At 35.8% G+C, this 72,089-nt stretch overlaps 2 protein-coding genes and 5 long non-coding RNA genes across 10 annotated transcripts in view; 3 read left to right on the forward strand and 4 right to left on the reverse strand.

Moving 5' to 3' along the window:
* Positions 1 to 8,288: 8,288 nt before the first annotated feature.
* Positions 8,289 to 12,331, forward strand: LOC148911728 (uncharacterized). Its single transcript, XR_016119509.1, has 3 exons — positions 8,289 to 8,485; positions 8,792 to 9,068; positions 10,528 to 12,331. It is a non-coding gene; the product is annotated as an uncharacterized LOC148911728 (long non-coding RNA).
* A 3,129-nt stretch (positions 12,332 to 15,460) lies between these two features.
* Positions 15,461 to 48,380, forward strand: LOC148911729 (uncharacterized). 2 transcript variants are annotated; one of them, XR_016119525.1, is made up of 4 exons: positions 15,461 to 15,528; positions 19,282 to 19,357; positions 43,228 to 43,261; positions 48,112 to 48,380. It is a non-coding gene; the product is annotated as an uncharacterized LOC148911729 (long non-coding RNA). The 2 variants fall into 2 exon arrangements; XR_016119526.1 differs by lacking the exons at positions 43,228 to 43,261; positions 48,112 to 48,380 and adding an exon at positions 24,891 to 25,371.
* LOC148911730 (uncharacterized) lies at positions 26,834 to 30,672 on the forward strand. The gene is made up of 4 exons (XR_016119567.1): positions 26,834 to 26,972; positions 27,457 to 27,576; positions 29,869 to 29,923; positions 30,477 to 30,672. It is a non-coding gene; the product is annotated as an uncharacterized LOC148911730 (long non-coding RNA).
* Positions 26,971 to 31,888, reverse strand: LOC148911731 (uncharacterized). Its single transcript, XM_089028955.1, has 3 exons — positions 30,838 to 31,888; positions 30,040 to 30,550; positions 26,971 to 29,943 (listed from the first exon to the last, which is right to left on the reverse strand). The coding sequence occupies exons 1-3, from the start codon at positions 31,560 to 31,562 to the stop codon at positions 27,193 to 27,195; spliced, it is 3,987 nt and encodes a 1,328-aa protein (XP_088885081.1). The 5' UTR covers positions 31,563 to 31,888; the 3' UTR covers positions 26,971 to 27,192.
* LOC116300343 (uncharacterized) lies at positions 46,907 to 50,531 on the reverse strand. Its single transcript, XR_004197577.2, has 4 exons — positions 50,387 to 50,531; positions 50,028 to 50,116; positions 49,134 to 49,214; positions 46,907 to 48,197 (listed from the first exon to the last, which is right to left on the reverse strand). It is a non-coding gene; the product is annotated as an uncharacterized LOC116300343 (long non-coding RNA).
* Positions 50,532 to 54,503: 3,972 nt separating this feature from the next.
* Positions 54,504 to 59,996, reverse strand: LOC116300352 (uncharacterized). 3 transcript variants are annotated; one of them, XR_004197581.2, is made up of 6 exons: positions 59,926 to 59,996; positions 59,444 to 59,575; positions 57,893 to 57,951; positions 56,816 to 56,973; positions 56,084 to 56,201; positions 54,504 to 55,790 (listed from the first exon to the last, which is right to left on the reverse strand). XR_004197581.2 is itself a non-coding variant. In XM_089029069.1 (6 exons), exons 3-5 carry the CDS (start codon positions 57,926 to 57,928, stop codon positions 56,162 to 56,164), a joined length of 234 nt encoding a protein of 77 aa, XP_088885195.1. In that variant the 5' UTR covers positions 57,929 to 57,951; positions 59,444 to 59,575; positions 59,926 to 59,996; the 3' UTR covers positions 54,504 to 55,790; positions 56,143 to 56,161. The 3 variants fall into 3 exon arrangements, 2 of the variants coding, with proteins under 2 accessions (XP_088885195.1, XP_088885194.1); XM_089029069.1 differs by having other exon boundaries at positions 56,143 to 56,201; XM_089029068.1 differs by lacking the exon at positions 56,084 to 56,201.
* Positions 59,997 to 69,940: 9,944 nt separating this feature from the next.
* LOC148911732 (uncharacterized) overlaps positions 69,941 to 72,089 on the reverse strand; it is a 2,774-nt gene continuing 625 nt past the window's right edge. Inside the window, exons 2-3 of the long non-coding RNA XR_016119597.1 lie at positions 71,122 to 71,316; positions 69,941 to 70,098 (exon numbers count right to left, since the gene is read on the reverse strand). This is a non-coding gene — a long non-coding RNA (uncharacterized LOC148911732). The remainder of the gene's footprint in view (positions 70,099 to 71,121; positions 71,317 to 72,089) is intronic.

A 72,089-nucleotide genomic window follows, 5' to 3' on the forward strand; every position in this document is an offset into this window, starting at 1 on the left:
TTCGCGCGCTCCTTTGTTTTCCTATATAATTTCAATATGGTATCTAATGTCGATCTTACGTATATATATTCTGATAAGGGAGGAAACTACAGTCGCCATCTTTGAACAAACAACTCACTTTAAACCACGATTTCTTTTAAAACTCGTACTCCACAAAAAACTTGATCAAAATGCCTTCTCGTAGGGTAGTGGCTAGATGGGATACTCGCAGTCCAGGTGCATTGAAGGAACCTTTTATTTAATCAGGAAGAAATTTTATATATTTTGGTCGACTCAAAGATGAAATAAAAATTAAAAGAAATAGGAGCTTTGAATAAAATTAACGATAGGAGTTGAATAGGAACTTCATAAGGTCCTTTTACTGGATGTGAACTAAGGGCAAGACTGTGATGGAGCTACTTTTCGACTTCCATTAAAAAGGTCCTTTTTTGATATTTTAAAATTGATATGTTTGAATTATTGAAAACAAAGAATAAATATTCATAGACTAATTCTGGGCGCGGATCAAATGCCCTGCCGAGAGGCCCGTTTTTGCAGTCTAGACCGTTACTCAATTGAAAAGAATTCTATTTAATGTAAAAGTTTCTATTTTAGATAAACTTCAAGCCATTCCCTTCTGCTTAATAGATTATTTTGCTTATAACACACACTTTAAAAGGACGGTGAGCACCAATTCACAAGCTACAAAAGGACGTTCGGTTAGCACTAGTTCACACGCTTCAAAAGGACGGTCGGTTATCACTAGTTCACACGTTTCAAAAGGACGGTCGGTTAGCATTCGTTCACACGCTTCAAAAGGACGGTCGGTTAGCACTAGTTCACACGCTTTAAAAGGACGGTCGGTTAGCATTCGTTCACACGCCTCAAAAGGACGGTCGGTTACCACTAGTTCACACGCCTCAAAAGGTCGATCGGTTAGCACTAGTTCACACGCTTCGAAAGGACGGTCGGTTAGCACTAGTTATCACACTACAAATGAACGGCTTATTTTAATGTAATTTTTAAGATAAAGTTTCATTAATGTCTGTTTGCGTATTGTGATGATGTTTGTAATACTTGCTACTCCACATTTCTTCACACGCTATAAAGGGATGCCTTCTTTCGATGTACTTCGACATACATTTCTTTGTAGTTTATGATCAAAATATCAGTAGTAAAGGGAGAAAGAAATACCCAAACACCCCAAAATATAAATTATAGTCACAAGTAATGTGAAATAAGCACATTAGCCACCCTTTGGGCTTCATAGGAATAAAATAAATTAAGGATTTATATACAAAGAAATGTATGGAGCGATGTTCGATGTTGAGTGTATGACGTCACAGACTCCAAAAAATAATCTTAAAAATATCATACTTTCGTCCTGAATATCGAGAAAACACTTCATACAGTGATTATTGGACCTTTCAAGAGTATTTTTAGGAAGTTTCAGCTGAATCCAAGTTTGAGCGATTTTCGTCATAGTAGCACTTTAAAGTATTGAATAAGATAGAATACTTTAAAGTGCTACTACGACGAAAATCGCTCAAACTTGGATTCAGCTGAAACTTCCTAAAAAATACTCAGTGGGATAAACTTGGGCATCGAAAATACTGAGTCAAGCCCGACTGAGGAGGGTTAGCATTTGGATGGGTGGCCTAAACATTATATCTACTCAAACAAACTTTTGATTCTTAATTTTCTTAACGGGCTATTAAGCTAAAATATCTTTTTAAACAGACGAGAATGGCTTGAATAAAAATACTCTTGAAAGGTCCAATAATCACTGTATGAAGTGTTTTCTCGATATTCAGGACGAAAGTATGATATTTTTAAGATTATTTTTTGGAGTCTGTGACGTCATACACTCAACATCGAACATCGCTCCATACATTTCTTTGTATATAAATCCTTAATTTATTTTATTCCTATGAAGCCCAAAGGGTGGCTAATGTGCTTATTTCACATTACTTGTGACTATAATTTATATTTTGGGGTGTTTGGGTATTTCTTTCTCCCTTTACTACTGATATTTTGATCATAAACTACAAAGAAATGTATGTCGAAGTACATCGAAAGAAGGCATCCCTTTATAGCGTGTGAAGAAATGTGGAGTAGCAAGTATTACAAACATCATCACAATACGCAAACAGACATTAATGAAACTTTATCTTAAAAATTACATTAAAATAAGCCGTTCATTTGTAGTGTGATAACTAGTGCTAACCGTCCTTTTGAAGCGTGTGAACTAGTGCTAACCGACCGTCCTTTCGAAGCGTGTGAACTAGTGCTAACCGAGCGTCCTTTTGAGGCGTGTGAACTAGTGGTAACCGACCGTCCTTTTGAGGCGTGTGAACGAATGCTAACCGACCGTCCTTTTAAAGCGTGTGAACTAGTGCTAACCGACCGTCCTTTTGAAGCGTGTGAACGAATGCTAACCGACCGTCCTTTTGAAGCGTGTGAACTAGTGCTAACCGACCGTCCTTTTGAAGCGTGTGAACTAGTGCTAACCGACCGTCATTTCGAAGCGTGTGAACTAGTGTTATCAATCAATCAATCAATCAATAAAATCTTTATTTAGCACCTTATTTACAATTGTTTAACTTAACATAAAATACAAATATGACATTTTTAAGGTGCCATATTAGCTACAGTAACCAGAGGTTAATCGAGGTAGCTAGTAGGCTTGTAAAAACATTTGCAGAAGGTAGTCAGGTTTAGTGTTCTTAATTATAGAAAGAATAGTTAACAATAAAGTATTGTAGGAATTATATAAAATATACAAAAAAATAAATAAATAGATAAATAAAATAAAAAAAACCGACCGTCCTTTTGAATTGTGTGAACTAGTGATAACCGAACGTCCTTTTGAGGCGTGTGAACTAGTGCTAACCGTCCGTCCTTTTGAAGCGTGTGAAGTAGTGGTAACTGACCGTCCTTTTAAATCGTGTGAACTAGTGATAACCGACCGTCCTTTTGAAGCGTGTGAACTAGTGCTAACCGACCGTCCTTTTGAGGCGTGTGAACGAATGCTAACCGATCGTCCTTTTGAGGCGTGTGAACTAGTGCTAACCGACCGTCCTTTTGAAGCGTGTGAACTAGTGCTAACCGACCGTCCTTTTGAAGCGTGTGAACTAGTGCTAACCGACCGTCCTTTTGAAGCGTGTGAACTAGTGCTAACCGACCGTCCTTTTGAAGCGTGTGAACTAATGCTAACCGATCGTCCTTTTGAGGCGTGTGAACTAGTGCTAACCGATCGACCTTTTGAAGCGTGTGAACTAGTGATTACCGACCGTCCTTTTGAAGCGTGTGAACTAGTGCTAACCGACCGTCCTTTTGAGGCGTGTGAACTAGTGGTAACCGATCGTCCTTTTGAGGCGTGTGAACTAGTGCTAACCGACCGTCCTTTTGAAGCGTGTGAACTAGTGCTAACCGACCGTCCTTTTGAAACGTGTGAACTAGTGATAACCGACCGTCCTTTTGAAGCGTGTGAACTAGTGCTAACCGAACGTCCTTTTGTAGCTTGTGAATTGGTGCTCACCGTCCTTTTAAAGTGTGTGTTATAAGCAAAATAATCTATTAAGCAGAAGGGAATGGCTTGAAGTTTATCTAAAATAGAAACTTTTACATTAAATAGAATTCTTTTCAATTGAGTAACGGTCTAGACTGCAAAAACGGGCCTCTCGGCAGGGCATTTGATCCGCGCCCAGAATTAGTCTATGAATATTTATTCTTTGTTTTCAATAATTCAAACATATCAATTTTAAAATATCAAAAAAGGACCTTTTTAATGGAAGTCGAAAAGTAGCTCCATCACAGTCTTGCCCTTAGTTCACATCCAGTAAAAGGACCTTATGAAGTTCCTATTCAACTCCTATCGTTAATTTTATTCAAAGCTCCTATTTCTTTTAATTTTTATTTCATCTTTGAGTCGACCAAAATATATAAAATTTCTTCCTGATTAAATAAAAGGTTCCTTCAATGCACCTGGACTGCGAGTATCCCATCTAGCCACTACCCTACGAGAAGGCATTTTGATCAAGTTTTTTGTGGAGTACGAGTTTTAAAAGAAATCGTGGTTTAAAGTGAGTTGTTTGTTCAAAGATGGCGACTGTAGTTTCCTCCCTTATCAGAATATATATACGTAAGATCGACATTAGATACCATATTGAAATTATATAGGAAAACAAAGGAGCGCGCGAAAAAAATGTTCTAGTGCATTTTTAATTGATGCTTTTAAGTCTTTCGCATTACGGAGGACATTATCTTGATCTCAAATTTAAAAAATAATTAATTATTTAGTTTTTCCGATTTTATTTTCACCATTCACTTTATTAATCTCCCTCTGTTGCGACATTTCATGATCGTTTAGCATATTTGCGTAAATTGTTTGCTGCAAGAAACAATCTGTGATTTACAAAGACGAATAAAGACAAGCTTGATCACATTTCTGAAGAAATATTTAGGGTGAAACTAAGTGGGAGACAGTAGAGTTTGAAAATGGGCACTCTTATCTGAAGGTGTTGATGGGGTTATAGTTAACTGACATTTTTCCTAAATGTTTGTCAATAACAGTTATTTAATAACTGATATTTTGTTATTTTTGTTAATATTATGGCCAGCGCTTGTAAAATTATTAACAGTTAGCTTATAATTGACTTACAAATTACTAAATTAAACCGACTCGGGTATCCCCATTCAAACCCCCTCTTATCTGACCCACGGGGACCGGGCAATGCTACGTAGCTATGTATATAAAAAGCGGAAAACATTTATAGAAATTTAAAAAGAAATTATGTTAAGTTAGGAAAGACAGGAAAACATAATTCTACTTTTTCGTAGATCGATATTGCTAAAATGCATGATAATGTTGATCGAACCGGTTAAAAGCGACTAAAGATTTGAATCTACAATAAAAAAATGTATAAAAAAAAAAAAATCTTTTTTGCATAACGTGGGATTCGAACCCACCAAAAGAACTCAAAAAAATCGATTCTACTTTGCCATACCCCCGAGACATCCGCAGAGCTGAGGCGTCGTATGGACTTCGGACTTGACGGCGATTAAATCCTTCTGCCCTTGGGTGTACGAATTACGCAAGAAAATGTTCTAGCCGAAGCATCAGGGGAGAGACCAGCCGGCCCCCAGACCATATCGGCTAATCCCTTGCATCTCTGCCACGCACGGAATCGGTTGAGAAAATAACATCAAAAAGTCTAGTCTATCTGGTGCATTGTTTTCACGGCTATTGTTATGCTGATTACGTATATCGAAGTGTGGTCCAGTGGGAAAAACTTAGGCATCGAAAATACTGAGTCAAGCCCGTCTAAGGAGGGTTAGCATTTGGATGGGTGGCCTAAACATTATATATACCTACTCAAAAAAGCTTTTCAGCCTGAATTTTTTTAATGTATCAAGCAAAATTATCTATTAGCTGTGGAGAATTGCTTGAAGTTTCTTTAAGAAAATAAAACACTTCCAATCAACTGGAATTCGCTCTTATTCTGTGTCCCGCGAGGAAAGACAAGCACTATCAATTTGAACTCGGCCTTTTTAAGAGCCTATCAAGCGTACAGCATCTTTTCCTTATTTCATAGCCCTTAAAAAAAGGATGTCCTTTGCTTTCTTTTTGAAATGGTTTTCGTTGCCGACATAAGAAATCGATGATGCAACCCAGGATCCTCGTAAAAAATCAATCCAATCATCAAATAGAGAATATCTCTGTGAGAATAAACTCAAACTGACTAATCTTACGTTAATGTTAGCTATGACCACCAATGGATTTGAAAAAGTAGATCTTTGACCATAATCTCATGCTTTATAATTAAAATCCAGTGAAAGGACTTTTGAAGCTTCCCATAAACTGTTGAGCCATATTCGTCCATTAAGTTTCTTTTGATCTGTTTCATGTATTGATTTGTTTCTTTTGGTGAAACTACCCCCGGGATGTAGTCTTGTAATAAGAAAATCCTAGACCGTATTTAAAAGTATCCTTTTATTCAAATGACCGTATTTAAAAGTATCCTTTTATTCAAATGACCGTATTTAAGAGTATCCTTTTATTCAAATGACCGTATTTAAGAGTATCCTTTTATTCAAATGACTGTATTTAAGAGTATCCTTTTATTCAAATGACTGTATTTAAGAGTATCCTTTTATTCAAATGACCGTATTTAAGAGTATCCTTTTATTCAAATGACTGTATTTAAGAGTATCCTTTTATTCAAATGACTGTATTTAAGAGTATCCTTTTATTCAAATGACCGTATTTAAGAGTATCCTTTAATTCAAATGACAGTATTTAAGAGTATCCTTTTATTCAAATGACCGTATTTAAGAGTATCCTTTTATTCAAATGACTGTATTTAAGAGTATCCTTTTATTCAAATGACTGTATTTAAGAGTATCTTTTTATTCAAATGACCGTATTTAAGAGTATCCTTTTATTCAAATGACTGTATTTAAGAGTATCCTTTAATTCAAATGACCGTATTTAAGAGTATCCTTTTACTCAAATGACTGTATTTAAGAGTATCTTTTTATTCAAATGACCATATTTAAGGGTTTCCTTGAACGTATTTAAAATCCTTAAATTTTGCACGCGACTCTATATGCTCTTAATAGCCTTTTTATTTGAAAAAAACTCCTAAATATCTAGATTATATCTATTTTTTAGAAAAAGTTAGTTTATCTAACTGATGAAAAAAAAAAAAAAAAAAAAAGATTGCAGTACCTTAGGAATGTAGGTGTGTTATATAGGCGTATAAGCGGCTTGCGGTTTCATCATTTTGCTGCTGTTCTTAAAACCATTTCGTTTACGATCAAAACAAAAAAATTACATCATTGATCTCCATTCCTCTTGCTCTTTAAGGTGACTGTCTACTTTTGGAAATTGATTTAAGCTATTTTTAAAACTTCGATTTTCCGAATTGAAATTTAATGCTGATTCCAAATCTGGAAAGAAAAATAAGGTGTCCCGAGCTTGTTTTTGAGATAATCAACATTTAATGGAAGCCTACGCACGAGCTTTTGGAGTAAAAATTGCGCCACCGGAAGTGATAAGAAAAAAATTAAGATTCATAAGATAATAGTTATATGCAGACTATATGATTGCACGAACGAAGGCTAGTCAATCCTTCTACAATAATACATGGAAATTTTCGACAAAAAGAAAGAGAGATACATTGATTTGTCATATTTTGTAGTTTCGGTGCTCTTAAAAAATCTCATAAAGTCGAACAAAAATCCCTACAAAAATCTATTTTTTCACGTGTTCCTGATTTAAACTTTTCCTAAAATGTTGATATAACCTAGATTTTTAGGAGTTTTTTCGAATGAGCTAACAAAAAATATAGAGTCCCGTGCAAAATTTGAGGGTTTTGCCCTGTTGAAGCTCAAAACGCGTATGGTTCTTCTTTTTTTGAGCGCGCGCACATCGTGGGCTCAAATCGAACGTTCAAAAGTAGGCAGCCACCTTAAGAATTTGTTACTTTTTCCAGTCCAGTCCAGTCCAGTCCAGTCCAGTCCAGTCCAGTCCAGTCCAGTCCAGTCCAGTCCAGTCCAGTCCAGTCCAGTCCAGTCCAGTCCAGTCAATATTTTACAATATGCTGTACAACAGTCTACTGACTCAGAGGTCACTGAACTTACTATTTGTTAAAATTTGTGCAATTTCTTTCCAATTTTTTCAAGGTAATATCATATGCACTCTAGTAGACCCTATCTATATGCGCAGGTAGCCAGAGCTCCAAAGTCTTGGAAACTTTTGATTTGGAGCTAAAAGCTTAGGTGGAGAAATTAAAGATGTTCTTCGATGAGTGCGCGCTTACTCATTTAATTTATGCAAGCACAACATTCAGTTTGAAAATTTCTTTCGCGACTTCATATCCACTGCAAAAACTTGGCCATATTCTACAAGGGAATAATGTTCAACATGAAATTTCCAGCTGCAATACTGCTATGTAGTATTTTTCACACACCTCTGGGGTTAGTCTCCCTCGCATCCGTTTTTAGTGTCGGTCGTCGCGCAACGCTCCCTCTCGACACTAAAAACGGATGCGAGGGAGACTACCCTGGGGTAGGCCTGTTCATATTTTTATCCACGACATTAAATTTATCCAATTGTTTACATTTTTAAAATTTTCTAATCTACGAAACATCACTATTCTTGTTTCATGATTTTTATTTATATATTTTTATGCAATAATCGTAATAACCATGATAACTGATATTTAAGATTAAAAATCTTGTGCGGGAGTCATTTATGACAAGGCGTTCCTGATCATTCTTTGACAAACCGAGTGTGGATTGGGACCAATACAGAGATCCTTTTGTGTTATTTTTTTCTTTTCATCGAAGCTTGTCTTTTTGCTCTGAATATTCTTCAAAAAAGAGAGATTTTGGACTACGTTATCGGAAAGAAGCATTTCTTTAACACCAGTGGATTAGAATGGTACAACAATTCAACGTTTTGATGTGTTTTTCGTGTAAAAGATTTCAAGTTCATCAAGTGAGTTAATCTTTATTTGAAGCACTGGCCTATTTTTTTAATTAAATTGAACTAAAGCAAATCTACTTATTTGACGAGTCTGTAGGAAGGAATTCATTCTAACAATAGAGTCGAGGGAGAGACATTTTGCTAGTAATTGCACTAGAGTTAATTAATTTGTTTTTCAACTCGTCCCCCCCCTACCTAGTTTTGCCATAAGCTCCCACTACACTTTTAAGGGTTGCTTTAGCATGCCACCAAAACACTTCAGACCTTATATAGTTTGCTCTTTATACTATTTATAACTATTGTTTGAAATTGTTTCAGGTAAAAAAGACCAATAAATGAATAAATTATGTGAGGTATGTGGAGAAAAGCAGTCATCATCAAGGATTTATGGCCAAGGGAGTGCTCCAGATTGTAGAAAGCATGATCAGAAGCTAAACAAAATACAAGGAGAGTGATCAGAACAGTTGATAGCTGAAAACGTTATAGATGATGAAGAGACAGATACTGAAAAATTGGAACAAGAAAACTTCAGCAACAAAAGAGATCAAGCAAGCTGGAAGTAGATGGGAGAAGTGTATAGAAAGTGAAATAGAAAGTGAGTTAATATGTATGACTAATTACTTTGATTGCTGTAATATGGATGCATGATACCCACAGTGATGATGTTTGTCATTATGACATATTGTTGAAACAATCAGAAAATTAGGAAATCCATAATTATGTCATTTCTTCCATCCTCTATCCTTCCCTTCCTCCCTCATTTGGGAAGCACGGGTGGCGTAGCTGTGAGAGCATTCGCCTCTCACCAATGCGACCAAGTTCGAGTCCCGCCGGGCTTGGTATCGTATGTGAGTAGAGTTGTTTGTTGGTTCTCTCCTGTGTAGTATGTGAGTAGAGTTGTTTGTTGGTTCTCTCCTGTGCTTCGAGGGTTTTCCGGGTTCTCCGGCTTTCCTCCCTCCGCAAAAATCAACTCCTAAATTCCAATTGGAATTACAGTGGATGATAGCTACTCTGTAGAAATGCCACTGTTAAATCCCATTTATTACTATATTTTTATTTTATTTCATTTCATTTATTATTTCTTTTATACTTTTGTCATTATCTCCCTACCTTCGCATATATATATTTACAACATAAAACACTCAACTCACATGTTGCTTTTCTGGAGATAAAACCCTCGTGGCAAGGGAGAGAGCATCACATCGAACAAACTCAACTCACATATGACTCAGTCAGAGCCACGGCTCAAACATGGATCACAGTGGTGAGAGGCGAGCGGTAAACCACTATGCCACCCATCCCACCCAAAAGTCAAGTCCTGTCAGTTCAAAGGATTTATTTACAGTTGTTGATGATTTGGTGATGAATGGTGGAATGTATAAATATTACAATAACAAAAAATTTATTCCAATAATTTTCCGGCAAGCAACAGGACATCGATCCTTGGGCAGCTATATATTTTTAGGAAAACAATTGCCCTCCCAAAAAACTATGCTAAAATTAGAAATTTTACCTACCAAGTCTAAAAATAATGGCCCTTTCTTGAACAATGTTGGGCTAGAATAGAACCCTTGCTAGTGGCGTCAAAGCAGCTCAATTTGGAGGATAAAACAAACAAAAAAATCAATCTCCTGAGAGGTGGAAACCTATTTTTAAGTTCTCCAAATTGAGCTACATTCTGACAAGCTGTAAGGGGTCAATTGGAACCTGCCCAGTCAAATCTTTGCCTTTCTGGTCATTTTGACCAGTAACATTGAGCCAGAAACAAGATATACTGAGCTGAAACTAATTTGGCCTGTAATCATGACTGGTGACTGACTGGTAGTTATTTGGGGAAAAAACAAATCTTGGTAAAAGTGGTCTATGTTCTGGTGAACCATTTTACAATGGAACCTTCTCAATATTATCTTGGGTAATATGAAAATTATAGAAATTAGACTTTCTTTTATGCAAGTTGTGGCATTTCTTTTGTACTGTATCATTGTAGTATTCATATTCAGTCCATGCCTAAACTCAAACCTTTTTTCATTTTTGTCTTTTTTTCTATTCACCAGCTATGAGTAATCAGGCAATGGACGACTTGCACTGACAGGAACGAACTTTGGAAATGAAAAGAGCAGCTCAACTTTAGTAAGGGGGTGAAGTTTCAGCTCATAATGTTGACTATAGAATAAATGGCATCAAATATGAAATGGAATATTTTATGAGGATTTGTATGGGAAAATGTGCTGGATGGCAAAGAGCATATATACCATACAAATCCTTATAAGACATCTGTTTTACAATCTAAAAAATAAATCTACAAAGCTTTTCGCTGTCGTATCACAGCGTGGGACAATCACAATAACTTACCAATTTCTCACATGCTGATTGATTATTTTTTATCATATATGACAGGACAGACAGATAAAGCTGATGTCAACGAGGGTGCACTCTTTCCATTGGTTGTTTTAATCGCTAAAAATGAGAAAAGTTTTTATTGTTTTTGATATTGCAAAAAACAAATAGACATCAGTTTTTTATGTGTCTGTACTCTTATCGATGATAAATTTTTAATTCTACTTTTTTGCTTTCTATGACCTAAACCTCTTTCACCCTACTAATATCGAGGTGCTCTTTTTATTCCTGATGTTCATTTTAACACAGCTACTCGTTTCAAGGGAGGTAGGGTCACATGACCTGTTAAGCACATAAATGGAATAACAGCTCCATATATGAATGATACATTAATATTAAATAGTGAAAGGGTTAGGGTAGAAGCATGAGATATGCAAATTACAATTTTGTATGTCCTATTTTTAAGAGGCAAACTGAAGGTGGAATAACTTTCTGTGTCTCCACTGCAAAATTATGGAATAGTCTGCCACTTGATTACAGAAAACTTTCAAATGTTATGTCTTTTAAGAATAGTTATTTTAAACTTTTATTAAACCAGCGACTTTCACTTAGTAATTTTTTACCATGATACTAGTATATTTATTTTGCAATTACTATAATTAGTTATATTTATTTCTTTTGTTTTCCTTTATGTTTTGATATTATATTCTGATAATGTATAATTAGCTTTTTACATATATTCTTATCTTTTTATGTAATATATACAGTATGAGTGGCCGTGTTGTATCCGATATACAAGCTCGAGGCGTAGCTGAGAGTTTGTATATCAGATACAATACTGCCACTAGATTACTTATCAAACGTCTAGGTTAGTTCTTTTGTGTTTCGCTAAAATTTTCAAGATAAAAATGAATCTGGCCAAGAAAATTCATCTTAAAGTTTATGCAGGATTCTGTATCTGATTTTAAAAAACTCTTCACAGTTGTGATTTCTGTTGTGTTTTCCTCGTGAATTATTAATGAGTTTAATGAATATTTTTACATCATAACATAATGATAAAATTAAAAAAACAATCACTTTTATTTAAGTGTCTTATTGTTTTAGCGCTTTTGCACTAATTGGGGACACTTTTCACTCACACACACTACTACCATTCAATATTCTATGCAACACTCAACTCATGTGTTGATTTTAACAGTGGAAGGAAACTGGAGAACCCAGTGAAAACCCATGTAGCATAGGAGAGAACAACACATCAAACAAACTCAATTCACACGTGGTGACTGCAGGGCTCGAGCCAGTGACCCGACCCAGTCGACTCACAGCGGTAAAAGACGATGCGTTAGCTGCGAATGCCACCCATGCTACTCATATTTTGTACTTTTAATTGTTAGGAGGGCTATAACTTTATTTGTACTATTTAGTATTACCCTCAAGAAATAAGGGCTTTATTATTATTATTATTATTATTATTATTATTATTATTATTACTATTATAGTGCAAATCATATTATGATTGAATTGAATGCAAGAATATCATTTGCAATAAAATCCTTATATATAGAAAAATAGCTGTCTTATTAGTGGTTTGTCCCTTGTGAGGGGATGGGATGGGATGTGGTAAATGTGAATACCTTAATGATCAAGCTCCATCCCATATCTTTATTTTACTCTAAAAAATATACTTTAATGGGGAAGCCAGATTGAAACCTTTTCCTTGTGACATATGGGTGAATCAGTGGAAACTTCTCAAAATTATCTTGGATATGGGGCTTACATGAAAATACAAAAGGAATCCAATTTTTCTAGATGGAATAGGAAAACATTACAACCAATAGACCTTATTCGTGGTGTGACAATGTTTTCCCAATTCAGCGTGACAAACCTCCAGAGGATTCATTTTCTTTTGTTTTTACTCTTCGAAAAATTCATGAATATCCCAGAGGATACGAAAGGAATAACGATGATATCCCGAGGAGTTGCAAAACAATAGCTCTTCATTTCCCCAGAGGTTTGTCACGTTGAATTGGGAAAACATTGTCACACCACGAATAAGGTCTATTCAAGCCAAAAAGCCAATTTGTGGTATACATTTCTTTTGTATTTTCATTTGAGCCTTTCATTCAAAACAAACAATAAAGGTCAGCTGCTGGAGAAATTTGGTAACATCGTCTAGTATTTTAATCCCTTTAATTTTTTAACTGCAAAGCTATTTTTTAAACCCAAAAAATTCTCACTGAAGTTGCATGAAAATATTGCAGACGTAACAAAGAGATACAATTTTAAATTGGCAAGAAGTAACCAATCGGCAATTAGAGGTGTGAGAAAATCAACCAATCAGAGATCGAGAAGAACTGGCGATCAGCCATCTTCACTGCGTGTCTGTGTATCCACTCCAACATATACCTACATATCTATAGGGGGAGGGGTGGTCTACTTCACTGCGTATCTGCGTATCCACTCCAACATATACCTACATATCTATAGGGGGAGGGGTGGTCAAGTTCACTGCGTTGTATCCACTCCCTAAAAATGCGCAAGACATGAAATCAAAAGAGAAAGATATTAAAGAATCGAAATGCGCCTGTGTTAATGAAGTCTCGTGTGTCACGTTCGTTCATGTAAATTATTAATTAAATCACAGGTAGCCCAAGCTTGGTTTCTGTGGTGTCCTGTTATAAGGAAATGTATGGGGAATCATCAAAAATTTCAATAAAATCATCAAAACGTGAAATAAAGCCTCGAAATTTTACCCTATCATTGAGAAATAGCACTTCTTTCGCTCTGCGTGGTTATTTTTTGAATTTAGCCCGTTTTAAGGATTTTTTTCCCCACCAGTAAGAAATAAGAGAAGGTTGGAAACTCGGGATCCAAAAGCGAGCCATCACGAGTCTTTGAAACCTCGTACGTCTTCGAATTTTCTTTCCAGCGCCAAATTTTAGTCATGACTCTTTTCTCACATCCCTATAGAACCGAGAAAGTCGCATTAGAGATTAGTCTTCGCGTCTTTAAGCCATGAAATTTGCCTGTATTCACATACTACCTCGCTTGTTCTGACCCGTACTTGGAGCTCACTGTACACCAGTTCAACGGATTTCTTTCGGCAACCGACCCGAGGTCACGCCGGAAGTCTTCGTATCGTAAATGCGGATTCGATTTGGATATCGTATTTCTTCGAAATTATGGTGAGTGTATTTTTTAACGGCCTAAGATACAAAAGTATTTAACTTATGATTTCGAAAATTATGGTGAGTGTATTTTTTAACGGCCTAAGATACAAAAGTATTTAACTTATGATTTCGAAAATTATGGTGAGTGTATTTTTTAACGGCCTAAGATACGAAAGTATTTAACTTATAATTTCGAAAATTATGGTGAGTGTATTTTTTAACAGCCTAAGATACAAAAGTATTTAACTTATAATTTCGAAGAAATACGATATCCAAATCGAATCCGCATTTACGATACGAAGACTTCCGGCGTGACCTCGGGTCGGTTGCCGAAAGAAATCCGTTGAACTGGTGTACAGTGAGCTCCAAGTACGGGTCAGAACAAGCGAGGTAGTATGTGAATACAGGCAAATTTCATGGCTTAAAGACGCGAAGACTAATCTCTAATGCGACTTTCTCGGTTCTATAGGGATGTGAGAAAAGAGTCATGACTAAAATTTGGCGCTGGAAAGAAAATTCGAAGACGTTCGAGGTTTCAAAGACTCGTGATGGCTCGCTTTTGGATCCCGAGTTTCCAACCTTCTCTTATTTCTTACTGGTGGGGAAAAAAATCCTTAAAACGGGCTAAATTCAAAAAATAACCACGCAGAGCGAAAGAAGTGCTATTTCTCAATGATAGGGTAAAATTTCGAGGCTTTATTTCACGTTTTGATGATTTTATTGAAATTTTTGATGATTCCCCATACATTTCCTTATAACAGGACACCACAGAAACCAAGCTTGGGCTACCTGTGATTAAATGTATAATTGAAGAAATAGAAAACGCGAGCGCGTGCTGTGTGCAGTTATAAATAATGCACGCGGGGGTTGGCAGAACACGAGAGAAGTGTTAGGAGAAGCACGACGCATAGTGGAGTGCTTCTGGACACTTCTCAAGTGTTCTGCCAATCCCCAAGTGCTTTATAACTCCACACAGCACAGCAAGCAAGTTTTTTATTTCTTTTATCAGATACAAATTACAATAACCGTTCTTTTATATAGGAATGACACTACTAAAAGTGCGCGCGTGTGCTGTGTGCTCTCATTAAGCACGCGCTCCCAAACAATCAGAACGCAATATTCAAAGCAGTTATTTTATAATAACGAATATAAAACGCGCACGCATGTCTCTGTAGTGTGGTATAAATGCGCTGTGAGCTGTAGAGCACAAAAAAAAGCAAGCTTGGGAACAAGAGGCGTCAGCTTTTATAAAATATTTTGAACAATGATTTTGCACGAGCGTGTCTCTGCCCTCATATATCAACACGGTAGCCAACCAAATAAGCGCACGCGTTATATCTAAAATATTTTATAAGTAGAATTTTAATCGCTCAAAGTAAGTCCTTTTGACGATTGTGTCTTTTGCGGCATTTAAAGTATATTAGCGCAAGGTATTATGGTTATCAATACAGATATCCCATCAGCCCTTTCGGTGCTACATCAAAAACATGGCGGACTTTGAGGACAAGATAAAGTTATTAAAAGAGAAGAAGACTCGCTATTTAGAAGGTAAGAAACGTTCAGAACCTATAAAGAACCCTTGAATAATTTAAGTTAAATTCGTTTACTTCCCTATAGGCCTTTCTTTCTGATATTTGTCGTGTTTTCGTTGACTTATCGAGTGTTTGTTTGACCACGTGAAATTACTCGGATGCCGTGGTCGAAATAACTTGTTCGAACATACATTTTGTCTTCGTAGGATGGTTTTCTTAGCTATGAACAGGTTTGAAGATGTTTAATGATACGTTTTCGAATGTCTTTGCTCAATTTTCTTTTTCTTTCAAAGAATTCAAAACTGTTTTTTCTTCAAGACCAAAACGTATTTTTACCAGCCTCTCCCTGGAGAGCAAAACAAAAACAAAACAAAAAACAAAACTAACAACAGCAATGAAATAATGAGTTGACTTATTTAATATGTTTTTGGGAGTGTTTTGTTACCAAATATTTTTTTCTTTGAAGAATTAATGCACCAGTCAAAGTAAACCCCAACCCTAACCCCCCCTCCCCCACTAGTTGTTTTATAAGAAGGTAAAATGCTACAACAATGGCCACCATCTTGGAATTTACAAAACGAATCCCCACCTAATGCCCCACATTCCTTAGGCAGGGACGACAAAATGTGTTAATCCACCACGTGTTAATCCTCCAAAATGCTAGTCAGCAAATGAGATATTAAACTTCAAGTGTCACACTTCATTTGGCATTGGGTGTCATGTTAAAGAAACATTAACCTTTAGTATGGCGTCATGTTAGGCTGCGTTCATCATGCATGGCAAAGGGGGGAGGAGGTATATATTTTAAATATCCAGAATAATTCTTAACACCCCCCCTACTATTGTCAGCGCGCACACTTACTGCGCATCTACATCAAGGGATTCCCGCGGTTTTCAAAAGCAAAACACTCCAAGGTACAGAAAACTTCGGCCTTGGAAAAAAATAAACCAAGAACAACAGGAATAACTATTATTTATGTAGTCAAAGGTGTATCACAGAGTAATGTTCAAGAATTCAGGTGTTTTTGGCGAAAAATCATATGTTTTTACTTTCTAGAAAAGGCAGTTTCGATGGCCTCGGATCGGTGAATAATAAAATAACCTTTTCAATATTTCCATACAGATAAGCTTATTTTGTTTTAAAGTTAAATGAAAATTGAAAAGGAATGACACATTACACCAAATATCAGCCATTCATTTACCTTTTCCTGCGAGTACAATTACATTAAATAAACTTTTGTTGTTGGAAGACCTCGTATTTACATAAACTGTCTTTCACTCACTCAAAAAGTATATTCAAAAACGTTCACGCAAAGAGCATACTGACAAAGAAAATTATTATTTTGATTTATTAAATCTGTCTCTTGCACTTGTGAAGTTAAACTAAATGTAGGTTTGTATTTTACGAAAGTTTTTGCCTGGTTCTTGCTTTGCATGCACGACTGCCATGAAACATTCATGAAAAGCTGTTCTTTTTCCGACTTCAAAAAAAAAAAAAAAACTACATACCATTTGCTTAAGGAAATCTTTACTTCTACACAGGAAATAATTATTTATTATTGTTCTTCCAATTGAATAAGTTTTCTGGTACTTTGAAGACTTGAAATATCGCTTTTTTCAGTTTTCCTCCTGCTTGTAAAACCATGAAGACATGAAGGAGCTGCTGCAAACACGTCAAAAACAGAGGGTGTCAAGCTGTTTCATAACGCCGTGTCATGCTTGACGACCTTAGCACCCAATTTATCCTCAAAAAAATATTTTAAAAACTCATAACTTTTTAAAACGTCTGGGTACCCCCATTTTTTCCCGTCCAAAATGTAACAGAAATAGTTAAATTATTTTTTATAATAGAATTTTTAAAATAAAAATGGTTTTGGATGAAAATGTAAGCAAAAATGTAGCATCCCTTTAGAACCATATTTTACACTTTTGAAGGCAAAATTTGGTTAAAAAAATGGTTTCTCATATGATACATAAACGTTTATATATTTGAAATGAAGAGCACAAATAGTCGTTCATTTGAAACAAGTTTCAGATAAATTCGATCAAAACAACTTCGTAATATGATTTTTTCCCCTTGCGTAAAAAAGTGCTTTCGTCATCGGTGTTTAACGTCAATTTCTCTCGTTTAGATGCGTGGGTACCCCCTTTTTTTTTCGGATTCCTGTGGCCTCTTGGGTGATTTAAATGACTGGCAAAATTTGAAAAAAATAAAAATGGTTCGCAATTAGTAGGCACCAACCTTAAAGTCATGCAAAAAAAATACAATCCCCCCTAAGCAAGGCTTGTAGCTTCTTCCAAAAATTGTGCATCCCCCATTTTTCTGATAAAGATTTGCCCACCCCCCTTTTTTTCCTACCAAAATTTTCCCGATCCCTTCTCAATTTCACCTGCGCCCCCCTTCTGCCATACATTATGAAGACAGGCTTCTAGAGGTCTTGGCATTAGGTGGCATGTTAAAGATACATCAACCTATAGTATGGGCTCATGTAATGGGGGTGCCGGCATTGAGTGTCATGTTAAAGATACATTAACCTATAGTATGGCCTCATGTAATGGGGGTGTCGGCATAGAGTGTCATGTTAAAGATACATTAACCTTTAGTATGGGCTCATGTAATGGGGGTGTCAGCATTGAGTGTCATGTTAAAGATACATTAACCTTTAGTATGGGCTCATGTAATGGGGTTGTTGGCATTAGGTGGCATGTTAAAGATACATTAACCTTTAGTATGGGCTCATGTAATGGGGGTGTCTGCATTGAGTGTCATGTTAAAGATACATTAACCTATAGTATGGGCTCATATAATGGGGGTGTCAGCATCAAGTGTCATGTTATAGATACATTAACCTTTAGTATGGGGTATAGTTACGTGTGAAGATATCAATTTTTTGAAATAGAGAAAAATGATATTTCATTGGTAATGATATAATAATGAAAATTATTTTTCTAGAATGTAAAGATATATGATCGCTTGAGAAATACCTTAATTCTTGAATCACTATCCATGTTTGACTGCATAAAAAAGTTTTTTATTTTTTATGTTGTTGTTCTGGGTCTAAAATTGACCAGTCCGAAAGCAATATTTGCTGTACCTTTTGAGTTTTGGTTTGAAATCTAGTGGGAATCCTGTGGTGTTTATGCTGACACATATATGGACATATGGATGGAAGTGATATGATAAAGCCATGAAAAATCAGCTTGATGAGTTAAGTTTTTTTTTCAAGTATTGTGCACTTTTGGCCAGCTAGGTGCTCTGCTAAAATGAAAAATAATCAAAGTTTTGCTTCAAAATATTAATTAAATGCTTCTATAATTCATAGTTTTTGCTTTTTTGTGGTTGTATAACTAGTGACATCCCATTTTTACTGTTGGCTGTTGTGTCTTTTAGTTGACCTTTACAAATGAGTCTTTAGTTATAAAACTATGCTAGGTGTATATTATTTTAGCAATCACTAAAAGGTACTATTGGGGGAATTGTTGTCCATAAAAATTGATCTCGATAATTTCCCAAATCTTGGTTTAGTTTTCTCTCATTTTCCCCATTTTTTGGAATTTTTCTCTAATATTTTTTGCTTTGTGAATTGAAGGATGTTTTCTGTGATTGTTGAGCTAATTTGGGTGGTCATCAAGGCTGGCAATTGAGCAGCTATTAATTTAAGCAATGGACTCATTAGCAGATCAAACAAATTCAGCCTAGACTGACTCATGGAATCAGTCTTGATATAGATCAATACATGATTAATGATTTCCTTTAATTTAATTTCAGGCAAGTAACCATATCTGGAGATGATTATGAATGATTTACTCTGCTCCCTCAGTCTTTTTGATAGCTGTATTTGCTGGTATGTTATGTGTATTACTCTTGCACATGAAGATACAGAGTAGCAAGACATTACTATCTGCAGTGGGGGTTTCATTAGTGAGTGCTGGTCGTCAAAACTGAAACATTTTGGATCTGAACATGCTTGCTTTCTCTGAATATCATTTGATTGTTTACATAATACTATATTACATAATTATAATACATAATTACACTTGAAAATAGCACTTGTATGAAACCTCCCATGCTCAATTATGTACATGTTAAGACAACTTGAACAGGAGAGTTCTTATTTTTTGACATTGAACATAATATTTCGCTTTTTTATTGAACAATTATTTTCATTCAAAGTACATCAGCCTGTGGCCATGAATATAACCACTGTTTGATTGGTTTTGTGAATATTGAGACAGTAAGACAACCATGGGTTGTGGCAGTGAATGGGACATACATAGAGGTTTAAGACCAAAGTGTAAGAATATAATGAAGTCAGATAGCAATGGGTTGTGGTGCAGCCAGTGAATGGTAGAATACTGGTTGTAGGGGTCTTTACTCAATCCTATGGAATTTTTGATTGGCTAAAACTGAGAGGGATTATTTTAGGGGGGGGGTTGACTGGAAAAAAAGTGGACAAAGAGAGTTTTTTATCTGTTCTTATTACGTTAAGCTTCCCAGTCATCTTTTATATTAACCAACAAAATAAACACAAAATACTAGAGGTGGGCTAACAATTGGTGGAATCTATAACTAGAAGGATATTTGCATTGGTAGTCTAGGGGGCTATGATCAAAATAGGAAAAGGGAGACTGAAAGTGGTTCAAAGCCACCTTGACAAATTTTCTACAAATTATCTAATAGTGCTTGAGTATTTAGACAATAGATTAACAGCAAATTTTGAATTAAGATATTCTTCCGTGGTTGCGGTTGGTAAAACTAATTGATGAAGAAGACCTAGTAATATATTTTCTTGGCAGATTAGTGATTTGTGTCACCAAAGATATAGAAAAATAGTAATGTACGACTTCAAATACAACAGGAAAGCAAATTACATTAGGAAACCATTTAAAACTCAGTCTTTATGATTACAGTTTGTTTCTTCCAGACAAAGATATAATCAGGCAGGCTGACACTGTTAGATCTTATCACCATGTTGCTATGCGACAGCACGTTTATATTGGACAACAAAGGTGCCGGCAGTCTTCTCAGCCATGTAAACCCATGGATATTTGTCCGATTTGTAGCAATTCTATTGTTCAGATTCCTACTTTTGATTGGCTAATTTGTAGAAAATTTGTCGAGGTGGCTTTGGTTGTAGTAGTTGCACTGTAATCTAATTCGGCCATCATTGTCTAAGAGTCAATAGCCAATTTGGGTTGGTGTTAGAATGAAACACAATGATAGAAGCGAGTTAAACTATTCCTACTCTTTGAACATTAAAGATACAGTGATGAATCTAGAGGGTGTGTGTCCCTGTATGTATAAAGCACAATGAGCATTCATATTTAATGATAGCAAGACTCCATGATCTACTAGAATATAAAGCTACATGTTCAAAATGGTCTTCAATTTCATATTTTCTTTCTTTTTGGTAAGATCTTGTTACAAAACAGAAGATTCAGTTATTTCTGTGACAACTGTCTTTTGTAAGAAGTGTGCAGATGGTGATGACTTCTAATAAGTTAGGATTTCTAAGAATTTTCCAACTTCATAGGCAATAGCTTATTTTGGTTTATTATTCATGCTTTGATTAAGCTATTCAAAACAGTAGTTTATGAAATCAAAGATCAGTTCTAAGATATAACCTTGTCATGTTAAAGAACTATGCATCTGATCAATGGCATCAACATTTATTTACCTGTAGTAAACCAGTCATAAAATACCTTTGTTTTTCCTGTCCTAATTTGTCCCCTACAAAATAGACAAGTTGCACAATAGTACCCAGGGGTCTTCAGGACATTACCCAAGTTACCTTTGCGGGCTTCTGCTACAGAGTTCTGGTCTACAGTATTAGTATATACAAGCTGTCATTAACATGTTGTCAAGTGATTAAGAGAGGCAGAGCTGGCCGATCATGTGATGTAAATTAATGTCTTCGCATGCTCTTTGTCATTGCTTGCTGTAATTCAAGACAGCCGAACTAGAAATATCAATACTGTAATGGTAAATAAGGATTTCAAGTCAATTTCTAAGGGATTAATTCGAAGCAAATATTTCTAAGAATTTTCAGTGAACTTCATGGGCAATAGCACCGAGAAGTCTTCATCGTTTTCAACTTGTGCAGGTGTTCTGCTCTTCAATCTTGTTTTTATTGTTTGCGGCTTTTTATGATGCTTTCGGGTGGCATTCTGCTTGTGTGCATCTGATTTCAGATCATTGTCGACCATGCATTCATTAAAAAAGGATCAATAGCGATGTAGCAGGATGAACAAAACGTCAGGCCATTGTCCGCATAAAAAGTGCCTTCAGGGTATTTATTTGCCCTGTCTTTTACGGTAATATTCACTGGGAGGTGTGATCTTTTGTTTGCCTTTTCTTGTTTAGCTGAAGCCACAGTGCTTGTGTTTCTGGACTTGAATAAATATTTATTCTTGTTCAATAATGGTCCTCAAAATTGTCAATCAAAATACTTTTTCACTACATGATGATTTGTAAGTTATTGTAAATGATGCTCTTTCTAATTTTAACTTCAAAATATAGCTTCCTTATTGACAAAAATAAATTTCTTTTTTCGATTTTACTTCACTAGTATTATAGCAAAAAAGGCATAAAAAGCACCTGTTATTATAAAATATATAACAGCAATACTGATTGGATCAAATCAACCAATAGCGAGTGGTGTTAGAGCAAAACTAGTGCCAGTCCCTTTTCTCTGCTGTGCAAGTGACGCCTTGTGGATGAACGAAGAAATCGTAGGAGTCGCGCTTGTTTTTTTCGGAGTTTTCGATGGTCTTTGCTAGTTTTTTTACTTAAAAATTGTTTGTTTTCATATATTTAAAAAAGTCTTGGTGATATGTCGTTTAGTTGTAGTTGAAAATGTGTGTTTTTTTGGCAAATTATGCGATTTGTTTAGGTCAGTTATGCGAAATCGCATCGCCGCATTACGTCAGATGCCCTGAATTAAAGACAGCAGAACTATAAATATTTATTAACCATGGTAATCTTAAACAAGAATTTTTAAGTAAGATGTTAATGACTTCTAAGCGAGGAATTTTAAGAATCTTCGAACTTCATGACGATAGATTATTTTGATTTACTATTCATGCTTATATTCAATTCAGCTATTCAAAGGGATAAACTACTAGTTGTGTTAAAGAACTACTTGCCTGATCAATTGCTTCTACTTTTATATTATTTTGCAAGCTGAAAACGATTCTCATCGCTTGATGCTATATTTTAAACGTATTTTGGCTCTAAAAATTTCAATACAATGTAAACTAATTTAGATTTTGAGATGGCAATATGACAAAATTTTGATGACTGGTGGGAGAAAATACATTGCATATTATGTAGTTCCAGAAATTATCCATCTCCATCCCCTCCCTCGTTCCACCCACCCACCCACACACACACACATACCCACCACACACACACACAAAAAGTCCAAGAGGTGGGGGGTTAGAGCAAGAACAATACAGTTTGTATGACAGGATAATAGAGTTTTCAGGGCTAGGGGGGTCTTTTTAAAACTTTGCTCCATAGTGGGGGGAGGGTATGGATTATTTCTGGTACTACACTTTGCTTTTATTTGCAAAGCAACAGAGCCCAATATGTGAATATATTTTCTAACAATACAATACCATGTTATATTGATGGTTTCTCCTGATCAAACTCAAAGTACAGTCACCTTATTTAAAAAAAATTATATTATCATTTAGGCTTTATTCTATAAATGGTTGGCCTAGTTTGTTCTTGTTAATAGCATAATGCTTACAGCTTTTTAGGGAAATGAATTAATATGCTCTCTTAAAGAATTCTTACCAAATGTTGATATTGTGCCATCATTTTTTTGAAAAAGTCTCAGTTCAAACCTGTTATCCATATCCAGAAACAAACTCATAGATGATCAGAGTTATTGTACAGCTAATTAAAACATAGAATAGAGATTGTTAGAGTTTCAAGGAAGGATAAATATTGCAGAACCCAGAGAAAAAAAGCAAGGTTTGGTTGAATTGTGTGACATACCAACCTATTATTCCAAATAATATATTGTGAGGCTTCAAGTGCCACTACAATAAAATATCTCCAAGTTGTACTATTTATTTAAGTACTTTACAAAAGAAGAAACTGGCATTTCATTTCTTGTTAGCAATTTTGGTTCTTAAGATAATCAAGCTTTAAGTTAATGCTAATTAGGAGATTAATGATGTTACATTTTCATCAGTATGTATCTGAGAGTATTTGATGAATGTTGTTTAAACTGGTTGCTATGACAACACACTGGTGTCCAGGCCCCTTTCAGCCATTGCTTTGTTATTTTGCATAAAAACTGTAATAACTCTACAAATATTTGACCAATGTCATTCAAACCTGGACGGACATACATTGCCAATCATTGGTTACTCACAGGTGCCAATCATGTGACATGACGTCATCAATCATGTGACTACATTAAAACTGTAATAACTCTACAAATATTTGACCACTGTCAGTCAAACTTGGACAGACATACATTGCCGGACATTGCTTACACACGGGTGCTAATCATGTGACATATGATGTCATCAATCACGTGACTACATTAAAACTGTAATAACTCTACGAATATTTGACCACTGTCAGTCAAACTTAGACAGACATACATTGCCGGTTATTGTTTAGACACGGGTGCAAATCATGTGACACATGATGTCATCAATCACGTGACTACATTAAAACTGTAATAACTCTACATTTATTTGACCACTGTCAGTCAAACTTGGACAGACACAATTGCCAGACATTGCTTACACATGGGTGCCAATCATGTGACATATGATGTCACCAATCACGTGACTACATATAAACTGTGATAACTCTGCAAATACTTGACCACAGTCAGTCAATTTTGGATAGACAAACATTGCCGAACATTGCTTTCACACAGTGCCAATCATATGACATGGCATCACCAGTCACATGACCACATAAAAAACTGTAATTGCTCTATAAATATGTGATCAATGTGAGTCAAACTTGGACAGACATACTTTGCTGAACACTTATGACACATCATTCAATCATGCGACATGTGTTGTCACCAGTCATGAAATGTTCATGATGTTGAAAAAGGCAGTAGCCACATGCAGGCTTTGACTGTGTATTTTTTTGTAAATCAGTCGTGAAACTTTATACAATCTTGTAAAGAACGCCCTGAGAAAAAGCCCTCAAAGCAATCAGTCAATCTTCCATCTCTACTCACATGCAATGCTTAGTCCAGGAATCCAACCCTTGACCCTCTGAGGTGAGTGTACTACTACTACGTCACCTTTGATCCCCCCCTTGTTAACCAACAGGTAACTTGTATCCAAAAAAATGTCATTACAAGGTACTTAATTATTTGGTTTTATACTTTTTAGGAGACTCCACTTCAGTAAACAACATTCAAGAGGCACATGTGAAATGTTACAGATAAGCCAAAGTAATAGAGTAAAAACATTACTATGTACAACACACATAGCACTAATTTTAAATATTGATGTAATCGTTTTGTTTCATTGTCGTAGAATGCACTTTAATGTCAACTCAACCCATCTTTGTTATCAAGCTCACTATGGGTACTAGTTTCCTGACATATGCACCTTCAAAATCGTAGAAAAGAAATTTGTCTAAAAACTAGCAATAAGGGCACGGTAACTCACAGGTCAGAAAACTGGAGAACTCAGAAAAACTGTAAGATCACGGCAGTGACCTAACTAAAACTGCTTATTTATGATGGTCAGACCTCAGAGGTGACACGTTAATTGATTTGTATAGGACTCCACAGCTGATTGTAATAAATTATGGCCATGGTTTATTGTGAAAGACTGAAATATTTGCACCAAGAATGCTGCCAGACTACTTTACGGTCAGATATCTGAGAATCATTTATAGCTAACTTTCTCAAAGATATTTGAATCCAAAACTGTTTAGGTTTATCATATAGATATTGGGATATTAAGGTTTCATTAAAATCACTGGATACCATCACATTCAGTTTCGTAAGTTAACACAGTACTTGACAAAATAATGAGACATAAAAAGAAAAATGTTACAATGAAAACATTGAAGCTTGTAGGAGTCTACAATACATGTTGAAGTATGATTTGTTTAAAGATTATCAACCCATCTGTGGTTGGTACTCATCTCTGATATACTAACACCTGTCTACAGTGAAATACTTACCTCTGGTGTACGTCTAGATTCAATCAATACAGGATACAGGTGAGTAACCGGTTTAAGATATGTTACAACACTGATAATTATAGAATATAATAGAAACTATTGTAAAGACAAATGTAGGTCTATTGTGATAAAAAGATCAATGTAGGGCATACAATTATTTCACTATAAGTAGGACAAGTAGGACATTATAAGAGTAGTTGAATAGCCCAATTCCAAGATGTGCTTCGCTTGTTACGTTTCAGTATGAGGCTACATGCTAAAACGAAGGAATGGTTAACTTTACTTGGTGTCCATTCTTCTAGTAAAGCTACAAATAATGTGACACATGCTAATATTTCTTTACCACTCAGATTTAAAAGAATTGATTAGACCTTACCTTAATTCACTTGAGTAATCACAAGACAATGGCTCTAAGTCAAGGTTCTGCCTTATGTATTCATACATTTACTGTATCTTGTATATGAATTCAAAACTCTAATTTCAAACCATCGTTTGGTGGTCACTCAAGCAAATTCATTTAAGGTTTATTTAAATATATGTTTAAATATTTTGAATTGAAATTATATTTAATTTAATTTTCTTAAAATTGAAATTATATTTAATTTAATTTTCTTAAAATGATTTCTGGTGCCTAGTATAAACAATTAAAGTATTACATGACTATAAATGGCTATAAACTTCAATAACCACAAAATACACAGTGAGTCTTTGTTACAAGTTTCCTAGTGCTGGTTTCAAGCAGCTTCCTAGAAAGAAGAATGAACTCTGTGAGCTGTGTTATTGGTAATGGAGCAGGCATAGCTCAGTTGGTTGGTGTGCAGCCTTCAGAGATAGAGGTCCACAGTTTGATCCTTAGGATTTTTATGTCTGTTTCATCATCTCAGCACCATTAAGGTCAGGCTCTTGGTTACATTTTGACCCCCAGCGAAGTTTTTGGCGAGGGGACCCTGGGTACTAGTTTGCCATGGCAACGGTATTGTTCAAGATGCCAAATGCTAAAAGGAATTCCAAGATGGCGGTTATTATCGCTATTTTCACGAGTTTTGATGCTGTTTTCAAGCCTTCGGAAAGAAACAGTTGCATTCTTTCGTTCCATAAAATCTAAGGAGCAACAGGGCTAGGTATTTTCTGCAGCCTTAATCTCTGACATCAAACTACAGTACTTAAAAGCAATGAAATCTGATTATGATCGACAACCGACGTTCTCACTCGGACTCTGTTCGTGTTGGATCAACAAACAAATATTTGGGGTATAATTCAGCCATATGAATCTGCAGGTACGTATTCTTTTTATTGATGATATAGAATTAAATTTCGTTAAGAATTTTGTTTAACCAAAGCTAGAAATATCGAAATAAAAATTAAATATAATTCTTACATTGTTTTACATTATATTTCTTTCAAGCCCAACCGAAGCCTTAAAAAACTTACTTTGAAAATCTTTGTTTTATTTCTACACATTAGCGCTTACGACGTTCAAAGCTGTTCAGCGATTTTTCAAGAATAGAAATCTATTTTCCACTCCCTTAGAAGAGCTCTAGCGTATTTTATTTTCTTTAATAAACAGGAAGCCGTTTTGTCAGACTTCATTTGTTCTGTCGATGGCGCTACCAGTCCATTGTTTACTGTACATAACTTTTCCCATTCTACAAGCATAGCTTGGCTCTTCCTACTCTCTGCCAGAACTTTTACTTGTATATGAGCTAAATCTTTGTTGTAGCTTTGTTCTAGTTCTTCATCTCTTTTTTTTCTCGCTTTCAGCATTTTCAGATGTAAGTGCTTCTTGTCAAGAGTTTCTAGTTCTTTTGATGGTCCAAAAAGTACTTGTATAGCTCTGCAGAGACTGCTCTTTACAACATATTCATACCCTTGGTCTTGCAGGTGAGTATGTTCTATAGTTTGCTCCTCTTGAAAGGGGTCTCTGTCTTTCAGATTAATGACTTCATCAGGAGCAGGATAAACTTCTATTACCTCTTCCATAGGATCATTCGGCTCGGGCACAGACTCATTTGGCTCAGGCACAGGCATAAGACTGTTTGGCTCAGGCACAGGCTCATTTGGCTCAGGCACAGGCACAGGATCATTCGGCTCAGGCACAGGCTCATTCAGCTCGGGCACAGGCATAAGATCATTCAGCTCAGGCACAGGCTCATTCAGCTGGGGCACAGGCATAAGATCATTCGGCTCAGGCACAGGCTCATTCAGCTGGGGCACAGGCATAAAATCATTCGGCTCAGGCACAGGCTCATTTGGCTCAGGCACAGGCATAGGATCATTTGGAACAGCATCACCTAAGTATGATGTATGCACCCTCTTTGTCGTTCCATCTTTCTGGTCAACCCTAATGATGTGTAAGGGGATTGCTATGTTCTCTCTGACACACACCTCCCAACAGCTCTTCAGGTAATGCTCTTCATTAGACAGAGTTTGAGATCTGAAGTGATGTAGCTGTGGACCCCTTAATAATGGATCAGGGTAATCAGAGACATCATGAAATTCAATTCCATTGTCTGTCTTCTTCCACCAGACACTCTCACCCTCAAGCAAGAAATCACTTATGTGCTGAAGGTGAGACTGCCACTCTCTTGAATGCTTCTTGATGATGGAGAGAGGGATGACTGTATTCTTTCGTTGTGGTAGACATTTGGAAAGGTTACTGACTTGAGCTTGCTGTCGCCCTGGATCATTTGCTTGAAGGCCAAGTTCTCTCTTTGCCTGAAGGCGTATGAATAGGTTGGGGATGATGTGTCCAGGATGGTAATTGCTGGTCTGTTTAGTTATCCTCTTGATACTGTTGAAGATCCTCTCTTGCCTTTCTGCATTAGTTGATTGCCCAGAGATGATTCTCAACATATCACCTGCATGTGCACTGAGGTTATGAAAATACACACCAAACATTTTCCTTAGGGTCAGCTTTTTAGGATTGTTGACAATGTAGTCATGCAGCAGTATTGAGTGATACCATGCCTGGTTGTAATACCGAAGAACTTGAGCAGGAGAGCGGTTCTTATCACCAGAGTACAAAATTCTTTGCATCTCAGTCAGAGTGTCAATGGTTTGAAGGGCTTCTTGGGAGAATATTCCTGACTGGTGAGCAAAACCTGCAGTCTTAATTAAAGCTACTCTGAAATCTACACATCTCTTGCTGTCTTTGCCTGTTAGACTCAATGAAATGGCCTCCTCCAGGATCTTAGATTCTTCTCTAGACAAGTGTTTAGAGAATTCTGCAAAAAAGTTCTCAATATGGTGACCCAGGTCATGGAGCGGTTCACATGGTAGGATTTCATAGCTGTCAAGGCCTAAATTAGAGAGTGAATCATTTGGTGTGTTAAACAAAAGTGCTGGAACCCGTTGTTTTCCTTGCAAGGTCTCTGTTAGTAGTTGTCTCAGGTCTTCCTTTGTTTTTCCATCATAAATTTGCCTTGATCCTAACTCTTCTGCTAGCTCAGTTTTTGAAAGACCTTCAAGAGGCTTTAATTTCTTTTGCATGGATTTTCTTCGAGCCACAACTCCTTGTAGTATGACATCCTGTCTCTCCTTTAGGCTTGTAAAATGACAATTTAGAGCATGGTCAAGGCAGTAAACCATGTCACAGTGGATGCCACAAGCAGAGCAAAAGTAATTACCACCCTTTTGTTGGCCGGCTTCAAAGGCTCGAAGTGGCATATCCCCATGACAGAGCCTCAGTTTATCAGTAAATTCAATATTCTTTACTCTTTCAGTGCATTTATTTCCGAGGCCAGCAATGCATTTCAACCTTTCCTCACTGTAAAGAATTTGTTCACTCTCTGAGCTCCCACATCGGGCAATGAAATGAAGCTCGGGTTCTTCTATTATTTGTTGTATATTGACATTTCTGCCAAATGCCTGCTTGTATTCTTCATCTGTGTAAAACACAGCAGGGTCATACAAGCAAGTGATCAAACAAACTAGGTAGCCTGAGTTTGCAACAGTGGAATTATCTAGCCAGACCATAAGATGTCTTGTCCTTTCTACTTCCTTAAGTTTTTCTTTCATTTTAAAAATGTCATTAGTGTCAATACCATTTAGCTCATTTACTCTCTCAAGTTCACCTTGAAGCTGCTCTTTGGTCATTCCATTAATATCCTGGTTACTTGTTGCTCTTAAGTACTTCATTTGTTTTGCTAACATATTTTCTCGTATCTCCTTTAGGGTTACTTTCCTGCCTTCAGTTGAAAATTGAACCTTCTTGACTTCAAGATTTTTTGTAAGTACCAGTTTTTCATACTACGAAAAAGAAAAATAGAGTTTGTTGTAAATTATATTATGAGTAGTTAAATCTGGGTTGGATGTGACATTTAGAAAATATTTTGTATTATTTACCTGGCGAGGCACTATCAGTTCCCCAATCGTATATTCTTTTGACCTCAGTTTTTCCTTTAGCTGTTGACGTAGCACTTTTTGATCTACTTCTACAGGAACACTTATTTCCCCACCTTGCCCTTTTCTTTTTTTGCGTCTGATCACAGGACTACCATCTCTCTTTCTTTTTGTTGTAAAGCGTTGTACATCAATGTTTTCAGAGATGAGCCATTCTTTAATTATTTGCCCACCATTTTTTGTCAACTGACTAGTTTTGTTGGTAACATCATATCTCTTAGCTAGCTCACTCCAGTTAATATTGTGTTTGTCTTCATAACTTTGTATTTCTGCCTTAAGTGCTTCTTTATCCCAGTTCATTGCATCAAAATTTCCAGTGTGGTTCTTTGCTTTCTTTGTTGGTGGACCATAAATTACTTCTTCTCTCCTTTCCTTTGCAGCTTCTTTGGTTTCAAAACAGAGTGCCTTTCTTGCTCTATCCCACCCATTCAGTGACTGTCCACTACCATAGCATCTAAAAAGAAAAAAAAATTGAAAGAATTTGACCATTAAACCTAAGATTTGTAGTTTTCATTAGTCAGAATATTGTAATTGATGGATTTTTGAAAATGAAAAATAAAATGATGTGCTATCAGAGCTGGTGTTTGTTTTTATTGAGGGGAAGTGTTAGTTTTTCTTGTTATTTGCATGATTGGAGGATTTTAGCAGGAGTTATTTCCACAAGATTTAAGTATTTTTGATTAGGTTCTGTTGATCAAAAGTGAATAATAGTGTAGTGATTATGTTTTAGATTTAACTCACCTCAAAAATGCAGTGTCATTCATTTGTTGTTCAATTTTATCTTTATTTTGCTTGTAGTGGTTTCTTCTTTCTTTCCGTCTCTCATTTTTTGATTTATGTTGAAGGTTCAACTCTGTAACTTTTGAGAGGGCCTCTGCAAAACTTGTGTTAAACCTTTTCTCAAACACGCCATCAACAGCTTTATACATGTCCCTAGCAGCTGTTTTAATGTCATTTTTCAGGGGTTTAGTTTGAGGGGTTTTAGTATATAACTTCTCTGCAGCACTCCTAGCTGCAAACACTGGATTACTCTTTGCCTTGGCTTTAAGCTGAGGTGAATTCACCGGAAAATATGCCTGTATATCAGAAAATCGGATAGCACATCCTTTGCAGTTGGCAAGGCTGTGTTCTCTCTTTCGAGCTTCTGGAAGACTAATCCATTTCTTAAGGGAGAAAGTATCGAGGAATTTAGATTTTTCTTCTAGTTTCTTGACGTTCCACTTATTAACTTTCTCTCTTAAGGCTTGGAGTTTCTTATGGAATTTAATGAAATCGATTGAAAATCTTTCCCAATCATCGGATGAAAAGATACTTTTAAACTTATTATACTGTTCAGTCTTCAGGTGTGCTTTATATTTTGTCGAACTTTCTCCTTGTTCCCTTATCAATACAGTGGTCCTTGCGATCTCCAATGCAGCAACTTTCGCAAATCCACAAGAATTAGGACACAGAAATGTCCCTGACATCGCCAGTTAATCCTTGGAAACTTTGCAAACGCCCAGTTATAGACTTATTATCGCTTTATGGTATTTTGAAGAATATATAGTAGAAATAAGATGAACGAGCTTTGATCGTTACATCAAGTACTAGTTTACGCGCCTTGAAATTCCCGCTCAAACTAATGCAGCGTTATCAGTAATAATCAAAGAGTTAAGTATTTTATGAGTTATTTATTGATGAATTCAAAACCTTTAACAGTGCGCTCGTAGTTTTCAAAACTACTTTTAAATTATAGGAAACAACAAGTTACGAATACAAAAAAAACATATTTGCACGTAAAATTAAGTGTTTTCTGTTCATGATTCGCAAATATTGGGAAAATACCTACATAGCACTATATCTTAAGAGCATCTCTAGGATAAATGTCCACTTTTTTGGCAAAATTCTCGTCTGTTTAGGCAGTCATAGCCTCAAAATCTAAAGCAATAAATTTCATGTACTCCGTCCGCCATCTTTAATTACCTCACTTACTAGCCATGTAACCATGGGAACTTTTCTTATTTAGCAGACAGCTGACCAGTTCTATGTGAGCCTGAATTCAATTTTTGAATCTCGGATATTCAAGCAAAAAAGGGGCTAGAAAAAAGGGAAAATTTTCAAATAAAGCGATTTTTTTTCCTGTTTTATGATTTTCAGTAGTAAAACTATACTTTTGTAACTGGAAATCGTGAAAGCGAATGCTGTTTGTACTTTTAAAAAGAGTAAAGTGTTTGTTTAGAGTGAAGTTCATGAATGCCATGCATTTTGTGTTAGAAATCTACTTAAAATCTTTGTTTTCCAGTTGGTTCTAATTAATTTAATACATTGGCTGCCCTTATAAATAATCTTATTTGGTGTATGTAAAGAATGAGCACGTTTTCTAGACGCTTTAGCAAAGGGCATATTTTTGCATACATTATGCTTTCTAAAAGTCACGTGATTGTTGCTATGGAAACAATTATTTTTCTGTCAAGACCTGTGATGGTCATGAACATTTGGTATAAGTTTGAAGTTCATAGGATATATACATAAAGAATAGTAATTATTTTCTTCTTTTTTGTCTATTTTTCACCGAGAGCCTGACCTTAATGGTGCTGAGATCTCTCTAATCCTTGTAGCTTCAGCTTTGAATACTTTGAAAACAGCAAACTAATGGAGAGGGGTAAAGTGTGCACTGACAGCTCCCAGTAAAACAAACTACCAGCTGAAAAAAAAGTTTTGAAGCCTTATATGTTTAAAGCTGCTTGGTGAGTGTTGGTTACTTATTTTCCATTGTGACACCCATGTCCTAAACATTCTCTCTTCAGCTATTAAATACAGTTGTAAATGCAATGTCTTCAAATCAAAGAGCAGACTCCAGAGATTGTGTATCTACTTGCTTAGGCTGTTGGAATCTATCAGGTTGATAGATCATGGCCTACTATAGATGAAGAAGTGTTTTGGTGTCTAATGTTGAAGGAAAGTCAGAGACTAAAAGAGTAGACATTAGCTGTTTAGCCTGTCGGAATCTTAGAAGGTTAATGAATCATGGCCTGCTGTAGAACAGGATTTTTTTCCTCTATAAAGGGAAAAGCATTTGTGAGTCTAATGATGAAGGAAAGGTAAAGGCTGAAAGAAAAGACAGCTGTTCAGTCTCTTGGATTCTGAGAAAGTTGGAAGATCCTGGCCTGCTGTAGAACAGGATGTTTTTCCTCTATAGAGGGAGAAGGGTTTTTTGAGTTTGATGTATAACTTAAAGTCAGTCTTAAAAGACTCGCATATTGATCTCATACAGGGAATTTGTTTGAAGGCATGGATAAAATGACGCACTGTACTTCCATGCAAATATCTTGTTATGTATGGTTTGTTTTGTTGCTGAACACGTACTTTGTATAAAAGACCACTTGTGTTGATTGGTATTTACTGGATTCTTTTTGGTCTTGTATAAAAGGCAATTGTGTTGATTAGTATTTACTGGTTTATTATTGGTCTTGTATAAAAGGTAATTGTGTTGATTAGTATTTACTGGTTCATTTTTGGTCTTGTATAAAAGGCAATTGTGTTGATTAGTATTTACTGGTTTCTTTTTGGTCTTGTATAAAAGGCAATTGTGTTGATTAGTATTTACTGGTTTATTTCTGGACTTGTATAAAAAGCAATTGTGTTGATTAGTATTTACTGGTTTATTTCTGGACTTGTATAAAAGGCAATTGTGTTGATTAGTATTAACTGGTTTATTATTGGTCTTGTATAAAAGGCAGTTGTGTTGATAAGTACTTACTGGTTTCTTTTTGGTCTTGTATAAAAGACAATTGTGTTGATTAGTATTCACTGGTTCATTTTTGGATTTGTATAAAAAGCAATTGTGTTGATTGGTATTTACTGGTTTATTATTGGTCTTGTATAAAAGGCAATTGTGTTGATTGGTATTTACTGGTTTATTATTGGTCTTGTATAAAAGGCCACTTGTGTTGATTAGTATTTACTGGTATATTATTGGTCTTGTATAAAAGGCAATTGTGTTGATTAGTATTTACTGGTTTATTATTGGTCTTGTATAAAAGGCAGTTGTGTTGATAAGTACTTACTGGTTTCTTTTTGGTCTTGTATAAAAGACAATTGTGTTGATTAGTATTCACTGGTTCATTTTTGGATTTGTATAAAAAGCAATTGTGTTGATTGGTATTTACTGGTTTATTATTGGACTTGTATAAAAGGCAATTGTGTTGATTGGTATTTACTGGTTTATTATTGGTCTTGTATAAAAGGCCACTTGTGTTGATTAGTATTTACTGGTATATTATTGGTCTTGTATAAAAGGCAATTGTGTTGATTAGTATTTACTGGTTCATTTTTGGACTTGTATAAAAGGCAATTGTGTTGATTGGTATTTACTGGTTTATTATGGGTCTTGTATAAAAGGCAATTGTGTTGATAAGTATTTACTGGTTTCTTTTTGGACTTATGTAACAGGCAATTGTGTTGATTGGTATTTACTGGTTAATTTTTGTCTTGATGCAAAGTTGTTGTCTGACAAGTGAATGTGTTTAGAAGGTGTTCTCTGTGGTTTATATCTTGATTACTAGCATTGTATGATCTGGTTTGTTTAAAAACGCAAGCTAAATATTCTGATAAACTTAAAATTTGTAAACCAAATACATTAATATATAATAATAATAATAATAATAAATAATATGTTGAAATATATGTTTAATGCATTACTCAAACATTTAATTCGTTAATGTTTCATGCTTATGTAAAGTATCCCATTTCACTAGATGACCATACTAAACAAGTGCTCTAAGCAGTATCATATGATGATAAAGTAATACATATCTTGATTAGCACCATGACATAGTAGCTAAGCTAGTCATAGGCCAAGGATATATCCTAGGTATTAGAGACATATAGTTATTGAACAAAATATGTCAGTAATGTGTAAAGAACATTAGAATCATAAAAATATGATGGACTTGACACAACTCAGTATTGAAAATTGTACAAGATGCTATACTGGATATAATTAGAATGAATGTCAGTAATAACCTTGGGTTTTTAGGAACTACACAAGCTGGAGTAACCAACCTCTGGGGCGTGCCTACTAACCATCAATCAAGGTTTGTTTCTGTCAATAATGCAATCCAACTTAAGACATGAATAATTGAAAATATTAGCACTGTGATTGAATGAGCAGTTCCTGAACACAGTTCAGTTAAATACAAGTCAATTAAGACTGAAAACAAGAAATTAAAAACCAAAGATTACAATAGAGAAAAATATAGATATAAGTACATTGTCAAAAGAATGGTAGAGGTTACCTAGAATAACTATATAAAGCTAAACGAGCTAGGTAACACAATGATAATGAAGTGAAGTACAAGTCTTTTGACAGTGTAAATAAGACAAATTCTGAGCATACTGCCTTTATCCAATCAAAGACCTCAAATTACTTTTGATTGATTGACAATGAAAAATAAATGGAATTAGATAAAGGAAAATGATGACTACCGATCATTGTAGAAAAGCTTGTAGAAAAGACTTGTATGAGTGAGTTTCAGGTATTGGGCTGTTTGCTTTATTTCTAATTACAAAACTGCTGTCATCTCATGGTGACCAAAAATGGATTAACAAAACATTAGAAATGGTTGATGCCAATACCTGAAGGCAATACTAAAAGCACTGTACAATATATAGAGAAATATATAAAGTAATACTATAGTATGGTCGATCTAGCCCCTGTGCCCCTCTGAATTTTTATATTTGGTTTAATCATTTTAGTGACTCTTTACATCAGGGCTTCATCATGTAAAAAGCACCAATTTAGTCTTGGGTAGTTCCAAGGTTTGAAGAGGAAAGAATAAAGTAATTCTAGAAACCTAAATGGAGACAAACAAGACGTTATTGATACATGTTACGACAACCCAATGATAAGCAGCCTAATGACCAAAAGATCTTCCAAAGTATCTGTAAGATAAGGCGACAGTGCAGAGAAAAGAATGCATTGGTTCCAGACACTAGAAAGAAATTAAAGCATGAAGAAAGTCTGTTAAACACTATGATTGTAAGCCCATTGGACAAATGATTTTCCAAAGTATTTCTCACACCCTTTGCTGCTGCCTTCATGGCATACGAACTCCCTTCACATCAAAATCTTGTGCACCCCTATGACCAAGTTCCTCCTGGGCGACAAGAATTTGTTGTCTACAGGATGCCCTACAGCGAGTGTGACAAAGTCTACATAAAAGAAACAGAAAGACCTGCACAAGAAAGAATTAAAGAGAGCACAAGAGATTGCCGAACATGCACACAAGACCAGTTATTGCCTTGGCTAGGAAGATGTTGAATGAGTAGATAGAGACCCCAATCAGTATAATCATGCGCAGAGTCAAGGAAGCCATTTTGATCCAGCCCAACCCTAATAACATTAATTGGGACAGTGGTAAAGGAATCCCTGAAGTGTGAATACCAACAATAAGAAAACTCTCTGAATGGAGACACAACAAACAAACAGCCAATCTCAGCATGAACTGACAACCAATCAAAGTGCAAGATGTGCCAGCAAGTGTTATATGAAGACAGCATCCAGTCTACACCATCACGAGATCAGCAGTGTAGCATGATGCAAGAAAACAGTACAGAGGAAAGAATGCTTTGGTTCCAGACACTGTAAAACAGTAGAGTATGAAGAAAGTCAGTGAAACATCATGATTGTAACCTTATCAAACAAGTAATCTCCCATGGTGTATCATGATGCAAGAAAACAGTACAGAGAAAGAAATGTATTGGTTCCAGACATCCGAAGGGCAATAAAGCGTGAAAACAGTGAGTGAAATCATGATTGCAAGCCTAGCTATTGAAGAAGTGCTTTCTTTGCAAGATGAAAGGAGGATGAAAATAATGTAAATCCAAACAACCTAATGGGGGAAACCTCAAGTGATAGTGTGTTGGAACAGGAAAAGGGAAAGACAAACCAAGATGAGCATAAATGTTGAGTTAACAAAGCGAAACAAGAAAGAACCTGCTGGAAGCATAGGGATTTCTAATTGAAAAGCCCTTTTTTACAATATGTAATATGGTTTTATTTGCTGAAATGGCAAAACAGTTTACAAATTAAAATATTTTCTATTTTGAAAAAAAAAAAAAGAAAAGAATATTTAACATTCTCTTTTACTTCTAACTTAATGCACAGTACAATCTGAGTGACACATCAAATTTAGTTAAACTCAAATTAAACAATAACTAGTTTATGATTTTATGATCTTTGTTGAAACAAAGTATTAAAATATTTTTAAGGTATTTATTTAATTTATACTTAATTGAACATAAATGTCTTAGATTATGAATTTGCCAATGATGAAAACCTAATTGCTATTGAGAGTAAGGCAATATTGATCTCAGTTCAGCTACTCTTGTAATGCATTATACCTACCTACTAATGCTACTGAAAAGTATGTGCCTTCCAAATGTTGATCATCCAGAATAGACCTTACAATGTCTATACAACAGTTTCTATTAGATTCTGTAGTTATCAGTGTTATAACATATCTTATACCAGTTACTCACCTGTATCCTGTATTGATTGAATCTAGAAGTACACCAGAGGTAAGTATTTCACTGTAGACAGGTATTAGCATATCAGAGATGAGTACCAACCACAGATGGGTTGATAATCTTTAAACAAAGCATACTACAACATGTATTGTAGACTCCTACAAGCTTCAATGTTTTCATTGTAACATTTTTCTTTTTATGTCTCATTATTTTGTCAAGTACTGTGTTAACTTACGAAACTGAATGTGATGGTATCCAGTGATTTTAATGAAACCTTAATATCCCAATATCTATATAATAAACCTAAACAGTTTTGGATTCAAATATCTTTGAGAAAGTTAGCTATAAATGATTCTCAGATATCTGACTGTAAAGTAGTCTGGCAGTATTCTTCTATATCAGAGTTGAACACCAACCACAGATGGTTCGGTAACCTTTAAACAAAGTATGCTATAACATAATTATATAATTGTGGAACCCTGCAGTAAAGCCTTGGTTTTTTTTTTGATATATTAGTTGCTGCCCCAAATAATGAAACCATCTTACTGCCTGAAAATGGGCCAGCCATATTACTATATTATGACAAAAATATTGCATTCATTTTTTTTCATGGCTGCTTTAGATTTATACCTGGAATGTTATCCTTAGACTCGACATTTGTGAGTAGATTTGTTGGTTGGTTCTCTTCTGTGCTTCAAGGGCTTTTCTCTGGGTTCGCCAGTTTTCCTCCCTCCAGAAATCAATTGTAAATTCTAATTCAGGTCGCATAATCATGGCAGTAGTCTTGGTGCAAATACATTTATCTTTGACACAAGAATATTGTCCTATATGACATCATAGGGTGATATTTGCAGATGCATACGATACCCAAGGGTTTAGGAGGATTTTTCCATACTGTCACAAGAAGTGGTAACTATGAATTCTTTCAATAATTGGCAATTTCAATAAGTGCAGGGACAATGCTGTAATGTTGCAGCTGTTTTCAGGTGCTATTTATATGTTGTACATTTGATGTTTATCTTCTATTACTTGTTGCTTACCTGTAATATGTTTGGTTTTCATCGTTGTTGGATAATGCCAAGGCCAATTATTGATAATTGCATTTTTTTTTTAAAATTAGAAATTGGCTTTGATGATAAAAAGACTGTCCAGCATTGATGTCAGTCATTAAACACCCAGGGGCTTCCTTGTGCCTCTGATTGTTGTTAAATTGCTTATAAGACTTTGCACAATATTGTCAGAATTGATTCTTTAGATAGTGGATAGTTAATTGTGAAAATATTTCGTCATTTGAATGTCGGGTCTTTGAGATACGAAAGTTTACATTCCCAATATGTTAATGACTATGATGTAACATAAGGGATCATTTAATATACAGCACTGCACTCGTTCTGGAATACAGTATTTTAAAAGCATCCCCCTTTTACTCGTGACTCACGTAAAGGTTCTTACAAATTTGTTTTCAAAAAACGTCTAGTGTTCAATATTAAAAATTGCCACAAAATAACTCAAATCCTTTGTTACGTCATAGTCATTAACATATTGGAAATATAATATTTCATATCTCAAAGACCCGACGTTGAAAGGACGAATTATTTTCACAATCAACTATTCACTTTTAAAGAATAGATTCAGAAAATATTGTGTAAAGGCTTATAAGCACTTTAAATGTTTTCAGTGACTACTTTTTCGTTTTATTCACTGTTGGGTATTGGATGTTGGTTGATTGAATAAAACACAGCATGTCTCCCCGATTAGTAGGGCACTTGTGCCCGGCTAGAAGATATAGAGACAGTAATAAAGTTATTATTATTATTATTATTATTATTATTATTATTATTATTATTATTATTATAGCATGAATTAATGATACTGCAGCCGTCAATATGAGGTTGGCATACTGACAGAGCAGTTAATAAATGTGTTTTAATGATGTCAATAATGTCTAGAATCCACTAGTGTTTTTTGTTTAAGCTAACAATTTCCTTCAGGAATTCTTATTTTTCATTGTTATTAACAAAAAGCTGTTTGAGTTCCTGGACCCAGCTTCTTATGTGAGTAGAGTTGCTTGTTGGTTCTCTTCTGTGCCTTGAGGGTTTTTCTCCGGGTTCTCCAGTTTTTCTCCCTCTGCAAAAACTAACCTCTACTGGCCTCCAATTTGAATGTGTTGGGGGCAGAGCCACTCTTTGATATACTGTTAATTCACATTTATTTTTCAAAGACTTTGATAACTATCAAAATATAGTATAAATACACAGGTAGTTAGTTGGTAAACTCAGATTATCACACGATAATCACCTCCAGCTATAATCCAAAATGGTGGCCAGCCATTGTTGCTGTTCCTAATTTCAAATGTGTTTTTTTCTTTTTTTCCTTTTTTTGAAAGAATCACCTGTGTATTTATACTAAAATAATTATTCACCTCAGGCTCAGTAAGTATTGAGAATAATGACCTCAACTTCGTTTTGGTTATTATTCCCCAATATTCACTTCAATATTTGAATAATTGATAAATAGTCTTATGAGACATTTATTTAAGGACAGAAATTGCTGGCACCTAAAGAATACCAAAAATGCTTTGCATGTTTTTATTTATTCTGTTTTCTAAGAAGCTGTGAGCACTGTACTGTTAAGGTAGATCATCTGACTGATTTTGATTGAACTTGCATATTTCACTTCCACTTAACAGCACACTATCACTTGCATTTCACCTGATTTGATGAATTTGTGCATTTGTAGATACATTGACATTGTACTTATTAGAAGGTCTTGCCTAGTGTACATAAAAATCAGTCTTATAGAAAGAGTAGTTTGTTTTCTCATTTAACTGAATGTTTTTCAACCAATTCAGAAGTGATGCTAAAAACTTAGCACTTTTTTTCTAATAAAACTTTTGAGAATTTTCATTTTGTTTTCCATTAGGGTTAGGGTGAGGCATAATATAGTCCTTTCATCATGCCACCTATATAGCTAAGAATCTGGCTTTTTTTCACACCTGTTATGTTGTCATCATAGAATGTCAGGTTTCATTAATAGATTAGAGTTCCTCCTGTTGAGTAAGCAGTGATAATGATAATGATTTATACTGAAGATGTGGTGTGCTTGAGAGACTTGAAAACAGAAAGTTGTAGTTGGGCTATAAAAATGGCTCATGTTAATGTAATGCATGTCTCGGCTGTGGGAGATGAATTAACCTATGATTAGGGGTAGATCCAGGTATTCTAGAAGGGGGGTGACTATTACAAAGGTTTTATGAGGAAAGAGAGGAAAAGGGGCATGAGTGTTACTAACGATATACTGTTAAATTTGAGCAAGAGGGGGTTGACTAGTCACCCCTTTTACCACACCTAGATCTGTCCCTGATAGTTTGGGCTCATGTAATGGGGGTGTCGGCATTAAGTGTCATGTTAAAAATATCTAATCTTTAGTATGGGTCCATTTAATGGTGGTGTCGGCATTGAGTGGTATGTTAAAGATACATCAACCTTTAGTGTGGGGTCATGTCATGGGAGTGTTTGCATTGAATGTGATGTAAAAGATGTTTAAACCTTTAGTATGGGCTGTCATTAATTTTACTCCTTTAGTCACTGTCTCTGTTTGTCACAACACCAACTACTGCAAAAAATGTTTATCATGAGGATCATGAACAATGCTGCGATAGGTCACAGGCTCAGCTGGTCATTCACTGCAAGTTTTTAATGATCAAATCATAATAAACTTGACTTATAAATAAGCTTGAAGATTGTTTGCAGCAAACTAATTGAAATTACAAACATGTTTAGAGGTGAACAAAAAATGAGAGAGAAAAAGATTTCAAATCTACATGTACTTCATTTCTCTTCAACAATCTTGTATTAAGAAGAGTGCAATTATAAAAACATTGCATAGAGTGAAGTCATTAAACCCGTGAAATAGATGTTAGACTGATACGCTTTAGTAGACCCTAATTACATTGTTTTCTTTTGTGTCTTTTTGACTATTACACGTTGACTAGTATTTTTTATTTCACGGGTTAAATGCCTTTGCTCTAATAAAAAAGGCATAATTAGTTAATGCAAGTTGTTATTCATCTCCTGTTATTGAAAAATATTATTTTATTGATTGATTGCATGATAATGAGTGATTGAGACATACCAGCAAATTCTCTACCCCCCTCCCCGCCCGCACTATTCAATACGTTCACTGTCACTATTGAGAAATAAAAATATTGACGCAAGGAGGGAGGGGTGAAACTACACATACCACACATTACATTCGTTTGAGGCATGCTGCAAATCCTTGGTAGAGGGCAAACACTAATAAATAACATTTTTCTTTCAATTTTCAAACAATTTTCTCTATAAATTTTGGTCAAAGTAAAATTACTTCAAAGTTCACAGAAAGGAATTTTGCTTGTTAATGACAATTAATTTGCTGATAAATTTACATGCTTTTTTTTTTGTTTGCACTCTACAAATACCCAAGCAAAGTTAATTTTCAGATTGAATTAGAGGAAAATTATACTGAGTGTATCTCAGTATGACTGCAATTATGTTATATGTACACTGCAGAAAAAGAGCAATACTCCTATGAACAAGAATGAAAATAGTTTGCTGTTGATTTGAAAGTACTGCATACTTTTACACTGTAGTATGCTGCTCCTAATGAAGGACTTCACTGATTGCAATTTTAATATTTTGCAAACTAGATAAAAGCTGATACAATTTCTCCTGAGTCCAATGAATTGTGAAAATTCTGTAGCGTCTTTGCCTACAGCAATAGGGTTAGTCAAGCTTTTCTAGCATGCCTCAAACGAACTATCACAAGCTCCACACCAACACAACACACTTACATTGTCTGTTGTCCATCATTGATTTTGAGAGATAAAGTTCAACCCAGTTGTAATTGACCAAAAAGAGAGTGATTTTACTTCAAATTTGTCTGGGACATTTGGCATTCGTGTTATATTTTCGTCATTCTAATGTGACAGTAACACAAGACTTGCAAAAGCTTTCAAAACATTTGCTGTTATACTTTGTTTGCCTCTAAGAGACTTCTTGAAGTGAAATCACTCTTCTATGCATTGAACTGCAAAGGACCAAACTGTTTTTTTGGGGGGGGGGGGGGGGAGAAAAATCAAAGATACAAAAAGATTTTATGAGAATCGGACACATTACTGCTAAGTTCAAAAACGTTTGACAAAACTACTTAAATAGTGGTAACCTTCAAATTATATGATTACTACTATAATAACTACATTTTTGAAAAATTGAAAGTGAATGGCACTTTGAAAAATAAAATTTTTGTGGTCAATTACAACTGGGTTGAACTTATTATATAGGGACAGGTGGGGATCAACTTCATTGGGGAGGGGTGGGGATAAACATCCATGGGGAGGGGTGGGATAAACTTCAATTGGGGGGAGGGGGTGTATGCTTGAAGGGGGGAGGGGGTGTATGCTTGATGGGGGGAGGGGATTGCTCTTATTTTTGGGGGGGGGGGACAATATTTATTTTATTATGGATATTTTTTGTATACCTTAGTGATTTTCAGGCAGATGACAAGTAGGAGCCAAGGGACTTAGGAGTTTTTGGTAAGGCTGCAGAATTGGAGTTTGAATTTTTTTCACTTGCTTTTTTTCAGTCTTAGAAGAAGAATGAAGATGATGACTGACTTGGTAAGTTGTTTTGACTTAGAAATTTTTCCCCTTCTTTCTGGAGTTGTTAAAATGGTCTCATTGTGCATGTTGTGTTTAAAAAATAAAGTTTCACTTTGGACTTAGTGGTTTTCCTGTGTTTTTTAATGAATTCCATCTTTACCCTCTCCACGCCCTTTTTGGACTTGTAAAAAAATACCTCCCCGAGATCCCACCAGCACCAAGTGTCACTACCCCGGTAGACCAGGACCACGCAGTACTTACTGTCCCGACAAGAGCCATCTTATGAAACCATAACCAGGTGTTTGCTCTGATGGCGAACACTGTCGATAAGGATATCAGACTCTGAACTCCCTACAGACTCATGAGAGTACCTTGATGGTAAGCCAGTCTTTGTACTGTGAAGATCAGTGCAAGTAAGAGACTTATAAGACAACCACACCTCACTACCCATAGGTTTTACTGTACAGCAGTGATGTATATCTTAGGATGTGATCAATAGACTTTAGGCGGTATTCAGACTTCCTTAAAGTGTATGTGATTATCAACCCTGGTTTGCGAAGACTAACATGAAGTTTCTAGGCTACTAACTTGTGAAAAATGAGCTGGTCTATCCCAAAAAGGAAACTACCACTATGTAATTTAATATGAAAAGCTAAGCTAGGCTCTGTACCCTTCAACAATTAATTTATGTTTCTCTAGAGGACTAAGGTCTATAATGTATTCAGAGTCTGCTCATGGACTGGGTCTATAATTTATTCAATTAAGTATTAATGTATTCAGAGTCTGCTAAGGGACTGGGTCTATAATATATTCAATTAAGTATTAATGTATTCAGAGTCTGCTAAGGGACTGGGTCTATAATTTATTCAATTAAGTATTAATGTATTCAGAATCTGCTAAGGGACTGGGTCTATAATTTATTCAATTAGGTATTAATGTATTCAGAATCTGCTAAGGGACTGGGTCTATAATTTATTCCATTAAGTGTTAATGTATCAGAGTCTGCTAGGGGGCTGAGCCTATTTTTCTATATTTATCTCAAGGGAACAGGGATTATCATGTTGATATATCATAATGACATCACATCACATTTTTTTATGGTAAAACCAGAATTCCGAATTAAGTTTAAAATCTTGAATGTGCAATCTTTCTCTTCCTAATGTGAAATCAGTGTTTGCAGGGTTCATGGGCCTATATTCATACAAAGCTGTCATGCTTATTCTCAGGACATTATAAACCTTTGGTTTGACGTACATCAATTTATTTTTGAGAACTTGAATGTGAGGCTTCGTGTTGAGGAATCTATCGTTCCATTCAACATGCCTGCTGTGTGAGTAAGGCTTACTGCATGGTGATGTCATTACAAAATAGAACAAGTTTGAAGGTTACTTTATGAAAATCAGTGCTGAGGGAGTTCTTCCTAGAAAACTTTGGTTTAGAAATAACTAGAGTGGATTTGGTATTTGGAGCCCAATGCATGATTTAGTTGTACGATCACATTTTTTTTTGGACCAAGACATGAACAGATCAGCAACATCAACATGTGTGAGTAACCGTTACTCCAGCTGATAACAAATCCACTCTATCAACTTTACATCAAAGTTTATTTTATTAAATGATGGGGGAGGATTGGTAAAGCCTTGGTCTTATTCCGAGTCTTAGTCAAGTTTATTATTAGGATTTTAGTCTTATCTTGTTTCCTAAGATGAGTTTTTCCACCAGCAAGAAACTTCTTAGCAGAAGTAAATAAGCCATAATGAATGAAAAAATAAAATTTAAATGTTTCTTCGTAATTTTGAATTGAATCGTGAGCAACTACATGTATGATAATTGACTTTGCCAAATTAAAAGTATATATAAGCATAATATATACCATAGTTGTTGATTTTGGATCAAATGAGACTCTTTGGATTTGTACAGCTTGTGCATATAATACAAGTGCTTTGAACATAATCATTCATGGTAAAACAACTCTTGGTTTTACTTGTATTAATAGTTTAATTCCATTCAATTGTAATATTGTTTCTTGATTGTGAGGTATGGTGTTTCAATGCCATTCTCTGATGGCTCACCTTGTCTTCTATTTATTGATTTTTCATTTCACATATGCCTTGTTTGTAATCATTGATTTGTTTGCACTTTTGGCGTATTATACTCCATGATTCTGCACAGCTGATTTTATACCAAACTTCAGTCAATCAGTAATATATTAAATTGGTAAATATTGTAATATAATGATCCATTTTCAAACAGATTATGCCAAAAATAATTGTGGGAAATTTAATTCAAAAGTCTGCAAATTTTGCATCACAAAATAATGTCATAAGCTTCAAATCACTAGAAGCTTTGATTATATCAAATCCCGTCAAATCAAACATTTACTGTAGTTGCTCTATGTCATATATTTTTTGACTTTGTTGTTTAACTTACAAACCTTTTCGAATAGTTTGGAATTGAGTTGATCTCATAAATACAGCATCATTTGCCAATAATATTTTTAATATTGTTCAAAGAAATTATCAAGACCTCAGTTTCATGTCATAAATTAATGAGATATATTTGCTTTTATAATATGTAAATAGTTTTTTTTTCCAGGTGGTGGTCACTGTAACTTTTGAGCAATAAGAGTTTTTCACATTTTTCATGTACTTTCTTGGTTCTACTGCAACAAAATGGTAGCTTTTTTTAGAATTGATACCATAATTTTCTATTTTTTCCCATTTGGTTCAGCATTTTGGGGGCTCAAATAAAATGGCAGCTTATTAAATTTGGGGCCTTGCCCTTCGGAAATTCCTGGCTAAGCCCACTTTGCTGAACTCAGGGTATGACATTTTTCATTTATTTCTTTTTAGTTTATATACTTTTTTGGTTTTGATAAGAGATTTTTTATTGTTAGAGGGCCACAGGTTTGTTAGCATATTGCTATTTAGTGCTACCCTCAGTAAATAAAGAGTTTATTATTATTATTGTTGTTATTTTTTAATATGAAACTGAGGTCTTTTTTTGCTGGTGAAAAAACTAATTAAATTACAATCCTATGATAGAACCTTGTATATCAGTCTAGCCGAACATCATTGAACTCAAGATTAGGTCACCTAGAAATGATTCAACTTCTAGTCTTCCCAGGTTGATACTCTACTTGTATGAAAGTCTGAATGGTGTCTTATGCAAGTCTATTGAGCACACCGCCCCTAAAGTTATCACTGCTGTACACACCCATGAATAGTGAGATATGATTATCTCTGCTTTTACTCACACTAACCAGCACAGCGTACTGGCATCCATACCATCAGCGTACTCCCATGAAATCTGCAGAGAGCCATCACCTGGTATCCTTACCTACAACCTTCACCGCCAGAGCAATCATCTGATCATAGCCTCAAGGTTAGACTCTGCCAAGAGCAGCAATGTTGTACCGCCTTTTGTGGTTTCCTGGCCTGTTGGAGCAGCTTTTGTTTGGTGCTGGTAGGACCTCGTGGGAGGTATCAAGTGTATTTCATTTTTCTGGTACAAATAATAAATGATGATAATATTAGATATAGGAGAGTGTTTCTAACTAGTGAAGGGTTCCCAGTAGATTTTGAAAGAAAAATATTTATTAAAACTAGCAGCCAATCTTAATTTCTTTGAAATTGAAAAAAAAAAAACAAAACTGGCCAAAACAGAAAATTGCTTGAAATTTAATTTGTTATTATACTGAGAACCCTTGACTAGTTGTAAAATGTTTTGATTAAGATAACAGTGCTTGACACTCACTTTTGTAGATACAAGGCAATGGGCTAGTAAGTCTATAAATCTAGTAGTTCAGCAGAGTAATCTATGAGCTCAGAAAATATTTCCTGGACAATGGAATACTTTCCCTTCATAACCCTTAAAAACCCACTACCCTATAGTCAGGACTAGAGTGTCCTTATTGTCACTAGCCCACAGCAAAGACTAGTGTTGGTGTCAAGCACTGGATAACCTGAAATACTCTCCTATATCTAATATCTGAGGCTAGAGAACTGGCAATCAAAAGTATTTTTTCATGTTGGATTATTGATAGGTGATAAGATGTGATGTGTTGAGGTCTCTTATGACTTCATTTTCAATGGGTTCAATAAATTTATCTTTATCTTAAACAGCCTTGAAAGCATTTTTCCATTCAAAAATTATCTTGCTATTTTTGCTGAATTATATTTGAACTTGTAGTTTTTGAATGAAACAAACTTATTTTTTTGAATCTTTACTGTCATTGCAGTGTGCACAAAAGAGTTTTGAATGAAGATGGTTTCAATCGTAAATCATGGACAGAAAATTCCTACATTTTTTGTGAAATTAACTTATCTACAGGACTCAAAATAACAGGCAATATGCAATCCCAACATTCTGAGTGCGAGGAAAAGAAAAAAAATCATGTACGATTTTCAGAATAATATGTCAACAGAAATTTTACATTCAAAATTTACTTGTCCTGCACAAACATTTGTGTAATTTTGAGCCCTGCATGTTACCAGTCCTCTAGCCAAAAACATTTTTCCTTTTTCTGCTAGTTTTTCTTGTCACATCTTAACTAATGCTAGTTTTTTACTCCTAGGCCTAGGGAAAACCCTGAAATTCTTTTAAATTCATCTTCCAACTTTTTGAAATTCTACAAAATTCTTCTTTGAAATGGTTGTCTTTTTGGTTGTGTTTGCTTTAAGATGTTTACACAAGGTATACTATTCTCCTAGGCCTAGGAAGTAAAATGTTTTGGAATTCTTTTTTTTTTTTTTGTTATTTCTGAAAAATGCTAGATTAACTCATTTTTCTTTATATTCCTGGAAGATTTCAATCTCTAAACCATGTTACTCGTATTGATATCCTTGGTGAATGATTCCTGTCATCAGTACTGATTGACTTGCCCTTGATGGTGCTGCATCATCTTACAAGGCTTTGCAGCTTGGTATAACTGAATATGACAGATTTGGTGAAGCTAGAAAAGAAAAACAAAAAGAAATTGTCAATATTCTGTTGCCTGTTTCCATTGATGCACATCAGATAGGATCAAATGGCAAAAGTCATATGCTTGAATGGGTGTAAGCATGGGAGCCCTATCAGTCAGAATGCTCTCCTCTCACCAAGGCAGTGCAGGTTTGATTCCTGGACTTGGTGTTGCTTACTGGTATGTATTGAGTAGAATTGCTTATTGTTTCTCTCCTGTGATTCAAGGGTTTTTCTCTGGGTGTTATTTATTTACCACTTATTGACTGAGACCATAAAACACACTGCTTTCTGGAGGTTCTAGTGAATGTGTAGTTCCAAAAATTATCCTTCCTCCCTCCAAGCAGGTTTTTTTATAGGCCTTCCATTCCCTAGAAATTCCAAGTTTTTCCATTACATTTTTGAAAAATTTTGTCCTTTAATCGACCCTTCTCCCCTCAGAAATTCGAAATTGCTTAGTGGGGGAGGGGGGATGGATGGTTTTTGGAACATCACAATAAGTAGTGTTTTGTTATATACCAAGTGCCAAAGAATGCAAAGCAGCTATATATTGTTGCCAATTGTGCAATTGTGAGCCATTGTGGGGAAACATTGAAACTTGTTCACATGATACCCTCTCACCCAATCAGAGTACAAGAGAAATGGACTTTTACAGTTGGTACACCTACTTGCAAGAACGTCATACGAAAATAGAGCATTAATGATTTAGTGGGATAGGAAGATCACTGAAGCTGAACTTTTTCTTTAATGTATTCCTTTCTCGCTAAATTACTAATGTTCTATTCTTGTATGACAACCTTCTTGCAAGTAGGTGTATATAACAATATTATTTATTGACTGCTAGTCTTACATTATATCTTACATATTCCATCAAGTATGTGAGAGACATAGTGATATCAATCATGATATATCCAATTGCTAAACTTACTTGTCTGTCATCTATCTGATGGCCAGAACTTGACAGCATCATCACCATGACAACATGATCCTTGGTTGAGAGGCTGGCAAGCTGTTGAAAAAATCAGAGATGTGTTGAGAAACCTGAGTGTTTATTACGCTAAGTTAATTAATTTCTCTAGCATGCAAATTTCAGAGTATTAGAGAAAGACATTTTGCAGGTTGTTAGTGATCATACAACATGAGATTGACCTTTGTGAGAATTTGATGTACTTGGATATACCTTTATCTCTCTGATAAAGTCATCCTCATTAGTATTATTTATGTATAAAGACACATGGCATTATATAACAACTCCTTGAATACTAATGAAAAGGACTTTATTGAGTGGAGAGATCCAAGCACATAATATGTGTGGTCACTAAAACACTATTTCAACACAGCCAGTATGCAGTGTTCTACTTTGCCAAAAGGGCTCCTTAAAGTACAGTGTGACTACTATAAATGGGACCACCTAGACAGCAAGAACCAATCAAATTGTAGGAAGAAAACAATACATTCCAACTTTGGGTAGTTGAGCCAATCAGAAAGCAGCTGTAAACAATAGAGAAAATGATGATGATGATCTAGTTCAGTCTGGGTTTCTGATTGGCTTGAATACCAAAGGTTGGAATGCATTGTTTTTATTGAAGATTTTAAATTGGTTCTCTTGTCTTACTGGTGTAATTGACCCCTGTTACAGTAGTTGCACTGTAATGCTAAAGCAATACTGAAATAGGCAGTTTGCATGATGGCATCATTTTACTACTACTACTACCAAAATGCTAAAGCATGACTTTTGGCTGGTATTATTTATATGAATACAAAAGAAAAAACTAATTTGGATGCATTTTTATATTGTAACATAGCTAATAGTTTAACTTACTTGTCTGTCATACATCTGCTGGCAATAGCTTGATGCAATGTAGTATCATCACAATCTAATGATGACACATACCAATACTCGTCATCAAGCTGTTGAAAAAGAAAAAGAGATCTGTGTTTAGAAACCTCAATCAATCCTAGATATTTGTTGAAATGATTATATTACTAGCAGATACTAGTTAGGACTGCACTCCTTCACTCCTGTCAGTATACAGTACTGGTCAGCAGTAGACCATGTTGTACAGTGGGAACCCTGTGGTTGCGTGACATCTACCATGTTGGTTAGCCCATAGAGTGCCACAACAAAGCATAGTATAACTAACTTATGTATGAATTTGTTCTGTAGAGTAATATACATACCTGATGATTAGTAATAAACTGCTGCTTGGAATATGAACAACATTTTTGTGGCAACAAGGTGAGTCCATATTGTTATGAAGGTCACAGGGTCATCAACAGGTTGATTTGCAGTTCTATACTCATAGACAACATTGTATCAAGTGTTTTTGCTTCTTGTTTTAGTGCAGTATACCCATCATTACCAGATTAATACTGAAGTATTCCATTATATATTGGTTAGAGTCAAGATGCAGTATGGTAATGAGGTTCAGATGTCAGGTTTCCATCTTGTTACAGATCACTGGACAGCCTTATGGAGTGTTTCACGTGTAAGTTATACTTTTAAGACTGCAATACAAAGAAAGATAAATATTTAGGACATTAATATTTAGGATTTTCATGGTTCTAACGATTTTCATGGTTCTAAGTTCGTGTAACGATGATGACCAAAGTTTCAAAATATGGAAAAAATGAAAATATACTCAAATTAGGCTTACAAACTGTTTGAAAACTTTCTAAAATTAAATATTTGTGGCAAATTTAATTGTATTTTGCAAGAAAAAGTGAAATTCTTAGAGTTCAAAGCCAACACGTGTCATGGCGGTCAATCGAACTTTCGAAATCTACAAACTGGTTAAAAATACGGAAAAACGCCAGAATAACGCAGAAAAACAGAATAATTCTTACCTTTCATAGTTCTCGTGTCCTTATCTCTCTGTTAGATGGAGCACGAGCTAATAAAATTTTTTTGTTCTTGTTAAAACTTCTCTTTATATTTCCACAGATTGACACACGTCGAACCGCGAAGGAGGCAAGATTTGAAATGAACTAAAGTCACTCAAGGGCCTGGAACTAGCATTTTACACAGGAATCCCACGAAAATCTTTATTTTTTGTCGAAAAATAGACGGTTTTCGAGTAATATTTTTTGCCCAAAACGTGAAACATGACCAGAAAAGGCTATATTCGTACCCTACGGAGGATAAAAACCCGAAAAAACGCTTATTTTAGGCAAAAAACACTATTATGTTAATTAGTCACGTGACCAGTCACGTGACCCTTAATTTTGTGTTTTTTAAGGCGTGAGTTTTAAATTTTCATAACAAAAAAAAAATCGTGGGTTTGAAATAATCCTTTCATTTGAATTCATTAGATCACGCAGTTGATAATAAAAGAACATCGAACCTTTATTGTGTGGTTTTTATTGTCTGACCCATAAAAATAAAAAATAAAAGAAATAAAACGACAGCTGAAAAATACCCTTTAATGTGTAGACTCCACCCGACCAAGGATAAAATACACCCAGAGACAAAGAGGAACAAACAAAGATTTCAAGACGCATGAAGCGCCAATATTTTTTTATTACACTTCAAGTTATTTATCAACTTTATTGATTTATGCGGCTTCGCCAGTTCGCGCGCCTGTTTCGATTTCAGTTTAAGGTACTTTCACACGTTGAAACTTTTAACTTCTTGCTCACACTATACTCGTGCCGGCAAACGAAACTTCGCGAGGAAATTTTGAAGGAAATTGTGTCGTGTTCCACTCCCGTGAATAATCTTGTCTTGCAACTGAACTCAAGTTTTAGCCAATAGTTTCAGCGCGCAAAACAGGAGCTTTACTTCTTGAAGCAAAACAGCACAGACAAACCGTTTGATACTAGTAAATTATGCGCATTAATTTGTTCTCCTTTATTTCAGTTTGAATAAGTGTTTTCAAGTTTAGAATAAAACAATTTCCCGAGGGAATAAAACGTGACTTTACAACTCCCAAAGTAATCAAATACATGACGTCATATTTGGGTGAATACAGTAGAAACCTGTGGAAAGTTTTCTTCTGTTTTGAAAAAAAAGGGCCACGAGCGTTGTGTTTTAGTCACGTCGTTCCCTCGAGCATCATTTATTTCTTTCATACAATTAACATTCTTCATCATGATACGATAAGAAGCAAGCCTTAAAGAATCTAGCACTTTATGAACAAGTGCCTTTATTGTTTATTGGTTAATCCCTTAAGAATTACTTCTTTGTTTCTCTGTGACGGTCACGGTGTTGATGGGTCATTGTCCAGTCACTCTCACGATTATCCTAAAAACGAGCAGAACAGGAAAATACAAAAGAAATCACAGCTTTTCTGCTGTGGTATTTCTTTTGTTTTGTCCTGTAAGACTCGCATTCAATATAATGTCGAAAGCCGTGGTCCAGAGGTCTGGGGTTGGGAGGGGGCGTATAGTGACGACTGAGATTTTGTATTTTTTTAAAAGTATTTTAATAAGACTCACTCAATTTTGCTTCTTTTTACAGTTAACATTTATATATAGTTCAAACTCTTTTCTTCTCCTTTCGCTCTGTTTTATCATTTACATTTTAATACTATTCATCGTGTCTTTTTTGACACATATTCTTAATTTTCTTTTCTTTTCATTCCTTTTCTCTATTGTTCACATTTTTTCTGTGATTTTCTTTCTACTTGTTTCTTCTATTTCCTATTTTCCTTTTTGCTTTTCCTATTTATTTATTTTATCTCGTTTCTCCTTCCTCTCTCATTACATTTTTATTTTATTTCTTCTTTTATTCTGTCATTTATCTTGCTGTCGACCTGCAGAAATCAATGTAACAGTGCAACAAAATTTAAACTCTCTTTATCAGGAATACATGGTTAATATATTTGATAATCTTTGTCCAGGGTGCACGTCTGAGAGTCTGCTTACATGAAGAGAACAGAGAAAAGAACAAAGAACAGATAGAAGAGGACTTAGAACAGAGAATGAAAGGAGAAAAGAGGACTGAGAACAAAAAATAGAATAGAGAGAGAGAGGGCAGGGCAGGGCAGGACAGGACAGGATAAGAGTGTTTGCACATTGTTTAACATGTTTCCTCCTACCTTTTAGTGGCAGCATAGGCATTTATACATAATACCATATGGTAGCGTAAATGGTTGTTTCTTTCTTTCTGTTCTTCAAGTGGGTTTCTTCCCAATATCCATACTAATCAAACCGTTCTTTTGACTCTGCAGTAGTGGTGTCTCTGTCATTAAAAACATCAAAGCATCAGTTTATTCATCCACCCATCCATCACTCAGTCTATCCCTCCCTCCCTCCCTCTCTCCCTCCATCCAGCCATCCATCCATCTTTCCCAATGCCTACTATGCTGTCCCACACATAGAAAAGTAATTTAAAATCTCTATAAATATTTACATGCTTACTTGCCAGACTTGTTGTTCTGTTGCCACATTGAACCGATGACTTCATAACACAGCTCATTGCAGTCATCTCTTAAGTTATTCACTCATGTCTCTGTCATTGAAAACACAAAGAAGAAAAAATAATATTTTCTACCTTATTTATCCATTAATCTATTATCCATTTAACCATCCTCCCAACCACTTCATCAGTTTATTCATCCACCCATCCATCGATCCCTCACTCCCTCCATCCCTCCATGCATGCATGCATCCAACTATCCATCCATCCATCCATCCATACCTTCTCCCCCAAAGTCTACTATACTGTCTCAAAACACTTTGCAGAAACATAATTAAAAATCTCTATAAATATGTACAGCTCACCACAGTTAGCTACTGGGTGATTTACCTGTATCTTCATTCAAATATGCTCAATATGCTGAAATAATAGAACATTATCCAAGTTGAATGTTAGGGCAATAATATTAAATAATGAGCTTGTAGTTAAGACAATGTACTAAACATATTAACAAATCAACCAAGAACACACTGCAACACTTTATTAATCCTTCGCCTTTGTTTACCTGTATAATTCCTCTGGAATGAGATGGACTTGGGAATGAACGGAGTGAAACACAGAGCAAAACCTTAAATCTTGTGCTTGAATGGGAAGAATGGACCCTTAGACACCGAGTGCAAGGTTATGCTTGTGTAAAATCATGCAAAGATAAGCTGTGTAATAATACAAATCGAAAAACTATTGCAGCACAGAAGAGGACAACACATCAAACAAACTCAACTCACGTATGATCCAGTCTGAGCCGGTGCTTGATCACAGACCACTGTGGTGAGAGGTGAATGCTAAACCACTCTGCGTCCCATGCCACTTTGGCTTTCTATATCTATCAAAGTTATCATCATCATAGCTTTTGTCATTGATAACAATAATCTTTCCAACTTATTTATAATTTCTAATCATTATTATCATTATTCTTGATACATCTGCTAATGGGTACACTTTCACAAGGTTTGGATGACAACATGAATGGCTGTCCCACCCCTTATAAACTAGAGACATTAAAAGTTGACCACATGTTTATCAGTTGAATTACAGTCAAGCGTCATACTCTATAAACAAAGTTAATTTTTATCATTAATAATTATTATGATTATCATCGTCATCATTATTATTAAGGAACAACCTCATAGTCAAGCAAGTTTCTATGTAAACCATGGATTATTTCAACAATTATTAACTATAAAAGCCTTCCAAGGATTTGTTCTTTAACATTGTTGTTAGGTTGCCAAGGGGTGCCTTTGGGTGGGAATCAAGGAGGAAGGGGAGGAAGACTCGGAGGAGACTGTTTTTGCTATATACGCATCAAGAGTTCTGTGCTACTGCTCTAAGCACATGCTCAAAGGGTCAACAAGTGGGACCATAGGTTGTAAAAATTCCTATATTTTGGTAGACTTGATTTGGAATTAGCTTTACACTACTTGCTCTTGAATACTTTATGAAAATTGTGCTTGATAAGAAAAATACAATTAAAATATAGCAATGTTTACAACCTGTGATGATGGAACCATGCTGGAACACTTGATACATGTATTACCCTCCCTAATTAATATTCAAAAACTTTCCTTTGTTTAACTCCTTTCCAGTCCCTGTCCCCTTCAGCATCACTATGTAACTGTTGAACATAAAACTTAACATGCAGCCTTTTAATTCAATGTCCTATTGCTGTGCAGTCCCAAGATCTGGGCCGTAGCCACCGGCACGGTACGTTGGTCCGGTTTCAACCGGACCAACTTTCGGGAAAAAAATATAATAAAAATAATAAAAATAATAAAAAAGTATAAGAAAAACTTAAAACCCTCAAAAACCGGACCAATCAGAAATTCGTGGCTACAGCCCTGAAGATGCACAAACAGTCTTATACCATTGCCTCCCTTTCATCGGCGCCTCCAGCACCCTTTTTCCATGTCTTGGCAATGCACAATTTGTCAGTTTGATTTAAAGGGCAGAATGAGAAGTTTAACTCCATTAAATTGTCTGTAGAATGGTTTCACAATAGCCCTAAAATATCGTTTGATATTGGTGAATTAATGTTTTAGGCTCATAGATTGATGTATTGCAGATGAGCTTGTCCTATGGGCATCCAGGAATAACTGGAGAAAACCACTATCAATGCCAGGGTTGCCACTGACGCTGAGATTGACAAGTGTCTGGCTATGGCTTACCAGCCTGTGGAGCAAATAGAAGATCCTGTCATTAAGAAACTGAAGATTGGCCAGTAGTTAGGATAACAAAGGCTACATGCGCCTTGTTGAGACCATCACGATCGTGATTCATTAGAGAAAATTTATAAATTTAAACATGTAACTAGATTGGTTATGTATGTGTGGGAACGTATGTTACTGATTTACAGCACATACACAGTACGACATGCCATAACAACATAAATTTTCTTTATCGTTTTCCACTCATATGAAGAACAACTCTTGTGTATGCCCTTTAGGTTGAAGCTATGAGGTTACCTGTAGCTATAGAACTAGAAAGCCCTTTTAATGTTCAGCACTCTAATTAGATGACATACCAGGAGAAAGGAAAGCCACTTAAGTGCTAAATTGGGAATCCACTTCAATGTTAACACACCTGCAGGTTTCAATCATTAAAACACCTCATTGAGTAATAAGAGGCACAGAAGAGATAGAAAGTCTTTTCAAGATTCGACAAAGTACCATCACACATGGAAGCCATTTCAAAGCTCTATCTCAGGAATCCATATCAGTAACATGACACATGGAAGCCATTTCAAAGCTCTATCTCAGGAATCCATATCAGTAACATGACACATGGAAACCATTTCAATGCTCTATCTCAAGAATCCATATCAGTAACATGACACATGGAAACCATTTCAATGCTCTATCTCAGGAATCCATATCAGTAACATGACACATGGAAGCCATTTCAATGCTCTATCTCAGGAATCCATATTAGTAGCATGACACATGGAAGCCATTTCAATGCTCTACCTTAGATAATGAAGGTGATGATAATGATGATGACGATAATGATGATAATGACGATGATGATGGTGGTGATGATGGTGAATTAACAACAACATAATTACTTTGATGCTGATTGGTCAAATGGGGGAGGGGGGAACATGGTGAAGATGATGATGATTTTCATAATGATGATGATGATGCTGCTGCTGCTGCTGATGATAATAATGATGTTAATAATAATAGTCAAACAAATACCTGCTAAGAAGATCAGTAGCATCGTTCTCAATATAATTACAGCTAAGGTCCAGTGTTTGGAGAACATCTTTAAAACAATGCCTGTCTGTCAGAGGTTCCATGTCTCGGTTTCCCAAACAGCAATTGCTAAGATTTAGGTTTTGCAAAGCACAATCATCCTGTAATGGAAAGGAAATCAAAATTAAACTAATGGATAATGGGTGGTAAAAGAAAGAGAGAAATAAGAGTGTTAATGTTGAATAATGAGTGAAGGTGCAAAAGATATTGTATGAAGAAGAAAGTCTCAATGAAATTATTATATAGTTAGGATAGTACATGCATGCTGATTGGTCAAAAGGGAAAGGGGGGAGGAGGGAACATGCCTCTCTCCTGTGTCCTGTGCCAATAATAATTCCATAATTCTTGAGTATATAATCTTAGGATTGAATATCAGAGAAAAGATGAAATTCTGGTTTAAAAAATCTTTAAGTATTAATTCCCCTCTGGCAAACTTTGCTAAATCCCCACTCAAGCAGTGATCATCGTCTCGTAATCACTGATCACTCAACCAATTACTGCGCACTCAACTCAACCCTATATTCAAGTCTAAAATTATATGCTAATGATGATTAATGTCCCAGCTGTAGCTGAAGATCCTGAAGGAGGGAGGGGGGAGGGGGGGAGGGGGAGGGGTCTTAATCCCATTTCCCATCCCTCATTTTAGACTAATTGTAAAGCAGAAAAAAAGTCCACCATATTATAGAGTGTGTGCAACCATGTGACTCAAAATCCCTTGAGATATGAATAACAATCAAACTGCCGCCATCTTGATTGATCTAACAAGAGAAGCTAATGAGGAATGTCTTGTGATCATCAATCAAGATGGTGGCTATGACGTAACATGCACACGCTCTACTTCATTTTTCTGGTATACAAAAAATTAATAAATAGTAAAAAAAATCTTAAAATAGCAGCAAATCTCATAATTAATTTCTTTAAAATTAAAATAAATAAAACTGGAATAAATGGAATTTTAAAAAAAACATTTCATAGGAAAGATAGAAAAAAAAGGTGCAAAGATGCACAAGTTAGGTTTACCTTGTCCATGTACTGAGCTAGACCATCTGTTGGCATAGCAACGTCACTCTTATTATACACTGTTGATGAGACATCCAAATGACAACAGATCATGATAAGGTGGTGACCCCATCAAGATGGGTTATAGAACCTTGTGTGAGGTATCAAGTGTATAGAGTGTGTGCAACTATGTGACTCAAAATCCCTTGAGATGTGGATAGCAATGAAACAGCTGCCATCTTGGCTGATCTAACATGAGAAGCTAATGAGGAATGCTTTGTTATCATCATCCAAGATAGCGAAGATGACAAAACATGCACCTGCTCTATTTCATTTTTCTAGCGTATGAAAAATAAATAGTAAAAAAATCTTAAGATAGCAGCCAATCTCATAATGAATTTCTTTAAAATTAATATATATAATACTGGAATAAATGGATTTTTTTAAAAAATTACATTTCACATGTGATTTTTTCTGAATTATTTATAGTCTTGGGTTTTGAATAAAAAATACTTATACCTCTTTAACCTTTCTGTGGTGTGCTGAAAATAGTTTTGAATGAAAATGTTTTCAATGAAATTATTGTAAATCATAAAGAAAACATTCATACAAAAACATTTGTGAAATAATCTTATTTGCAGGACTCAAAACAGCAGTTAAAAATGCAATACCAATTTCCTTATTGTAAGTAAGATAAAATAATGGTCACCTATGCTCATTTTTTTATGTGACTTGGAGTTGTGAAAGGCTTGTAAGGCACTCTTCTCCAGTCATTTCATCTAAGGCTTGTAATTTACCTATTACGTATGTTCTTATTTGATATCCGAGCACATCCCACACGGTATACTGCCTCATATAATCATATATGTCACCTATGATGTTGAGAATAATATTTTGAACAAAAATGTTCAGTCAAAATTCACTTGTCCTGCACAAACATTAATTTGTGTTATTTTGAGCCCTGCATGTTACCATTCCCTTAGCCGAACATTACTTTTCCTATTCCTTCTAATTATTATTTTTTGTTTATACTATGGAATCCACTGCAGTGTTGAAATGCAAGAAACAAAGCATGTCATTGTTTACACCCACAAACATTCACATCTTGTCTCAAAACATACAAATTGTTGGCTAGAAATCGGAGCCTTCTTTAAGCCACGTTTCATAAAATCACAAAGGAAAAAGGTTAGAAATTTGCAATAAATATAAAGTATATATAAGGTATAAAATAGAAAGAATTCAAGCAAATTTAAAGTGCTAACTAGATAAATTCAAAGTTTTTTTCAAGTTGCACATGCCTTTAGGAATGCAGTGGAATATGCATTGATGTTTGTGGGTGCAGGGATCATGACAAGTTTTTCCAGCATTTCCACACTACGGTAGATTCAGTAGTACAAGGTATACTTTTCTCATACCCTAGGTAGTATTTTTTTAAATTCTGTTTTTAAAACTTAAATAATAAGTCTAGCATTTTTAAAACTAATTTCTGAAAAATGCTAGACTATTCTTGTTTTTTTAATTGCAGAATGATACTAGATTTTAATTTCTAAACCATGTTGTTCATATTGATACCCTTATCTGTGATGAATGATTCCTGTCATCAGCATCGTATTGATTGACTTGATCTTGATGGTGCTGCATCATCTCACAAAGGCTTTGCAGCACAACAGCTTGGTACGACTGAATACGACAGATTTGGTGAAGCTAGAAAATAAAAACAATAAAATTGTCAAAATCTTGTTGCTTGTTTTAGTTTCAAGTGCAGCAGTAAGAGCGCTCTCCTCTCATGATCACCAAGGCAAGGTTTGTTACTGGACTTGATCCACCTGACTGAAATGATGAATAAAACCTGGTTTTTAAAAGAATATGGAACCGTAATGGTAATCTTAAGTTAAAGCTTGAGATTTTTAGTTTAAAACTGATTCAGTGCAAAAATGATGAAACGATAGCTCAAAATAAAATGCTTTTTTGAAGGATGAATGAATCCAGAAAACACGAAATAAACCTTATCATAGTATTTGTATGGATTAGTGTAGTATGTAAGCATTTCTTACCGGATAAAGGATGGTATTTTTAGACACGTTTTTCTTCTTCTTCCGCCATCTTGTGTGTTTATGTTTTTGACAAAGCCCGCACAGCATCATGGGACACCACAGGGATACCATGCAGTAGAAAACACAACGAAAAACAAGAAATGGTTGTAGCCTACTTTAAGGAACCAAATTTATAGTGATTCCATCAGTCGATGTTTTCGCTCTTTTGTCGATTCTATATACCGCAACCCCACAAACTTACGGTTATTTCTTGTTTTTCGTTGTGTTTTCTACTGCATGGTATCCCTGTGGTGTCCCATGATGCTGTGCGGGTTTTGTCAAAAACATAAACACACAAGATGGCGGAAGAAGAAGAAAAACGTGGCTAAAAATACCATCCTTTATCCGGTAAGAAATGCTTACATACTACACTAATCCATACAAATACTAAGAAAAGGTTTATTTCGTGTTTTCTGGGTTCATTCGTCCTTCAAAAAAGCAATTTATTTTGAGCTATCGTTTCATCATTTTTGCACTGAATCAGTTTTAAACTTAAAATCTTGAGCTTTACTCAAGATTACCATTACGGTTCCATATTCTTTTAAAAAACAGGTTTTATTCATTATTTCAGGGAGGTGGGGGGAGATGGAACTGAATATAGTATTGCGTTGTCGTATTGACACCTTGATGTTTACATACTCATAGAAATCAATAGCCCAATATTAGACGTATAGTCCAATATATACAAGAAGGAATAGCCCAGTAAGACGAAATAGCCCAGTAATCCCAATAAGTACGTTTTAGAACTTACGAAACCATTAATACCAACCATATACCGTATATATTGTAGGATAAACACAGGTTTATAAAATATTCGAAAACCAGACATAATTCAGAACTACATATGTATCGGTGCAGCTGACCATTTTCCCCTTATAAACAATCTGTGACATCATAGTGACATACTGTACATAGTGTTTTAGTGACCACACACATCACATTCTTGGACCTTTGTACCCGATAAAGTCCTCTTCATTTTAGTATTCAACAAATTTTTATATAATGACTTGTGTCTTTATTCATAAAGAATACTATGAGGATGACTTTATCAGAAATAAAGCTACATTGAAGTTTATATGAAAACTTAAATTCTCATAAAGGCCACTGTCCTATACTGTTATGTAGTTATGGGTTTCCTGTGTTCCCCACCCCATAATCCCCTGCGTACCACACACTGCCTCATGGTATTTCAGGCCAAACTCTGTCATTGTAGTTTTGGTTGTTTATCTAAGTAATAAAGTCCACTTTTATACTCAAATACATCACATTTGGCGACAAGGATAACTGGTACAACTTCATCTACATTTAATTCAACACCATGCCTGAAAAGGAACATAGCACCAACGCCCCTCACGTCAAGCTATGGCCTTTGTCAAGCCGTGTTACTGTTGCGGTGTACAATACCTTCAGGTGAACTGTCCGTTTAAGAACCCTCAGTGTCATTTTTGTGGCAAAACAGGCCACATTGCAAAAGTTTGGAAATTCAAGGCAGTGAAACAGAAAGACACACCAGTCAACCAGCTGACTGAGGGCAAAGCTTCAGACGAAGTGACTGATGAGTACTCCATGTTTAATTTTTCTATTGGATATCACCGTTCTGAGTATAAAGTTAACCTCTCTATTGATGGCCATGACATTCCCATGGAAATCAACACCGGGTGTTCTGTCAGCCTGATTTCCAGTCTGTTGTGTCGTTCAGTATTGGCGAACGAAAGCTCAACACCTACCCCAGCCAAGCTCCGCACCTACAGAAGTGAGGAAATTCCTGTCCTGGGTTACATAGTCGTCGAGGTCCAGTACAACAAACAAGTTGAAAAACTACCTTCCCTCATGGGAAGAGATCAGGCTGGATTGGAACGCAATTTATCATGTAGGCACAGATGCTGATACCCATCTGAAAGTACTCGATAAATACCAGGACCTCTGGAAAGACGACCTCGGTGAGATCACAGGCACCAAGGGCAAGATCTATGTCAAGGAAGGTTGTCAGCCAAAGTTTTTCAAGCCGCCCCCAGTCCCTTACTCAATGAAAGATAAAGTTGATGCTGACCTACAGCGCCTCCAATTTTTAGGCATAATACATGTAGAACCAGTGCAGTTATCAGAGTGGGCTGCACCAATCGTTCCTGTGCTGAAGCCAGTGATGGCAGTGTCTGGATTTGCGGAGATTACAAGTCAACAGTAAATCAAGTCAGAATAAACTACCAATACCCTCTTCCAAGAATTGAGGATATCTACGCAACACTTTCAGGCCGCAAAAAAATCACGAAGCTAGATTTGAGTCAAGCTTTCCTGCAAGTTGTCCTAAATGAGGATTCAAGGAAACTCACAACAATCAACACGCAAAGGGGTTTGTTCCAGTACACTCGTCTCCCATTTGGCATCTCGTCTTCGCCCTCATTTTTCCAGCGCATCATGGACAACATCGTTCAAGGACTGGACTCAACATGTGCCTGCCAAGATGATATTTTGGTCACTGGAAAGAATGACCAGTAACATCTGGCAAATCTTGTTCATCAAAGCTGTGCTTAAGAGATTGTCAAACTCTGGAGTTCACCTTAAAAGGGACAAATGTGTGTTTTTGGCCCCTGAAGTCACTTACCTTGGTTACAGGATCGACTCCAGCGGTCTCCACCCAGTCAAGGACAAGCTGGAGGCTATCACCAAGGCACCAAGGCACCAGCAGCAAGCAACGTGTCAGAGCTCAAGAGCTATATGGGCCTCTTGAACTACTACAGCAGGTTCCTCCCCAATCGGTCAACTGAGTTGGCCCCCCTTCATCAGTTGCTGAAGAAAAATGTCAGGTTCCAATGGAACAGACCACAACAACAAGCGTTTGAGAGATCCAAACAGTTGCTGATGGAGTCAGATCTTCTGGTTCACTTTGATCCCTCCTTATAGGAAAAGACATAGCTGTGAAACAGCCCTTTAATGTTAACAGAGCAATGGTGGAATGCCCTAGATAATGGAGAGAGTGTTGGTCTTTTGACAACAGACATGAGTAAAGCCTTTGACTGTTTGCAGCAACAACTATTACTTACTAAGTTGAAAATGTATGGTTTTGAGAGTGATAGCCTCAACTTGATGAGATCATACTTCACAGATCGCTACAACAGAGTGAGATTGGGGGATGCTGTCAGCTCCTGGAAGGAAGTAAAGAAAGGATGACAGTCCTCAAGGCTCCTCATTTGGGCCCCTATTATGGAACTTGTTTCAGAATGACTTGACTTACATTATGGACTCTAACATCTGTTTGTATGCAGATGATCATCAATTTTATGAAATCAATAAAAATGTTAACACTATTCAAGCTAACTTACAGGAATGCGCTCTTAAAGCAACTAATTGGTATGATTCAAATTTTCTTAAGGGTAACTTTAAGAAATATGGGACTATGTTGATGAGCAGAAATAAGAATGAGAACGAAATAGAAATAGTAGTTGATGGGACAAAGGTCGAATCCTATCATAACATCACCTTATTAGGTGTTAATATTGATAGAACGCTAAATTTTTCTGATCATATGAGTATTGTGTGTAAGGAAGCTAGCCAAAGAGTAGGGGTAATAAGAAGGTTAAGGAATCTGATACCCACTAGTGCTAAGTTGCAACTTTATAAAGCTGCTATTCTCCCACACTTAACATATTGTAGCACTGTGTGGAATTTTTGTAAGGCTAGCGATTCTAGAAAAGTTGAAAGGGTACAGGAGAGGGGTCTTAGGGCTATATATTGTGATAGCAATTCATCTTATGAGAAACTCCTGGAAAAGGCAAAATTACCTACTTTACAGAATAGGAGACTGCAAGACATAGCTGTTTTAATGTTTTTCAAAAGTCAAAAGGAGCTTGTGTCCAGAATATTTACTTCGATTATTTTCTAACAGCAATACTAATTACAATCTAAGGACTAAGGAGTTTATAATTCCTAGAGTTATGACCACAGCCTATGGCAAACACTCAGTCAGTTATCTGGGACCAGTACTCTGGTGCAAATTGGATAGAAAAAAAGGCAACAGCAAACCTTAGAAGCTTTCAAGAAAATAATTAGAAAACAAGATCTAACTATTAGTAAGTTAATCTCCATGAATGATTGCAAAAATTGCATCCTATTATATTATGTATTTATAGATATTTAGAGATATTTAGAGATTTTTTAGGTTTTAATCTAGTTAATTGTTTTTAAGTAGGTTAGGTGTCCTTACTTAGTGGGAAACTGCTATATATTTTTGACACATAAATAAAGTTTATTATTATTATTATTATTATTATTATCCTCTCCTGAGACGCAAGCCCATATTGCCTGGATGCTGTTATCTCACGTCATCGATGGAATTGAGCAGCCAATCAGTTGTACTTCACGCACACTATCACCAGATGAAAAACAGTATTCCCAACTTGAGAAAGAAGCATTGGCAATAGCTTGGGGAGTGAAAAAATTTCACTCTTACCTTTACGGTGGTCATTAAAATTTTCATCATTAACAATGATCACAAATCACTCGAAACACTCCTCAGTGAGTACAAAAGCCTTCCCACACTTGCCTCTGGAAGAGTGCTGCATTGGTCTCTAACACTTTAAGCCTATGACTATACCTTCAAGTATAGACCAGGAGCACAGTTAAACAATGCAGATGCTCTGAGTTGACTTCCTCTTGGCACGTCACCAGTCAACCTTCCTGTGCCAGCAGAGACCATACACCTCATGAACTTTCTAGACACAACACCAGTACGATCTAGTATGATTGCCACTCATACTAGAACTGACAAGGTTCTGTCTCAAGTAATGTCTTACCTTACGATGGGTTGGGCAAACCATGTCGAAGAAGATGATCTGAAGCCTTACTTTCTGTGAAGAAACGAGCTTAGTATAGAAAAGAAGTGTATTTTTCTGGGAAACCGTGTTGCCATCCCCCCCTCTCTCAGGTCACTTATCCTGGACATAATACATGACACACATGTGGGAATCGTCAAGATGAAAACTTATGCCTGCCAGTATGTTTTCTGGCCTCATCTTGACAAGGACATTGAACTTTTAGTCAGAGGTTGATTTATCTTGCAAGAAACAACCTCTACATGATCTTTCCAAGTAAAATCAGATGATAAAGTTACGCACGCCCAGATACTTAAAAGTATTGGTTCTTAAAATAACATTATTATGTGCTGTAATGGATAAATCATGGGCTGAATTTTTAGTTTTCTTACTACTACCAATGAGCATACATTTACTCTTATCTAGATTAAGCAATAATTTGTTGCAGTAATTAATCCAATATGCTATTTTGATTGAATCAGTATTAAGGCTGTTCTGTATATCGCTAACGTGCAAAGAAAAACATTAGAGCACAATAACATCAGCATAAATTGGCATTTTGCAGTGTTCAGGTACACTCGGAAGATCATTGATATAGATGACGAACAACAGAGGGTCCAAAATACTTCCTTGTGGTACCCCATGACTTACAGGCATGAGAAAATTTCACAGTGTAGCAGAACCTTATAGACTTGTACTCAATAAATACTGTACATTGAATTGAACTTTGGCAATTCCACAGAGTGGCTCTTCTTCCAATGAGCTCTGACAATATATGAATCTAAAAGTTGGTTTTGTGTAGGGAGGAAAACTGGAGCACAAGAGAAAAACCCTTGAAGCACAAGAGGGAAACCTTGAGCAAATCTACTCACATATGACACCAAGTCCAGTAACAAACCTTGCCTTGGTGATCATGAGAGGAGAGTGCTCTCACCTGTGCTACCCATGCTAACTGTAGTTATCAAAGATATAACTCTGCTATTTGATCCTATCTGATGTGTGTTACTAAAATAGGCAACACAATTTTGACAATTTCATTGTTTTTATTTTCTAGCTTCACCAAATCTGTCGTATTCAGTCGTACCAAGCTGTTGTGCTGCAAAGCCTTTATGAGATGATGCAGCACCATCAAGATCAAGTCAATCAGTACTGATGACAGGAATCATTCATCACAGATAAGGATATCAATATGAATAACATGGTTTAGAAATTGAAATCTAGTATAATTCAGCATTTAAAAGAAGAAGAATTATTCTAACATTTTTCAGAAATTAGTTCAAAAAATGCTAGATTTTTTTTTAAATTTTAAAAAACAGAATTTGAAAAAATAGTTACTACCTAGGCTATGAGAAAAGTATACCTTGTACTACAGAATCTACCATAGTGTGGAAATGCTGGAAAAACTTGTCATGATCCCTGCACCCACAAACATCAATGCATATTCCACTGCATTCCTAAAGGCATGTGCAACTTGAAAAAACTTTGAATTTATCTACTTTAGCCAGCACTTTAAAACCTGGTTTTCACTATTGACAGAAGCAGAAACGTAAGACGTATGTTCATGTGAAAATCAATCAACGGAGACGTAAGCAGAACATTGACGGAAGCATAAGCAGAAGGAATGGAAGGTTTCCTTCTTCTTATGCTTCTGCTTCCTTCCTTATGTCGCTAGTGAAAACCAGATTCTTATGCTTCCGTCACTAACATACAGAAGCACAAGGTGGTAAGCCAATCAAATTCTCATACTTAGTCCCCGGCACACATTGGATTCTTACATAAACAATGGCTTCCTGTTGTTTTTCTTATAGTTCTGTCACATTTATTTTCACTAGAACATAACGAGCTTATGCTTATGCTTATGCTCATGCTTCCATCTCTTATGTTGCTAGTGAAAACCAGCCTTAAATTTGCTTGAATTCTTTCTACAAATACATTTTATTTTTGTACTCGTTATTTATTTCAAATTTCTTTCCTTTTTCCTTTGTGATTTTATGAAACATGGCTTAAAGAAAGCTCCTAGTTTGCTCTTGTATGCTCTTTAATCAAACTGCTGCTAAGAAAGACAACAATTTGTGTACAACAATTTGCATGTTTTGAGACAAGATGTGAATGTTTGTGGACGTGTAAACAATAACATGGTTTTTTTTCTTGCATTTCCACACTACAGTGGATTCCATAGTATAAACAAAATGTTTAAAAAGAACAATTTTGTAGAATTTCAACAATTCTTAGATAAGAGAATTTTTGGCTTTACCTAGGCCTAGGAGTACAAAAACTGGCTTTAGTTAAGATTTAAGAAAAAAAAAAAAATAGTAGGAATGGGAAAAATGTTTTTGGCTGGAGGACTGGTATCATGCAGGGCTCAAAATAACGCAATGCTTGCGACAAGTGTCAAGGGTGGATCCAGGGGGCAAAGGGAGGCTGAAGCCCCCCTCCTGCAGAAAAAACAAAACAAAACATAACTGAAGAATGAGATGCTTTTTTAAATTGTTTTCCGTTGCGTTGATGGAAGAACCTTGATTAGCCCCCCCTAAAATTTTGGCTAGATCTGCCCTTGCGTGTTTCATGACAAGTGAATTTTGACTGAATATTTCCATTTACATATCAATCTTAATATCATAATTGGCAATTGTTTTATCTTACTTGCAATCAGGAAATTAGGATTGAATTTTTTGCTGCTATTTGGAGTTCTGCAATTAAGATTATTTCAGAAATGTTTTGGTAGGAATGTTTTCTTTATGGTTTACAATAATTTCATTGAAAACATTTTCATTCAAAACTATTTTCAGCACACCACAGAAAGGTTAAAAAGGTATAAGTATTTTTTATTCAAAACCCAAGACTATAAATAATTCAGAAAAAATCACATGTGAAATGTAATTTTTTAAAAAAATCCATTTATTCCAGTATTATATATATTAATTTTAAAGAAATTCATTATGAGATTGGCTGCTATCTTAAGATTTTTTTACTATTTATTTTTCATACGCTAGAAAAATGAAATAGAGCAGGTGCATGTTTTGTCATCTTCGCTATCTTGGATGATGATAACAAAGCATTCCTCATTAGCTTCTCATGTTAGATCAGCCAAGATGGCAGCTGTTTCATTGCTATCCACATCTCAAGGGATTTTGAGTCACATAGTTGCACACACTCTATACACTTGATACCTTGTACTAGGTCCTAACCCGTCTCGATGGGATCACCACCTTATCGTGGTGAGGCGGTTTGCGTGTCCCAGTGACCCCTAGAGCTATGCCGGCGGGAGTCATGTACTCCTGTTAGGGTCACCCATGCCAGACAGGTCGAAGGGTAGGGGCCAGACGAAGAGTGATCCCACAAGGCCCTATCAGTGCTAACCGAAGTTGCCCTACCAGGCTAGGTATCATCGTCAGACAGTGCAAAAAAATTACCGATTAACCTGACAGAGTCTAACCTTGTTGCCATTTATCGGTTGGCTGTTCTCTTGCTGAATGTTGTGGGTAAGTTTACCGGGTGATGGCTCTTTGCAGATTTTATGGGAGTGCGCTGATTGCGTAAATGCTAGTCACTGCAAAGGTAAGTGCAAGCAGAGTAGGAATAATCACACCTCACTATTCATGGGTGTGTACAACAGTGATAACTTTAGGGTAGTGTGCTCAATAGTCTTGCATAAGACACCATTCAGACTTTCATACAAGTACATTATCAACCTGGGAGGACTAGAAGTTGAATCATTTCTAGGTGACCTAATCTTGAGTTCAATAATGTTCTGCTAGACTGATATACAAGGTTCTATCATAGGATTGTAATTTAACAAGTTTTTGCACCAGCAAAATAAGACCTCAGTTTCATATAAAATTTAAACAGTAAAAATGTTTCATCAAAACCTACAACAGAAAAACTATATTGACTAAAGAAACAACAAATGGAAAATGTTTAATACCAAGAGTTTAACACAGGAGGGTGTAGCCAGGAATATCTGAAGGGGACCCAAATTCAGAAGTCCACCATTTTGTAGCAGAACAACAAACGGTCAATATTTTGGCACTTCATGAATGTTTTTGCCATAAAAAATGTGATGGGATATCATTATGATATAGCATAATATAATAATCCCTGTTCCCTTGAGATTGATTGAATAAATTAATATCAATTATAGACCCAGTCCGTTAGCAGACTCTGAATATATTAATACTTAATTGAATACCTTTTAGACCCAGTCCCTCAGCAGTCCCTGAATATATTAATACTTGATTGAATACATTATAGACCCAGTCCCTCAGCAGACCCTGAATATATTAATACTTAATAGAATACATTATAGACCCAGTCCCTCAGCAGACTCTGAATACATTAATACTTAATAGAATACATTATAGACCCAGTCCCTCAGCAGACCCTGAATATATTAATACTTGATTGAATACATTATATACCCAGTCCCTTAGCAGACCCTGAATATATTAATACTTAATAGAATACATTATAGACCCAGTCCCTCAGCAGACCCTGAATATATTAATACTTGATTGAATACATTATAGACCCAGTCCCTCAGCAGACCCTGAATATATTAATACTTGATTGAATACATTATAGACCCAGTCCCTTAGCAGACCCTGAATATATTAATACTTAATTGAATACATTATAGACCTTAGTCCTCTAGGGTAACATGAACCACTCGTTGAAGGGTACAGAGTCCAGGTTAGCTTTTCATATTAAATAACATCACTGTTGTGCAGTAAAACCTATGGGTAGTGGGGTGTGGTTATTTTGTAATTCTCATACTTGCACTTGTCTTCACAGTATAAAGGCTGGCTTGCAATCAAGGTACTCTCATGGGTCTGTAGGGAGTTCAGAGTCTGATTTTCTTATCTGCAGTGTTCACCATTAGAGGAGTTAGCTGGTATGGTTTCATAAGATGGCTGTTGTTGGGATAGTAATTTTACTGCTGTGGTCCTGGTCAGCGGGGGGTAGCAACAATCTGTGCTGGTGGGACCTCGAGGAGGTAGTGGTGCTGGTGAGACCTTGAGGAGGTAGTGGTGCTGGCGAGACCTCAAGGAGGTAGTGGTGCTGGCAAGACCTCAAGGGGTATTGATGATGAGGGACCTTAGGGTGGTATTTGTCAAAAAGGGTGTGGAGAGGGTAAAGATGGAATTAATTAAAATACATAGGAAACAGGCTGAGTCCAAAGTAAAACTTTATTTTTCAAACCCAACATTAAAAGTTAATTTTTACAAGTCCAAAAATTTCTAAGTCAAAAAAACTAGGTATGAAAAAATGCTAACTATCAAATACTGCGACCTCACCAAAATATGCTAAGTCCATCACTTGTCTTTTCCTGAAAACAATATACAAAAGAATCAATAAGTACCCAATACAAGTACCCCTCCCCCAATTGAGGTTTATCCCCACCTCACCCTATTGAGGTTTATCCACACCTCGCCCTCCCAATTAAAGTTCAATCTTTCCTTGATTCATTCTATATGAATAATGTGAAGGTCAATCTCGTACCCAGAGCTTGCTTTTCTTCTGGCCTGCGGCGAAGAACGAGGGCTCTGGCATAATCCATTCTTTGAGACCAGGATTTCTTGGACTGCCGGTATAAGAGCGCTCATGTTAAAAGACTTGCTAAAAATAAAAAAATATGTTCCCGATTTCCAATTGTTTTTTCGGATCGGAAATAAACATAGGACTCTGTTTGAAAGCATGATTGTCAATGATCAAATTTTAACTTCCAAAAACTGCGCATGCATCAAAAAATGGATTATGCCAGAGCCCTCGTTCTTCGCCGCAAGCCAGAAGAAACGCAGGCTCTGGGTAGGAGATTGTGTGAAGGTCAAGGTGTGCTAGTGTGAGCATGCTCAGATCAGTGCTAGACATCACATAAGAAATGTATGAAGTCCCATAATATGTTTCATGTAACCTTCGTAAGCAGATGACTTAAGAAGATTCTTTACTATTTAATTATCGATGTGCTAACATCTTAGTGAGTGAGTGAGTGACACTTTTGCATATTCAGACCTCTCACAATAACTTGTTTCTACGCTTCACATATCCACGAGTTAAAAAGGTATTCTATGACCGGTGTTACCACAGGTAACCTGGTAATACAGTAAACATGTCTGTAAAAGAATCTCGTATAGAGAGAAAGTGGTATATTTGTAACTATACTTCTGGTAAATCCCTGTTGGTCTTTGTCCAATCAGAAGGGCGTCCAGAATATGGAAACTAAACACGAGCTCCAAATATCAGTCCGGTCCCCTTTCTTCCCAGTGATCTCCTCCCCTCTCCCCTTCCCTTGCATGGGCCTAAAACTTAGGTTATATATTCCCCGGGCTGAACAACTATAATATTTACTTGCCTGATGTGTACTGCAACACCATACTGAGGAATCATAGGTTCTTGGCTCCAGTACCAGCAACCATACTGTAGCTAGGATGCATTGTTTTCATACCACATTTTGATTGGTTCACTCTGTCTAAGTGACTGCAGTTGTAGTAGTGTCACACTGTACAAATAGTGTCAGTCCTTTCAAGCACCCAAGAGAAATCTGGATCTGGGGAAAACATGGAGGTTACAACATAATTAATGTTAATTAGCATTATTTGCACAGTTGAAATAAGCATTTTGTAAGAGGGGCTGTCTTGAAAATTAAAGAATGGTCGCAATTTAGTGCCTATTTAGTCCATATCACTCGAGTGAATCAATCTATATGTGATAGTCATAGTATTGATGAACAAATGACTAACATGTTTCTTGTGTATTTGATGTCTCCTGTGTATTCATATATAGATTGATCATTAGTTAATAACTATTTTGTTTTTATTTCATGGATTAAGTACCATCGCTCTGTTTGGTATTGGACAATTTATTGTATTCTCTACTTTCACATCCCCATAATACTTTGCGTCTCTGGGGGGTAACCAGAGGTTAAAAACCTACTTATTTTGCTGAAGGCTGATCATACAATGCTGACAATACCTTGTTTGGTATCCAAAAATAAAATGAAGAAGTAAAACACAGAAAATGATAGAAGCTTGAAGGCATTTGAGTTAAATTTTACAATTTTTTTCTTAAGTCAATACATTTTCTGTAAGACCAAAACTCTTCATGATCTGTACATGCAAAAATAACTTGGAATAAACTGATAATCAGTATTGTACAGATAAAAGCAGGTATAGTATAAATTCAATTCAGAAACCTTTCAATATGGGACAGTTTTTTGATTGGTTACCCCCCAAAGACGCAAGGCATTATGGGGATGTGAAAGTGGAGAATGTGAGTGAGTGACACATTTGCATATTCAGACCCCTCGCAATAACTTTTTTC

The sequence above is a fragment of the Actinia tenebrosa genome, unplaced genomic scaffold (assembly GCF_029948245.1).
Source record: "Actinia tenebrosa isolate PJP-AT-01 unplaced genomic scaffold, QUT_ActTen_1.0 PGA_scaffold13__45_contigs__length_12533684, whole genome shotgun sequence".
Classification (NCBI taxonomy): Eukaryota; Metazoa; Cnidaria; class Anthozoa; order Actiniaria; family Actiniidae; genus Actinia; species Actinia tenebrosa.

Coding starts and splice junctions, on each gene's coding strand:
- LOC116300352 (XM_089029068.1), bottom strand. CDS start 57,928: ATGCCAACAGATGGTCTAGCTCAGTACATGGACAAG. Junction 56,974..57,892: donor TAGCTCAGTACATGGACAAG/GTAAACCTAACT, acceptor TTTCCATTACAG/GATGATTGTGCTTTGCAAAA. Junction 55,791..56,815: donor GCTACTGATCTTCTTAGCAG/GTATTTGTTTGA, acceptor TTTGCTCCACAG/GCTGGTAAGCCATAGCCAGA.
- LOC148911731 (XM_089028955.1), bottom strand. CDS start 31,562: ATGTCAGGGACATTTCTGTGTCCTAATTCTTGTGGATTTGCGAAAGTT. Junction 30,551..30,837: donor AATGACACTGCATTTTTGAG/GTGAGTTAAATC, acceptor TTTTCTTTTTAG/ATGCTATGGTAGTGGACAGT. Junction 29,944..30,039: donor AACTGATAGTGCCTCGCCAG/GTAAATAATACA, acceptor TCTTTTTCGTAG/TATGAAAAACTGGTACTTAC.